This window comes from Miscanthus floridulus, chromosome 10, assembly GCF_019320115.1.
Source record: "Miscanthus floridulus cultivar M001 chromosome 10, ASM1932011v1, whole genome shotgun sequence".
NCBI lineage: Eukaryota > Viridiplantae > Streptophyta > Magnoliopsida > Poales > Poaceae > Miscanthus > Miscanthus floridulus.
In genome coordinates, this window is record NC_089589.1 from 95,025,463 (window position 1) to 95,097,551 (window position 72,089).

Here is a 72,089-nt window from a genome sequence, read left to right on the forward strand (position 1 = left end):
CGCCTCCTTTTCCCTCACTGCCTCACGGGTCCCGCCCAGTCAGCCGGTGATGCGGTCAACCGCGACCCGCCGCGCACTTTTGCGCTTTAGCCCTTCGGTTTTCTCATAATCAACCCGCGGTACTCATCAGTTCAAAAGAATTCTTATTCAGTCCCGTTTTCTTCCAATTTAGCCCCTGTATTTCTAAGTAATAGTGCCCGCAGTCCAAGAACACGTTACAGTACGGTTTTATTCAAATTTAAGTTTGTTTTATTTACAAGAATGCCACTGGAACCTTATTTCATGCGTAACTTTTGCGTTTTAAGTCCGATTTGACCCGCTCAAATTGCGTTAGAACCTTATTTATGTTTTCTACATGTTTATAGTACTATTAGGCATGTTTTTAATATCTAAAATTTATGGGTAGATTTAATCTATTATTTAACTATAGGAAAACTTGTTTAAATCATAACTTATTCATTTTAACTCCGAAATAGTACGTTCAAGTTGCGTTAGATTCGTAGCGACGAGATCTACACGTTAATAACAGTGTTTACTATATTACTATTTCATAAAAATCATGGTTTAAATCATATCTTGATTAATGATTATGCAACTGGGTTTTATACATAAAATATGATTTGTTTTACTTTTATTTTATAATTTAAATCTAAAATTGACTTAATTTAATCTATATTATTTATAAAATATCTTTTATATATGAATTCATATGGTTAAATAAATGAAGCCTATAATTTTCTTTTCCACGTATTAAGCAAATCTCTCGGTAGTTGTAACTTTTCAATCGTAGCTCCGATTAGAGTGCTTCTCGCGACTGTGTGTTCGTAGTGATGCGTAGAATCGTATTTCAATCTCTTTTACTTATTTATGATTGGTGTACTGTTCTGATATAGATGCAATTGTATGCTATGCATGTATGTGTATGGATGTTTGTATGGTGTTCTATGATTACGTCCAGTCGGTGAGATATACATGGTGATCCAGAGGAAGAAGAAGGACGTGAAGATTAAAGCTTACCGAAGGATTGGTGTGTAAGGCAAGTATAGCATGGGACCATCCTTGTTACCTATTCACATTTAATCACTTAATTCATATTGCATGTGTCTACCTTGTTGCCAATAAGGATATCCTAGATATTTGATATCTTGTACCTTGATACATTTGGGATATTGCATTGGGTAGTTTTTGCTAGTGCTTAACTAAACCATGATCTTGTAACTTGACTAATGGTATATGCAATAAATATTAAAACATGACTTTTTAGTAACATGGAAACAGGGGGTTGGAGTGTTTAGCTACTTTCTAAATGCTTCAGATTCCTCTCCCTAAGGACTTATCTGTAAGCGATCATCCGGGACTTATAGTACAGTTGTGAGGGCTATATGGCTCTGGCTTTAGCTCAGTATGAGGACCTTTTCTAGCTTGTTAGTGGTTACCTTTATGGTGCACGAGGGTATGTTTCCTTTACTGCTAGGGTGTGTGTACCGTGCTGTGATGCCCACGCGTGCCACTCTTGGAGATGGGCCACATACGCCTAGCGGCCCTAACTTGTTAGACGGACCTTTGAAAGGCTTTATAGTGAACCCTGCTGACCTTCCTTGGTAGTGGGTTAATAGGCTGATCACCTTGGGCGAAAGGGTAAATCATGACTCACAGTGAAAGTGTACAAACTCTGTAGAGTGTAAAACTGTTATAACAGCCGTGCTCATGGTCACGAGCGGCCTTGGACCCTTATGGAATAGAGATGATCACTAATGGATAATGGTACTAATGATTAATTGTTTATGTTATACATTATTCATGTTTACCTGATCATGTGTTTATGGGAGTGATAAATTCTTTGCCACATAGTTGCTTAAAAAGATGACCTATTAAAGCTAATCGCAGTTAAACCAGTGTCAGCCTTTTAAGCCTCATGAACCCCATGATATAATTGTTAAGTACGACATGTACTTACGCTTGTTTTACTTTTCTATACTTTGGATAAAAATCCCGGATGGGTACCAGATTGCTGGTTTGGAGGAGTTAGGCTTATGGTCAACCAGTTAGACGTCCCTATGGATTTGGAGTCTTCGCCAGAAGATTGGAGTCAACTTTCCGCTGTCTTTACTCTAAGGTTATATTCTTTTTTACTAATATGTTATGTAATAAGTATTGTCTCTTGATATTACCCTTATTTGTGGCTATATGTGAGATTTGACTTCATGGGCTCACATATAGTGTGTATCTGGTTTTGTCTTTAAAACCAGGTGCTACAGCCAGGCGCCTACAAGTTGAAAACCATCGACGGTAAGGTCATCACCAATGCCTGGAACATCGAGCAGCTACGTCGCTTTTTCCCCTAATAAATGCACACTTTTTACTTATCGTTTTTGTTATCAAAACTCCCCAATCTTTCATGACATCCAATGTCAAGAAATAGTAGGGGGTCGGGCCTCACTCGGGGGCTAATATGAGAACATTTATCCTACAAAAATTCTCTGTGCCCACCCTCTTTTCTCACGTTAAGTCCTAAAAGCTAAGTTTTTTGGAACAAGCTCTGAGTAAAACTGGGCGGACTGCGAGACACCTATGCCCCAGCGGCTACGGTGCCTTCGCTCACCAGCGTGATCAGAGCTAGTTCAGCCGCACTCCGAGCCTTTATGACCTTAACTATGGGAAGGGTTGGAATGCACTAAACCTCTTTTGCGAAAAGAGGGAGAAAAGCTAAAAGGTTGTTTACTATAACAAAGAGCTTGTCCATTTTGCACAAATCCAATGCTTGGCTTATCCACCAAACTAAATTATGGCGCGGGATGTTCTCATCCTCTGTTTCCGCTGGGAAATCTTGTCTCAATAGGTAACACGAGTCGATCGGATGGCTTGACCACTAGCGAGAAACGGATAAGGAACAAGTAGGATCACGCTCATATCCGAGGAGGTTTTCCAAACCTATCACTCTTACCATCGAGGTAAAACCGGCGCCCAGGTCTATCAGACGGCTCAAGACCGCGGCCAAAAGATAAGCATCCTCACTTGCTTACTTTACATATTAAATTGATTACCGAGCCTCCAACCCCAGCTACAGTAGAGGGTTGGAAATTGCTCAGGGGCAGGTGAGGGTGTCTATTCGCTAGACATTCTCTTTGCCCGGCCCCTCCTTACGTTTAAAAAACTGGAGGCACGGTGTGTAGGTGCAAACTTTGAGTAAGCCAGGTCGGACCGCTAGGACCCTACGCCCCAGCAGCTACAGCGTTTTTGTCCACTGACGCGACTAGAGTCTTTGTCTATGCACTCCAAACCTTAACCTCCACCTTCTCGGGAATGATTTGGAGGGGCCTACCTATAGAATCTCCATCAAGGAGAGGCTGTCAGGTCGCCCAAATCGATCGAACGGCTCAGGCCGCTACCTACAGACAGATATAGAAGAATGGGAGGCTCATGCAGGTTATGCTAGACGTCGGACCCAAACCCCGCACAGACATACCTGGTAAAGAGCTCCCAGAACCCATCATGTGTGCCATCGAGGTAACATTACTGACCCCCGCTATTTCTTCATATAATCATTCATACACTTATCTGATACATCCAAGCATCGCATATGCGATTACTGCATCACAACACTTCGTGTCGCATCACGAAGCGGTAGTCGTCTCATTCGATATGAATGGCAACCGATCGAGGTTCGAAGGTCGACCCACGAAGGGCTCAAGGCCGCCTCATGTCAAATAGAGCCAAGGGTGAAAAAGCGAGATGAGCCCCAGCGGCCTTGCCCGACACCGCTCAGAAGCGGACAGGGACATCTCGACCTTTCTCATTTGATTCTAACCTTGAGCCAAGCTCACAGAATCTCCATCGAGGAGAGCCAACGGGCCACCCGAGCCTATCGAACGGCTCAGGCATCTACCGGGCGATGGGTTAAAAAGTAGTGGAATGCCACATGAGGGCTCTACTGACCCCGTTAGTGGATGACGGACCTGGATTCCACTCGAACATGCCCGTTAGCGAGTTCGCCGAGCGTGACACTCGAGCCATCAAGGCAAGTGTCGTTAGCTCAGCCCTTCTGGTTGTGGAAACCAAAGATGGGGTGAAGCATGAATCATGGCCGACCCCTACCAAACCTCATGGGGCTTGGGGGCTCGGACCGGCCGATCATAGATCGAAAGACTAAGGGTCGAAGGCCGGTGGGCCTGAGGCCACCTCGTGTCAAACGAAGTGCCAGGGGGAAAAAGCAGATGAGCCTCAGCGGCCTATGCCTGTCCCGCTTAGAAGCAAACGAGGTCATCTCAAACTTCTCGTTCGATCCTAGCCTCTAGCCGAGCCCATAGAATCCCCATTGAGGGGGAATCTATTGGAAGGCGGGTTAAGAAGCAACGGAATACCCCATGAGGGCTTTACCGACCCCATCACAAGCGATGGGACCGGATTCGATTCGAACATGCCCATTAGCAAGCTCACCGAGCACGTCACTCGAGCCACCAAGGCAAGTAATGCTAACTCAACCCCTCTAGTTGCGGAAACTATGGACGGGGCGACAGTCACAAAAACGAGCCGACCCTTGATCCAATCCCTGCCACACGCGAGGGCTCGAGGAAGGTTGGACTTGCAAGAAGACCTAACACATGGTCGCAGAATGATAGCTAAGATCCTAGGAAGAGGGTACGTGCAAATACAAGAGATGCATTCTCCTAAATTTCGCTATCCTCCCCTCGATTTTCAGTGACATCCGACCCCAGCAACGGCGAGGGGTCAGACCTCACTTGGGGGCTGATAAAGGTATAAGTACACCTTTTCTGAAACAGTCGCTGCGTCAGACCTCTTCTTCATGCTAAGCCTAGTGGCAAGGTTTGTGGAAACGAATATTGATCATGTCTGGCTGGACTACAAAACACCTACGCCTCGGCGGCTATGGTGTCTTTGCTCACCAACATGGTTGAAGTTCTCCCCTTACACCTTGGGTCCCATGGTCTTAACGAATGGAAGGGTCGGAATACGTGAGCCTTCTCTTTTCGCATACAAAAAGGGAAGGAAACAAATTCAATCAAACAAAACAAAATAACAAAGTTACGAATTTATTATTATGATATGAAAGGATCAGCAATTGTCCATAGAATACAATGACGTTCATCCGAGATCAGCCAACCTAACTGACTAACTATCCCTTCCGGGGGAGAACTATGTCTTCAACTCTTGGGTGATCCCAGAGCGAAGAGCTTCCCTCTCGAGCTAGCGCCAGGTACGAGGTGCTCTCCTACATGTTCTGCATGGATACTCTGATTAACACTGAAAGAGATGTGGAGCTGCTGAGGTCTAAAGGGCTCGTCAAAAAATTGTTGAGCAGCGACAAGGCATTGCGAAGATGGTTAATAGCATAGGCTGTGAAGCACTAATGAGCCCATTTGGGCTGGGAGATGTGCAACGCTCCGTAAGATCAGAGACGGTAGGGGAGGCTTGAGCGCCCCCCCCCCCTCCTGGGGGATGTGCAACGCTTCGTAAGATCAGCGACGGTGCTCTCCTACATGTTCTGCATGGATACTCTGATTAACACTGAAAGAGATGTGGAGCTACTGAGGTCTAAAGGGCTCGTCAAAAAATTGTTGAGCAGCGACAAGGCATTGCGAAGATGGTTAATAGCTTAGGCTGTGAAGCACTAATGAGCTCATTTGGGCTGGGGGATGTGCAATGCTCCGTAAGATCAGCGATGTGGAGCTGCTGAGGTCTAAAGGACTCGTCAAAAAATTGTTGAGCAGCGACAAGGCATTGCGAAGATGGTTAATAGCATAGGCTGTGAAGCACTAATGAGCCCATTTGGGCTGGGGGATGTGCAACGTTCCGTAAGATCAGCGACGGTGCTCTCCTACATGTTCTGCATGGATACTCATTAACACTGAGCTCCACATCTCTTTCAGTGTTAATCAGAGTATCCATGCAGAACTACTCATTAGTGCTTCATAGCCTATGCTATTAACCATCTTCGCAATGCCTTGTCGCTGCTCAACAATTTTTTGACGAGCCCTTTAGACCTCAGCAGCTCCGCATCTCTTTCGGTGTTAATCAGAGTATCCATGCAGAATATGTGGAGAGCACCTCGTATCTGGCGCCTGGATGCAATATGCTTGTTGTAGGCTTCTTCATTAGGCTTGTTTATGTCGAAACATACAGCGAGTGATATTTTCACCGAGTATGGTGGAAGTCTAATGATGTGATCTGCAGTTATTGAACCTTTTATCCTTTATTTCTACTCCCTCCGTTACCTTTTATTGGGTGTACCATGATTTTTCATTTTTGACGATATGTTGGGCGCGGGATACCTTCTGAGGCGGGACAGCACGAAGAGGAGCCGCGGCATTTACTCTTACGCATCCAATCGTGTTCATGCATGCCAAGGCAAACCAAACAGCTGGCGCATGCTTATTAATGTAGCCAATCGTGATGCATGCCTGCGGAGAGAAACAACTCGTTTAGACTGGGGCTACGAATCAGTATTCGGTATTGTATCACTTTCATTTATATTTGATAATTATTGTCTAATCATGATTTAACTAGGCTTAAAAGATTCGTCTCGTAATTTACAATCAAACTATATAATTAGTTATTTTTTTATCTATATTTAATACTCCATACATATATCCAAAGATTTAATGTGATGGAAGAGAGTAAAAAAACTTGCAATCTAAACTAGGCCTAAGGGGATACTGATGCATGCAAGCGGAGTTAAATAAGCCAGCCACTTGTCTTAGCCCGTGTTTAGTTGACAGACCAAATTCTAAAAAAATGCTGTAGTATTAATCACATCGAATCTTGCGATATGTGTATGAAGCATTAAATATAGGCGAAAATAAAAACTAATTGCATCGTTTGGTTGAAAATCGCGAGACGAACGTTTTGAATCTAATTAGACCACGATTGAACACTAATTGCTAAATAAAAACAACAGTGCTACAGTAACCCAAAATCCACCCAACTAAATACACTCTTGGTATCCGGGATTTCGCCTCTCGCGCCCAATGAAAGATAAAGGAGGGAGTATCGATCTATATCCTTTATAAAGATAAACTCGATTATCAACATGTCGAAATGACGTGAGGTGATGTGACGCAGGGAACGCACGACTTCAAAGTACTTGACAACTGCTAGCTTCATGTTGGGCAGGATTCAAAAGTGAAAATATGTTTTTATTTCAACTTTTAAACATGTTTTGAGAACGAGCCCGTGGCTCGGTGGTGACGCCGCTTGGTGGGAGTGCCGCCCAGGAGCCCATCAGAGTTTGACCCCAGTTATTGGGATAACTAAGGCATGTTTCAGATATTACAACTTGTATATTACGAGTCTCGGCTACAAAATCTCTAAGCATGTTTTATCCCTGGTCACGAATCCCTTTTTGAATGTACTTAAACCATAGTTTGCCTGCTAGCAAATTAGAACAGGCACATAAACTTTTTTTTTTCAAAATATTTTTGAAAGATCAACAAATTCAATAATGCACTCCAGAATTTTCCATATAATACAACATCTGAACATTTCTTCTAAAATATTTAACAAACTAAGTATAGAATTTTGATTTTTTCCAAATTGTTCAGTTAATTAGGATTCATAGGTTGTTAAAAGCCTCGAGTGTGTATGATATATACACGGTTCTAACCATTTTTCACAAGAAGCATTGAACGTGTCATATGAAATTGTTGAACGATTTTTTTGAATATTTGCATCTATAAAAGTACATAAAGTATAAAATATAGGTGCGATAGTTACTGTATTCAACAACAGAGAAAAAAGAAAAGGAAAAGAAAAGTATTAAACCTGCTCTAAAATGACAAGTATAGAATAGAGTCTAAAATGACAGTTAAAAATGTATGAGAAATTTCAAATCGATTCTATAGGAAATATTCATAGGAGAGAAATGCAGGATTTGGAAAAAGATCCCTTGTTGCTAAGGGCACCACAAATGGAGGCTCTAGTACAAATAAAATGATCCACATAAACTAGAAAATATTGAGACTACTATTTATATAATACAAACTACAACTTTTTTCTTTCATTATGCCTCACCTTTATTTCCTCTCTTTTTTTTTAGCATGGATCATCTTTTCTCTCCTCAAACATAAGCCACTATGACCAGTAAAAAGCACCTACTTTTTTTATCCGATCCTACATAGTCATTGGGGCTACAGAGTAAAAAAGCAGTGTTGGGAGACGAGCATGGAAGTTGAAACTTCCTCGAGGAGAATTTCTTGCTTCCACGTAGACATGCTTTGTGTGTGTTGAGAAATACTCTGATTGTTGTACATGTGTGGTGAGCTCTCGCAGTCACAGTGTGTCACACGCATTGTACCAGCACCGTTGAGCGGAAGAAGAGAAGAGAGGGAAGGGACAAGTGTAGTAGTCATGACTCATCAGACACGGCTTGTGGTTCATGTTACTTACATTGCTTTTCTAGGCATGCTATATATTTAAATGTATAACAAAATCTATATATCTAAGAATATCAAAACGCTTTATAATTTAAAATAGAATGATTATATGAAATTCATTTTATCTATATCTTCAAAAGGCAGATTTAAAGATGGAGGCGATTATGTATCTACACATACTGTATATTTAAGTATATAGTAAAATCTGTACATCTAGAAATATCAAAATGTTTTATAAGTTGAAATGGATGGAGTATATGAAATTCATTTTATCTATATCTTCAAAAGGCAGATTTAAAGATGGAGGCGAAGTCCATTTGCATGCAAGAACAGATGAGTCACACTGTCTATTGCTTTGTTTATTTGGATAAGACATGACTAAAAATATTATTAACTAATTTATTGTTTGAGAAAAAAACTATCGATCGATTGGAAAAGTACGGCTAAACAAACAGGGCGCCCATATGTCCATGATCAGACAGACAAAGACATCAGCAAATTAATTGCACCGAGATCCAATACACCAAAGAATACAAGGTCAAATCAATCCTCAAAATCTCAAATCCATCTGCGACTGCGTAGTCTCGCTCCAGATCCATCGTCCAAGCTGGCCTCATATTTCCCTCCCCACCGCACCGAGGTCGCTGTCCCATCAAATATTAGACACGTACATGGAGTATTAAATATAGATTAATTATAAAACTAATTATATAGTTTACGACTAATTTATGAAACGAATCTTTTAAGTTTAATTAGTCCATGATTTGACAATGTTTTGCTACAGTAAACAAATACTAATGCCGGCTTAATTAGGCTTAAAATTTTTTCTCGTGAAGTACTAACGAATTATGTAATTTATTTTTTATTACCAACATCCTATACAATATTCTTCCTATACATCATCTAAATTTTAGTTGCCGGATATAAACATCCCCTGAGAAGCAGGCCATGTCGTCGAGCTCCTGCTCCGGCGCCGGCGCCGGCCGCCGGCGCATCACCATCAGGTCCATCTCCTGCCGCGGCGTGAGGGCCTTCGTCCCGTTCCAGAAGCCGCCGCTCTACGCCGCGGTGTCCCTCGGCGGCCGCCGGGAGAAGACGCAGCCGGACGCCGACGGCGGCGAGAGCCCGGACTGGGACGACGCGGTGTTCGCGTTCGACCTCGACGGGGACGGCGCGCAGCAGCAGCCGCAGCTGATGGTGGTGGAGTTCGAGGTCAAGGCGCAGGCGCCGATCCTCGGCAACAAGCTCGTCGGCACGGCTAGCGTGCCCGTAACCGACCTTGCGGCGGCCGGAGACGATGCGGGGCTGCGCCACGTCAGCTACCAGGTGAGCGCCCCCGACGGCAAGCCGAACGGCACGCTCAGCTTCGCATACGCCATCAGCGGCGGCCCTGGCGCCGGCGTGCGCCCGCAGCCGCAGCTCTACCCGGCGCCGGGCGGTGCGCGGCCGGATCAAAACCCGAGCTTTTGCTGCGCGCCTCCGCCACGCGAAGCGTATCCACCACCCGCGGCGGCTGCAAACTTCCCCCCACAGAGCGCCGGGTACCCGCCGCAGGCTTCTGCTTCTCTCTATCCGTCACTGCAAGGATTGTTGTCCCCACGCAGCTACCCGCCTCCACCGCCGGCTTATCCACAATTTCCAGCGCCAAGCAACAGCAGCTACCCGCCGCCGGCTGCTGCTACTACAGCGTACCCGCCGCCACCCGCGTCATGCGCAGCCTGTCCGGCTCCTCCGGTAGAGTTCATCAGGTACCCGCCGCCGCTGAAGGCGGCTGCTGCGGCATACCCGCCACCACCTGCGTTGTCGTGTGACGCAGCCTGTCCGGCGTTTCCGACGGCACAGTACAGCAGCTACCCGCCACCACCGGCGTCTAATTTGACCCCTCCGGCCAGCACGTACCCGGCGCCGCCGGAGTCAGGCTCGGCCTACCCAGTTTATCCAAGATCGGCGCCTTCGCCGCTGCCGTCAGGCACAGTGGACCGTGCACTACCGTACTACCTGGCGCCTCCCGGCGGCTCGTACTACCCTCCGCCGGGGACACGGCACCCTGAGATCGACGGCGCGGCCTGGACGCCGTCTTACTACCCACCGCCGGGGAGTCGATACCTGTAGGAGGAGCTCGGCGGAATAATTCGCAGCGTTGTGGAACTGTGACAACTGGCAAGTGACGACGATGTTTCCAGTCCGCCGCTTCGCGCCATGAGCATACCATTGAAGCCAAGTCAGATTGCAGCGGTGGGTGCATGGCTCTGCAAGTTGCCACCAACAGTGTTTTTGAGTATTTTTCAACTTGGCTTGTTCGGGTCAATTAACAATTTAACCTCACTGTTTTTCAGTATTTCCAGGAGGATTTTTTTTAACAAAGTGAATGCTGATATATATATTTTTTTTTTTTTGCGTTTGAGTCCTTTTGTTTGATGCGTAATTTGTTAACAGAATGGTTTTCGCGCCAATTATCACTTACAAAAAAGAGTAGATATTTTATAGAAAATGGAAAAATTCTGGTCTCGGCAACCGCACATAGCCAGGTCTTATAATGTTGTTAGCTTATTTGCTGACAGAGATAAAGAAAAAGAATATACTCAAATAGGAGAAAATCTTAAACAAAGTCTATTAGTACTTTGCCGCCATCCATTCTTGGCAAACACATGTAAAGCAATAACCTCCGACGCTTTGCTTGAACATCAAAATATCTCCCTTTTATCTTCACGTTGCAGCAGCGCTTAGAACCACAACTAATATGCTCCTTTGAAAATGGCATGCATAAAAGAAATATTTTGTTTTTGTTAAATGGTTAATTGACCAAATTGCTCAAATAATAGCAGCAGCTCCCATAAAAATCTGTTTTTTTATCCTTCCTCCCAATGCCCGTGAGCCAAAAAAAAGTTGAGATAAGAGAGGCTAATGCTCAGGCGACAGGTGCCAAAGAAATGTTGAAAGTCAATTTGATAGTACGTAACCAAATCAAAGAGCCGTCCGACCTTCTTTCTCTCATGTTCGTTGTATATTAAGTATGGTCATGTAGACATGAACGCCGTGTTTGGTTGCGTTTACAAACGTATATCATATATCCTATATGAGTGGAAAGCAGGCTATGTATTGGTTACAAAAGAATACTGTCAACATAACCGCCTCGGTTAATACATTAACTAAGACGGTTAACATAACATAACCGCCTCGGTTAATGCCTATTAACCGAGGCGGTTGTTGTAACGCAACCGCCTCCGTTAATATATTAACTGAGGTGGTCATTTACAAGGCCCATCTTTGAAAAGGCTGAGGCCCAACTAGGGCAGACGAGGCCCGATAACCGTCTACAATATAAATACACGAAGTTAGGTTTTCATTCACTCATTTCTCTTCCTCTCCCTCTCCCTCCTCAGCCGATCGAGCGGTGCGCTCCCCCGCACCCTTCTCTCCTGCGAGCCCCTCATCCCCTCCACGTGGTGGCACACCCCCGGCGCGTCGGTCTCCCCTGCGCCCCTCCCTCTCTCCACCGAACTCTTCCCACTCCCCTGTGCCGCCCCTCCTTCTCCCCAACGCGGTGGCGCACCCCTCTCTCCCCCACGTGGCGACGCACGAGACCCCTCTCGCCCCCACGTAGTGGCGCCTATGGCAGAACCGCCCGAAATAACACGTTTTCGAAGGCGCTCGTCTTCCACTAAACACTAAGCACCCCAAAAGTTAGCTACATCGGACAGTTCCATCGAGCACACCTCACGGGAGAACTCAAAACAATCCACATTTTACCTCCATAATCTAGTAATGAGTATGAGCTTACAATACTTAGTCTATTTCATACAACAAGAGTTCTGGGAAATTATTTATTACAATACCAAGGTTCAGAGTGCGATAATTAAACAGCGGAATGAAAATAAACATCTAGCAGAAACAATACAAGGATCCGTCTATGCCCACCAGAATAATCCTCCACACAAGAGCTACTCCTCAAGCTGCACCTGTAAAAGGGTAAAATAAACCCTGAGTACACAATGTACTCACAAGACTTACCTGACTAGTGGAAATAGTTTCCCGACTCCAAGGGATATGATAGGCAATATGGGTTTGTTGTTTTCTTTTTGTTTGTGAAAAGCATTACTAGAAGTACGTGCTTAAGATCAAGTTTAATTAGCAGTCATGATTTCTTCATTAGCTAACCATTCTAGGTAAGCACCTATTCTACTTTCAAGCAAGGGTTAAGCAATCAGAACCAATTTACTATCTTTCATATTCCAGTTCTTACTACGGTGCTAGACCATAGCCAAGTCGTACCGTCATATAGAAACGACGATTCACGAATCAATGTAGCCCAGCTAGGTACCCCAAAACACACACCACGCTTGTACCCCAGGCACAAGCAAGACCAACCCACCACTCTCCTGTCATGGGGTCCAGGTCCCCGTCCAAACTTGGACTCCAAGCTCCCACACTTGAGGCCCGGCCTTAGTGTGGTGCTTAGACCTCCTCCTTTCCCCTCCTCCAATCAGTTGGTCCAGAAAGAGCCGGAACCTACAACAAGAGAGCAACGAGCATTCCCGCTCCCATAAGCAAGTATGTGCTCGGGATAATAAATCTGTGACCTGACTACCATCCACAGCAACGGACGGTCATCAATCGACACGGATAGGGAAAACAGTACAACCAAGCTAAGCCCCGTGGCTATGGGACACAACTCATCACACCCACCATAACCCATACCATATCCCTACCCGGTCTCCATTTTTTCTTTCATCATTTTATCATTAGAGTAATTATAATCACCTATTGTGAGTAACGGCAGGTTACTCACGCTACCGAAAACCTAAGCATAGCAGCTACTCGAACCTATACTAGTAAGACTCATAGGACAGAAATATCTATGCATGTGGTTTTCATAAAATTTCTGTAACGTAAATGCACATAACATATATATATACAGTGATTATAAAAAATAATAGGCTATGCACCGGGGCTTGCCTTGGGCAAGCGCGGTGTTAGCTGCGTCAGTCAGCTCCGGGACTCCCTCCTGTATGGGGAACTCCTCCTCGTACTCCTCGACCACCTCCTCATACTCCTCATCGCCGGTGAAAGGTCCCATGCTTGGTTTTGGTAATTGAGTGACAACCTAGGTGGACTAACATGTATTTAAGTGAAATACACAGGTGATTAGTCCACATGAACATTTGTGTGAGCAACACATGCCATGGAGGTAGAAATGGCTTGGATATGTTGCAAGACTCACACATGTGATGAGGGAGCTCATTGCACATGAGACATGACATTGAGTCAGGAGATCAAGGTGGAGAAGATCAAGACCTGACTTGGCTTGACGGACCGGTTGCAAGCGTGAAGGGCAAGTTGGAGGCTTTGGAGCGATGGACCACGTGGCGGTGAACCTTGAGCAAGACTTGGTGCCGATGGACGAAGGCAATGGTGAAAAGCAAGTGAGGTCAAGATCGATGAACCAATAAGGTCACATGATGATACGAAGTGGATCATATCATTTGTTGATCAAGGTTGGTGCATGTGTTGCATCAACATCGAAGGAGTTGGAATGGAATGCGCAAGGCTAAGGTATAACCTAGGGCATTTTATTTCACCGATCATAGGTGTGTAGAGAAGTTTATGACCAGGTTTAGGATAGATGGTCGTACTATCAAGAGGGGCAAACTTGTTTGCGTATCGGTCATCTAGTGCCACTTGAGCGATCTAACTTTGCATACGTGTTAGGATCGAGTGGCGTGGCAAGTTGAGTGGTTAACTCCTTGAAAAATGTTTGTGAAAAGCTAACACACGTGCATAAGGTGTTGTACACTTAGTGGTGTTGGCACATTTTCAAAGGAGAAGAAGTTGGTGAGGAAAAGGAGTTGAAGGCGCTGGTCACAGGGTGACCGGACGCGTCTGACATGAGGATCGGACGCGTCCGGTATCTAACTCTGGCGGCAGTGTTCCCGACATGATCGGACGTGTTTGATATCTTCTGGCCAGGCACGGGGAGTGTAACTGGTTGACCGAACTCGGAGAAGAAAAGTGATTGGACTCTGGCTGAACACTGTTCAGCGTCCGGTCTGGCTGATGTGGTGGCACGCAGAATTTGGTCTAGAGAGGACCGAACGTAGGGGCGCATTCGGTCGGCCACACCGGACGCGTCCAGTCATGGTTGAGCGGCTTTGGGAGCTCTTTGGACTCGACCGAATGCTGCCCCTCCTGCATCCAATCACTTTGCTGCAGTGTGTCCGATGCGTCATGTCAGAGCTTGTCAGAGAGGGCCATTGGGTGGCAACGGCTACTTCGTTTGAATGGGACACGTGGTGGTCAAGCAGTGACCGGACGCAGCGACTGGACATGTCCAGTCGTCCCGAAATCTACCCTGTGAACGGGTAACGGCTAGTTTAGCCCATGGGGCTATAAATAGAAGTGTTGGTCAGCCTTTGGCCAAGAGCTGAGCACCCTTGAGCCTTGGTGTCTTGTGTAGGTGTACTTGGGAGCCCTCTAACTCACTTGAACTTGATAGTGTTCATCCGATCGAGTGAGTGAGCGATTCTAGTGCGATTACATCATGAGGTTGTATCGAGTGGCACTAGGTGATCGAGTTGTAAGCCGGTGGTGCTTGTTACTCTTGGAGGTTGCCACCTCCTAGATGGCTTGGTGGTGGTCTCCGTTGAAGCACGCAAAGAAGATTGTGCGGTGCTCCAGAGAAGTGATTGTGATGGGGATTGTGCTTACCTCGTGGGAGCCACAAAGAGCAACTCTAGTAGAGCGAGGCACGAAGGTGAAAGGGTCGAGATGGCGGACTAGAGGGGGGGTGAATAGTCTTTTGTAAAACTCAATCGCGTTGGCTAACCGATACAAATGCGGAATTAAAACTATCGGTCTAGCCAAGACTACACCCCTCTATCTATGTTCTCTAGCACCTTTCAAAGATACTAATCAAGCAACAAAGGTGCCGGGCTAGCTAGAGCTCACCTAACCAATGCTAGGAGCAAGGTCACACAAACCTATGCCTCTAGTACTTTAAGCAACAAGGGAGCTCCTACACATGCTAGTAAGCAAAAGCACAAAGCCAACTAAGCTCACTAGCAATGCTCAATAACAAGGCAACCAATGTCAAATTAGAGAGCGCAAATACTTAGCTACACAAACTAAGCAATGTGACTAACAAGGTTACACAAACCAAATTAGCCACGCACGGGAGCTACTTCTATGCTACACAAGCAAGAAGGTAACTGGTAAGCTACACAAGCTATCTATTTACAAGAGCAACTACCCAAGCTTAATATGTATAAAAGTAATTGCAAGCTTGTGTAATAGCGATGCAAACCAACGGGAAGAACAAGGTTGACACGATGATTTTTCTCCCGAGGTTCACGTGTTTGCCAACACGCTAGTCCCCGTTGTGTCGACCGCTCACTTGGTGGTTCAGCGGCTAATTAGCATCACCCGCTAAGCCCGCACGTCGGGCGTCGCAAGAACCTACCCCTTGAGTGAGGGTAGCTCAATGACACGCTTTACTAGAGTTGCTCTTCGTGGCTCCCGCGGGGCGAGCACAATGCCCCTCACAAGCACTTCTCCGGAGCGCCGCACAAGCTTCTTGCGGGCTTCGACGGAGACCACCACCAAGCCATCTAGGAAGTGGCAACCTCCAAGAGTAACAAGCACCACCGGCTTGCAACTCGATCACCTAGTGCCACTCGATGCAATCTCACGATGCAATCGCACTAGAATCACTCACTCACACAATCGGATGATCACTATCAAGTATGCGTGAGATGGAGGGCTCCTAAGCACTCTCAAGCATGGACACAAAGTCCCCCAAGGTGCTCTTTTCTAGCCATGGCCGAAGGCCACTTCTATTTATAGCCTCAAGGGCTAAACTAGCCGTTACCCCTTCACTGGGTAAAAATCGGGCCGACCGGACGCTCCGGTCGTGTTGACTGGACGCTGGACCTCAGCGTCCGGTCGCCCACAGATGGCCATGTGTCCCGATTCCAACGGTCACTTGACCTAACCGGACGCAGCAGCTACAACTGACCGGACACTGAACCCCTAGCATCCGGTCGTTTCCAGTAAGGTACCGACCTCGACCGGACGTGTCCGGTCACACTTGATCGGACGCAGCCCAACGTTCGGTCACACTCTAGCTTCTACATCACCGTACGTCAGCCTGACCGGATGCACCCTGCCAGCGTCCGGTGCTTTCAGACCCAACGTTCGGTCAGTTGACCAACGCCAGCGCCTTCGCGACCAACACGTTTTCACTTCTAACTTCTTCACCCTTGCTCCAATGTGCCAACCACAAGGATTTGCATCCGACGCAATAGAAAATAGACATTCCATTTTCCCGAAAGCGCCAAATCATTTGTAAATGTGCAAACACCACCTCCTTTGTAAATGTGCCAATACCACCAAGTGTACACCACCATGTGTATGTGTGTTAGCTTTTCACAATCATTTCCCAAAGGATGTTAGCCACTCAACTTGCCACGCCACTCGATCCTAGCGACGATGCAAAGTTAGATCACTCGAGTGGCACTAGATGACCGATATGCAAACAAGTTTTCCCCTCTTGATAGTACGGCCATCTATCCTAAACCCGGTCATAAACTTCTCTACACACCTATGACCGGTGAAATGAAATGCCCTAGGTTATACCTTTGCCTTGCGCATTCTATTCCATCTCCTTCAATGTCGATGCAACACATGCACCAACACGATCAACAATGATATGATCCACTTCATATCATCATATGATCATATTGGTTCATTGATCTTGACTTTACTTGCTCTTCACCGTTGCCATCGTCCATCGGCGCCAAGTCTTGCTCAAGCTTCACCGTCACGCGGTCCATCGCTCCAAAGCCTCTGACTTGCCCTTCACGCTTGCAACCGGTCCATCAAGCCAAGTCTTGTCTTGATCTTCTCCACCTTGATCACATAACTCAATGTCATGTTTCATGTGCAATAGGCTCCTTCATCATCACATGTGTGAGCTTTGCAACATCTTCAAGCCATTTTTACCTTCATGACATATGTTGCTCACACACATGTACATGTGGACTAATTACCTGTGTATATCACATAAACACAATTAGTCCACCTAAGTTGTCACTCAATTACCAAAACCAAACAAGGACCTTTCAGAAGGGCGACAAGTGATCCGACCAGGTCAACTGCTAGAGCTTGTGGTAAGCACTCCACGTGGGAGAGTGACTTGCGGGTCACCACTAGCAAGAGGACCGGCGACAACATTGGAGCTTGTTTCAACGGGGACTAGCGTGTTGGCAAGCATGTGAACCTCGGGATAAAAATCATCGTGTCATCCTTGTATTCCCATTGGTTTGCATCCTCGTTACACAAGTTTGTATTTACTTCATTTATATTGTGCTTGCGTAGTTGCTCTTGTAATTAGTTAGGCTATTTGGAATGGAATTTGACATTCCATCACTTTCCAAAGCCCACAAATAAGCCTATCTCAAATTCATAACGCGTGGGATGAAAATGAATTCTATATAGCACTATGCTATATTTCTACTCTCCAACTTTTAGCACACTCTTCAACCCACTTTTCTACAATAAAAATATAACATATAAGTATTTCTCTTGTATGGCTAACAATAATATATAAATATATTTCATATACAATTATATTAGTTTAATTAAACTATGTTTAAATTGTAATTATTAGAATGAATTTAATTTCAAAGATCGAAACGGCTCTAAGAGGAGGGAACATATATTGTTGGCAGACCTTTACCTTTTTTTGAACAAAAAGCAGATCTGTAACTTTTTTTTGAACGCAAAGCAGACCTGTGACTTTTTCTTGAACGCAAAGCAGAACTGTAACTTCTTTACTGCCACGGTCTTCATCGGTCTTCAAAGGCTCCCTCAAGTTTTTTTTAAAGGCTCCCTGTTGAGTGTTGTCCACCCCAGTGCTGGCAGTATAGACGGATGCAAAAAGTTTGGTCTTTGTGCGGCAGTGCGTGGGGACACGGCATTGACGGACCTACGGCGACGACGACGACGACGACCGTGACTTGACCGCAGACTGAAGAGGATAGCTAGCTTATATAATCACCATCGATCAGATGGCCACACCAGCGCATCCACGTCTCATTCCGATTTCACCCCAACCAAAACACAGTAACAAACCAACAATCATCAACTAAGGTAGTGTTTAGTTCCCAAAATTTTGCAAAATTTTTCAAGATTCCCCGTCACATCGAATCTTTGCACGCATGCATGAAGCATTAAATATAAATAAAAAATAAAACCAATTACACAGTTTAGACGAAATTCACGAGATGAATCTTTTAAGCCTAATTAGACTATGATTGGACACTAATTGCCAAAAAACAACAAAAGTGCTACAGTACCTTTCCTAAAAAAATTCACCAACTAAACAAGGCCTGAACTGAAGGCCATGCATATGCATCCCTCTACCACTTTGTCTTCCTCCGTCATCGTTCTAGTGGAGGAGCGCACGGAAACACCGTGCGACCTTCCCGCACCCAATTTTTTTCCCGATTCCCACAGGTGCTCGGTATTATCTAGCGCAATGTAACAGCAACGCTTACTAGAGGCTATTTCAAACAAACCTTCTGTAACCTTACATGGTTGTTTAAGAGCCACCTATAAATATAATACTCCCTCCATTCTAAATTATAAGTTGCTTTGACTTTTTTAGTACATCCATTATGTTATGGATCTAGATATAATAATACGTCAGATACATATTAAAAATGGATGAACCAAAAAAGTCAAAACGGCTTATAATTTAGAACAGAAGGAGTATATGGGACTCTCGCCCACCCACCCCACCCCACCCCCATCGACTTATAAAAAAAGATGGTGCTGCTCACAGGGACACCGAGCTCCGCAGTCGAGGTGTAAGTTGAGCTCCACGTAGGAACGTCGAGCATCATGGATGCTGGTTTCCACCGCCAAGGGGTTGAGTCTAGTGTGTGAATTTTTTTTGAACTCTCACTAGGGGGAGATAATCCCCACCTGAATATATATTAATATATAGAATCAACAGCCTCATTTTTAGGGAAAAACGAGGCAAAACCCTTTCGTCCAGTTAATTTTGAAAAACCGGACTAAAACCCTACAACAGCCCCAGCGCAAGGGTGAGCTTGTGGCATATCCACTAATAAGAAAAAACAACAACAAATACCCAAGCACAAGGGGAATTCAGAAAGGCGCAAATCAGCATGGTGCGGCTTTCCAAAAACCCTTGAATACGAAAAGTGGAGAGGGTGCCTTTATAACTGCATCGCTGCACTCTGCGCTCCCACCTTTGCCACTCCGCCACTTCGTCTTCCTCCTTGCCCTTGTGCTCCCCCATCCGCATTCACACGCACTTCCGCCGCCAGGGATAAAAAGCTTGCGTAAAGAGGTCAGTTCCAATCCAGATCTGAGGGATGGCGCCGAAGAGGGGAGGTGGTAACACAAAGAAGGCGGCCGCTGGGACGAGTTGTGACAAGGAATGGGTACCGTCCCTCATGGGGGAGATGGAGCTCAACGAGATGGTGGAGGCGGGCATTCTTCCAGATCGTATCACCGCCGGATGGTGTCCGGCCGATGGTGAGCCCTATCCGATGCCACACACCGACGGATTCATTGTATTCGAACATTATTTCTTGCGTAGGTTAGGGCTTCCGGTACATCCTTTCTTGCGGGATCTGTTGGAGTATTGGGGAGTGAGCTTGTGCAATCTTCATCCAAACACCATTTTGCACATTTCTATGTTTATCCACTTCTGCGAGGTTTATCTTGGCATTCTTCCCCATTTCAATCTCTTCCGACACCTTTTCTGGCTGAAGAAGAAAGGAGGGGCAGTTCCAGATTGGTCGGCGGTGTGTATCTACAGCTTCGTGATAGGTTGGTGGGTGAATACATTACTATGCTGCTGAATACCTCGCGGAAGGGGTGGAATAGCAGGTGGTTTTATGTGAAGCAATGCCATCCTGCCATCCGATGCGATGTCGACCATATTTCGGAGAACTAGAAGAGCTGGTTGGAGAAGCCGACCAGTGCTGATATGGATCAGGTGAAGGAGCTCCTCGAGTTGATAAGGGGCATGAAGATGAGTGGGGTGGTGGTGGCGGTGAACTTCATAATGCGCCGCGTCCAGCCCTACAAGGAGAGGGCCTATGTGGGCTTTGACTTCAAAGGAGATACCGACGGCACCCAGGAGAGGACGGAGAAACTAGCAAAGGAGGGTGTGCTGCACCAGGCCGCTAAGCTATTCGCCCCAAACGTGTCGTACACCGTGCCGGGTCAGTCGAAACCCTTCAACTGCACGAACCCACCTCCTTAGGTAAAAATCTCAACCATTGTTTTGGTGCTTTTTATCCCGTGCCAGCGCCGAGCAGTGGACCGATTCACTTATAGAAAGATCCATTTGCAAGAATGGGCGACATACTTCTTGGGCATGCCGAGGAACGATTGGCCAAAGGCAGTGGACATGAGGCCGACCACTCAGCTGGAGGAAGGTGCCGTTAGCGCCTCATCCAAATCCAAAGGCAAAGGTGCTGGCCGGAAGGAGAGTCCCCCCATATTGGAGAAAGTTTAGGGGAAAAGGGCGGTGAAAGATGAGCCGGCCCGAAAGAAGAGGAGAACGGTGGATGTAGCTCCCCGTAAGCCGGGCGGTATCTCACTTGGTGGCGATCGGACCACTCGGACACAGAGTGTGGCGTTGTCCGAGTGGTCGGACGACGATGGGGCTCCAGTAGCCCCCCTCCGAGCACTAAAGTGTCACCGTGCAACACACGCATGGAGGTGTAGTCGAAGGGATGGGAAGGAGTCCCCGAGCTACAAGCGGAGGAGATGTGGATAGCGGGGGCCGCGAGACCTCTAGCCCTGGACATGCGGGTTGACCCTAGAGCAGTGCCTGGGTGCTCAGGGAGGCTGCGCCAGTTCAGAACGGTCTACTGGGAAGCTGATGTGTTAGTATCTCTGCCTTGAGATCGGTAGCTATCCGATTTTTAGAGTTGCAATGACCGATGAGCTAATCTGATGCAGAACGGGGCACGCGGAGGATCTGAATCCTTCAGGCCAGACTAGCGAGTAGCCGGGGGCTATTCTTGATGCGGAGACAATGTCGGCAGACTCTATCCTAGAATCCCTAGGCACTCGTCGGTTTGCAGAGGATTCAACCACCACTGCTGATGGAGTCAGAGGTGGAGAGCGGTTGGCGACCACGATGGGCGAGTCGATGGAGACACCAGGAGCAACGACGAGAGCCACCGAGTCTTCAGAGGTGGAGGCGAGAGCTACCAACGACATGCCAGAATCGGTGGCTCAGAGGTCGGCATTGTTAGAGGAGCAAGCGGCATGCCCTGAGAAGCCACAAGGCATGGTCGGTCGCTCTGTGCGGCCACCGAGCCCTCGAGGAACACCGCTAGCTGTGGACGAAGAGGACGAGGTTGAGGAGATTGAGCGTGAATCATCACGATCTCAAACCGTCCGCATCTTCCGCAAGTAAGGGGACGAAGTCATGGTCGTGGAAGAGGAGGAAACCACTAGGGAGGTGAAGACGATACGGTCCACTCTTTCCACAGCTATGAAGCAAATTGAGGTTAGTATTGCATCGACAGTGTCCATCTTGGTGCTTTGCAGGGCATAGCGTGAACTGCCGTATAATGGCAGCATCTGATCAAGAAGATGGAGCCCCTCCCCGATGAGAACGAGATGCTGAAGGAGGCGGTGACACTGATGGAGAAGAACGTCTGGAAGGCCCAACGCGAAAGGGATCTTGCTGAATCAAATGCCAAGGACCTAGAGTACCAGAAGGTCATCTTATCCGAGCAGTTGAAGACAGTCTCCGAGCAGCTAAAAAGCATCTTCGAGCAGAAGAAAGGTACTACTGATCGGTGAATTTGTTCTACATTGCCAAATAGTCTTGACGTTGCTATCGACCATTATATTTGTAGAGCAAGATGCGGAGCTTGGCCAGTTGTGTCAAGTCGTCGGTCAACTCCAAGAGGAGAAGGAGAAGGCGTCTGGGTGAGCGGAGAAACTGGCCGAGGATCTAGAAGGTGAGTCGTTCATGGTCAGAGTTGTTGCTGATATGGTTGCTTCATTTGATGAATCCCTTTGGTGTCTGTAGAATACCGTCGAAGGACCAAGGTGCCATTCGACGTGCTCTGGTGCTTGACTGTATCAACATGGAGGTTGCTCCTTATCCTGACGATAGGCCACCACATCCGGACGCCATCATCGATTGGTGCAAGGCAGCATGGGAGAACTTCAAGAGCTTCAACCAAGATGCCACTGTCTCTGTCGTGACACATGCCCTGGCGGTGGTCTGGTCCCACTACCATGCCATCAATCTTCGAGCAATAGGGGCTAGATTCGCCAGAGGGACAGGTGCGATGAAGGAGGAGCAGCTGAAAGATGAGGTGAAGGACACGGTGAAGAGGCTGGCTAGCGATGTCGATCTATTCGATGAGGTAGACGGTGAGGGCAAGCCCAGTAACCTGAGTGGAGAGAAACTTGTATGGGACATCTAGAGAGGAGAGTTAGATGCGCGAGGGCATAAGTAAACATTTATGTATTTGTATAAATGTTGTATGTAGATGACATGTGCATGTTCAGGCGGCTTGCTAACACTAGTGGTGAAAAAGAAACGTGTTGTTAACCCTAACGCGTTTATACGTGGTATAAGTAGCGTTTGAGCAGTTAGTTTATTACTGGGCTCTTGGCCTTGGCTAGCCTATATTCCATAACATCGAGCGCTGGAGCCCGTGCACGTGTAGGAGGAACAGACATGACCGAGGAACCACAGCCAACCACCCATAACGCAGAGCGCTAGAGCCCGTAGCACATGTAGGGAGAGATCGGAGACAGGGTTTTCTCCAAAGAACACAGAGCGGAACGTGTGCTGCTCGATGGTTGGCGGAATATCTTAAAGATATTTTAGTATGGAGAAACAGGGTAGAGCATTTATGGAGATCATGTATAATTGCCAGAGTTTATTAAGGTGTAACTTGGTGTAACTTGGAGCTGGTGATCACAAATGGAGATTAAACTGGAGTGGAGAAATAATGGAGACAAAGCATGGCGACGAAAACTTTATTCATCATGGAGTGAAGAGTACATATCTGGAGCGTTTCAAGGATAGAAACATATAAGGTGCTCGATGTGCCTTGAATTGGGAATGTTGATTCCTTCCATTTCACATAGCCGGTAAGACCCTGGTCGAGTAACCTCTTTGACCATGTAAGGCCCTTACCAGGGGGAGGAGAGCTTGTGCATCCCTTTGGTTTTCTGCTTTCTACGGAGAACGAGGTCGCCAACCGCAAATGAACGACCTTTGATATTACGATTGTAGTATCTTCGCATTCCTTCTAGGTACTTGGCTGTGCAGATGCAAGTGATCAGGCATTCTTCTTCGGCCTTGTCGACGTTCTCTATCCAAACAGCTGCAGCTTGCTCTTCATTATAATGTTCCACCCTAGGTGCTCAGAAGGCAATGTCCGTCGAAAGTATGGCTTGTGAGCCATAGACAAAAAAAATATGGAGACACACCGGTGTTGCAACTAGCTTGAGTGCGTAGTCCCTAGACCACAGCTGGGAGCTCTTTGAGCCATCTGCCCAGATCTTTTTTCTCTTTCTAGTATAGTCTCTTTTCGAGGGCATCGAGGATCATGTCGTTCGCTCGTTCGACCTGGCCGTTGGCTCTAGGATGGGCAATAGAGATGTATTTGACGGAGATGCATCGGTCTTCGCAGAAGTCCCAAAAATGGTCACCAGTGAATGTAGTTCCGAGGTCGGTGATAATGCTATTTAGGAGACCAAATATATAGATGATATCTTTGAAGAGCTCGACTGCCTTCTTTGCAGTGGCCAAAACACGCGGCTTGTATTCAATCCACTTGGAGAACTTGTCAATGGTGATGTATACGTACCGAAAACCACCAGGCGTAGGTTTGAAAGGCTAGATCATGTCCGGTCCCCAGCATGCAAAAGGCCAAGAAGCTAGGATGGTCTGCAATTCCTACGTCGGCACATGTATTTGCTTGGCAAAAAATTGGCATCCTTCACAACGTCGGACGAGGTCTTCTGCATCGGTGATGGCCGTCGGCTAGTAAAAACTAGCTTGGAAAGCTTTGCCGACCAGATTTCTAGAGGGTGCGTGATTGCCATAGGAGCCAGAGTGAATTTCAAGAAGTAGTTTCACTCCCTCTTCTTGGGTGATGCATTTCTATAGTATCCCTTCCTTGGCACTTTTTCTCATCAGGTTCCCGTCTACCATCACGTAATGCTTGCTGCAATGGATAAGGCGTTTAGTTTTGGTCTTATCGTTGGGTACATTGGCACTGGTAAGGTTTTTGATGAACTGTTCCCTCCAATCTACGGCCGGCGAAGGTACTGCAAGTACCAGCTGCTTAGCGGGGCGGGGGGATTTCTTGAACTTCCTTCCTTCCTTAATAGACGGCGTAAAGAGGTCTTGAACGAAGACCCTAGGTGGAATCGTGGCGCGAGAAGAGCCTATCTTAGATAGGTGGTCAGCGAGCTAATTTTGGTCTTGTACCACGTGGTGGTACTTGATACCATAGAACTTTCCTTCGAGTTTCTAGATCTCGGCGGAGTAGGTGTCCGTCTTCTCACTAGAACAGGACCAATCTTTGTTGACTTGGTTGATGACCAGCACAGAGTCTCCATATACCTTGAGGCTTTTGACGCCGAGCTCGATGGCTATACAAAGTCTATGGATACATTCTTCATATTCCACGACGTTGTTGGAAGCTGGAAAATGAATTTGGAGGACGTATTGGAGCTTGTCTTTGGTCGGAGTAATGAATAAAATGCTAGCACCAGCACCATTGATGTTGAGGGCGCCATCGAAATACATCACCTAGTGCTCGGGGCAAGCAGCGGGGATGGGCCCTTAGATCTCGGTCCACTCAGCGGCAAAGTCAGCGAGCGCTTGTGACTTAATGGTAGGCCTGCAACTGAATTCTATGGAGTAAGTGCCGAGCTCGACAGCCCACTTGATAATGCAGCCATTGGCCTCTTTGTTGCAGTGGATATCCCCTAGAGGGAACTCGGTGACCACGGTGATCTTGTAATACTCGAACTAATGGTAGAGCTTTCATGACATGACTAGAATGGCGTATAACAGCTTCTGAACCTGAGGGTAACGAGTTTTGGACTCGTTAAGAACCTCGCTGATGAAGTAGACCGGACGTTGTACCTTATAGGCATATCCAAATTCCTTACGCTCGACAACAATAGCTGTGCTAACGACATGAGAAGTGGTAGTGATGTAGATCAATAGGGTTTCATCTGGTTGAGGCGCTGTCATGATCGGAGGCTTCGTTAGAAACAACTTGAGCTGCTCAAAAGCCATATCAGCCTCCTCCGACTAGGAGAAGCGCTTGGAGGCCTTGAGTAGTTTGAAGAATGGTAGTCCCTTTTCATCGAGGCGCGATATAAAGAAGCTAAGAGTAGCCATGCACCCTGTGAGCCTCTGTATATCCTTTATGCAGGTTGGCCATTTCATATTGGTAATGGAGGAGACCTTGTTGGGGTTGGGTTCGATACCGTGGGCGCTGATGATGTAGCCTAGGAGTATGCCGGATGGAACTCCAAAGATGCACTTTGAAGGGTTCAACTTCCATCTATATCTTTTTAGGTTGGCGAACGTTTCTCCGAGGTCGGCGATGAGATTGTTGACAGTTTTGGATTTGACGACCACATTGTCGATGTAAGCTTCGACGTTGCGGCCTATCTGTTGGTCAAGGCACATCTATATGGCCCTTTGGTAGGTCACCCCAGCGTTCTTGAGTCTAAAAGACATGGTGGTATAGCAATACGCATAGAAAGACGTGATGAACGATGTTTTGATCTGGTCGTCCTCTTTGAGGGATATCTGGTGATAGCCGGAGTAACAATCGAGGAAGGAGAGGAGTTCGTAGCCGGCGGTGGAGTCTACAACCTCGTCTATTCGAGGCAGACCGAAGGGGTCTTTAGGGCAGTGTTTGTTGAGATCAGTGTAATCAACGCACATTCTCCATTCTTTATTCTTTTTTGAATAAGAACTGGATTTGCTAACCACTCAGGTTGATACACTTCTTTAATAAATCCAGCAGCTAGGAGTCGTTTTATTTCTACCCTAATAGCCTCCTTGTCTGGCGTGAATCGTCGGAGTTTCTGCTTGATCTGTTTGGCAATCGGCGAGACATTCAAGGAGTGCTCGATCTTCTCCCGTGGTACCCCCGGCATGTCTGCAGGTTTCCAAGCAAACACGCCATCGTTGGCACGTAGGAAGGAGATGAGCGCGCTTTCCTATTTGGGGTTGAGATGAGCCCCAATCTTAGCTATCTTGGTGGGGTCGTCGAGGCCGAGGCCGACCTCCTTCATTTCCTTAGACTTGGTGGAGGCGCGAGGAGGCTCCAGCGCTGGGATCTCCAGGTCATCGGTGGGCACCGTCTTGGCATCGGTGACCATGCTAGCCATCTGGATGGAGAGGTCGGTGGCTTCGGCAAGGGCGAGACTCTCTATTTCGCAGGTGTAGGCGATGGAGAGGTTAGCCCGCAGGGCCAGAACTCCTGCAGGCGAAGGCATCTTCAATACCAGATAGGCATAGTGTAGTATGGCCATGAACTTGGCTAGAGCTGGCTGACCAAGTATGGTGTGGTAGGCGGTGTTGAAGTCAGCGACGTAGAAGTTGATGTGCTCGACATGGAAGTTGCTAGCCGTGCCGAATTATACTGGGAGGGTGATCGCTCCAAGCAGTTTGGATGCCCTGCCAGGTACCACACCCCAAAAGGAGTTAGAAGGAATGAGGTCTTCTACTCCAAGGCCCCATTCCATTAGGGCTCCGGCGAAGAGGAGGTTCAGAGCAATTCTGTCGTCGATGAGTACTTTCCTGAAGAGTACTTTCATGACGGTTGGATCAAGAATGAGGGCGAAATGCCCTGTGTAAGGGATGTCTACCCACTAGTCAGCCCTGCTGAAGGTGATAGAGACCTCAGGCTAGGGGCGATAGCTTGGGTTGGTGATGGCGTCTTCTGTGTTGACGGTGTGCACCCGGCGGGCGGTGCGCTTTCGATCTCTTCTGCTCTCGGCAGCGGCGAGGCCCCCAAAGATAGTGGCAACCACTTTGTCATGATCCTGGAAGGTGTTGTTGTTGTCCCCAGGTGGTCGGCAACCTCTGGCTCTATCGTCATTGTCATCGTCCATCTTTTTGGCCTGGAACTCCTTAGCCAAGCCAAGGCAGTCCTTCATCTTATGCTTATTGTTCTTGTGGAGGGGGCACTAGCCTTCGAGGATTTCTTGTACTGCTCATCGTAGTTACGTTTGGCGCGAGGCTTGTCAACGGTGGCTTGTATCGATTTTTATAGTTGCGATGACCGATGAGCTAATCTAATGTAGAACGGGGCACACAGAGGATCTGGGTCCTTCAGGCTAGACTGGCAAGCAGCCGAGGGCTGTTCTTGACGCAGAGACAATGCCGATAGACTCCGTCCCGGAGTCCTCGGGCGCTCGTTGGTTTGTAGAGGATTCGACCACTGCTGCTGATGGAGTCGAAGGTGGAGAGCGGTTCACGACCATGATGGGCGAGTCGATGGAGATGCCAGGAGCAACGACAAGAGCCGTTGAGTCTTTGGAGGCGGAGGCGGGAGCTGCTGACGACATGCCGGATTTAGCAGCTCAGAGGCCGACAGCATCGGAGGAGCGAGCGGTGTGCCATGAGATGCCGTAGGGCATGGTCCGTCGCTCTGTGCGGCCATCGAGCCCTCAGGGAGCGCCGTCAGCTGTGGAGGAAGAGGACGAGGTTGAGGAGATTGAGCATGAAGGATCACGATCTCAATCCGTCCACATCTTCCACAAGCAAGGGGACGAAGTCATGGTCGTGGAAGAGGAGGAAACCACCAGGGAGGTGAAGAGGCTACGGTCCACCCTTTCCATAGCTATGAAGCAAATTGAGGTTAGTATTGCGTTGGCGGTGTCCATCTTTGATGTTGGAGAATATGGTCCTTTATAATCTTAGTGCTTTGCAGGGCATAGCGCGAACTACCGTACAACAGCAGCATCTGATCAAGAGGATGGATCCCCTCACCGAGGAGAACGAGAAGCTGAAGGTGGTGGTGAAACTAATGGAGAAGAACGTCCGGAAGGCCCAGCGCGAAAGGGGTCTTGCTGAATCAAACGCCAAGGACCTGGAGTACCAGAAGGGCATCTTATTTGAGTAGTTGAAGACCATCTCCGAGCAACTGGAGCGCACCTCTGAGCAATTGAAGACCATCTCTGAGCAGCTGGGGTGCACCTCCGAGTAGCTGAAAAGCGTCTCCAAGCAGAAGAAAGGTAATGTGGATCGGTGAATTTGTTGTGCATTGCGGAACACTCTTGATGTTGCTATCGACCATTATGTTTGTAGAGCAAGATGCAGAGCTTGACCAATTGCGTCAAGTTGTCGGTCAACTCCAAGAGGAGAAGGAGAAGGCATCTGGGCGAGCGGAGAAACTAGCCGAGGACTATGTTTGGTCTTTGTCGAGCAAAATGCGATGTGCATTGGCCTACTCGAAGCCCCTTGATTGCGGTTATTACTACCACATCATCTTGGATATTTGGAATTTGTGCCTTGATTTGGATAAATCTTTTGAAGTATTGGCTCAGGGGTTCTTTGAGTTGTTGCTTGCAATTGAATAGGTCTATTGTTGTGACCAGTTGGTTGGAAACCTTGAAAATCAACAAGTAAATTTGCCTTGAGTTGGTCCCCTAAGTGTATGAAGTTTGCTTTTAGCGAAGAGTACCATTGCTGGGTTGGTCCTTTGACTGCCATGACGAGTGATTTGGCTAATGTAGTTTCATCACCGCCTCCAGAGATTACTGCTGCTTCAAAACTCATCAAGAATTGCCTTGGGTCAGATTGGCCATCAAATGTTGGTATCATGTTGAATTTATATCCAAGGGCCATTGTGCTAGCTACAAGTTTATTGATAGAGGAGAGCTTGTATCAATTGATATAAATGATTTTTGGGAATTTCTTTCGTGGGAAACTTTAGTTGTTGAATTTGGATCTTCTACATTTATGACTTCGTGACTTGCACTTTGAAGTTGCTTATTCAGATAAGGAAGGGTGGCTTCGACTTCTTCTATTCTTTGTTTGTGACTTTTCTCTTGCTCTTGTGCAACATTCTTCGAGTTCTTTTTCTTTCTCAACTGTTCTTCTAGCTCTTTGAGTTTTTGTTCTTCGGCTTCACTTGCCTTTGAGGAGTTTGGGTCTTAGGGAGCATCTTTTTCAAGACTTTGGTCTTCGCCTATTGGTGGGTCATCTTCGGTTACCCCAGTGGCAACTTTCTTGTTTGGTCTGCCCATGGGCTTCGCGTGGTCGTGGGAATCTTCGAGCATACACAAACGGTGGGTGCCAGATGTTGTGTAAAACAATAACACAAGCATCGAAATCTGAACACAAATCAAAGTTGTATTCATTTCATGATCGTACTGTACATGTCAAAGGAGGTATTTATAGAGGCCCTAGCCTTCATACTTTACATAAAATGACTATTTCACCCCAGACTCCAATCATTACATCTAAGTCTTCATTCTTCAACTTTGTTCATCAATCTTCCTTAGGACTTCATCTTTTGGACTTAGTCAGTTTTTTGCTCCGTCTTCTTTCTGCCTTTGATTACTGAGCGAAGTCAAATTTTCATCTACGCCTTGTTTCTTTCCCTGCGAGTAAACTTTGTTATGGAAGTCATAATTTCAACTCTAAAGTTCTAGTGGCTAAGTTTTCTTGGCGAAGTTAAAACCCCAACACTCGGCAACAAGCTCGTTGGCACGGCTAGCTTGCCCGTAGCTGACTTGGCGACGGCCGAAGACGACGCGGGGCTACGGAATGTCAGCTACCAGGTGAGCTCCCCCGACAGCAAGCCGAACGGCACGCTCAGCTTCGCATACGCCATCAGCAGCGGCCCCAGTGATTCTTCTCAGCTTGTAACACGTTCTCACCCTACCAGCGTCGGTTATAAAGTGAAACAACAAGTCGTTGTGTACTCGTGTACACACACGCAGGGAGAAAAATAAAACGGAGCTCAATTCCTATTCGGATCCATGTAGCCTTTCAACATTTTTCTACTGAGGGACCGTTTGGATCCCTCATTTTTGGAGGAATTGGAATCCACTTAATGAATCTGACATTCCATCACTTTCCAAGGCCCACAAATAAGCCTATCTCAAATTCATAGGCCGTGGGATGAAAATGAATTCTATATATCACTATGCTATATTTCAACTCTCCAACTTATAGCGCACTCTTTAACCCACTTTCCTACAATAAAAATATAACATATAAGTATTTCCCTTGTAAGGCTAACAATAATATACAAATATATTTTATATACAATTATATTAGTTTAATTAAACTATGTTTAAATTGTAATTATTAGAATGAATTTAATTTCAAAGATCGAAACGGCCCCAGGAGTAGGGAACATATATTGTTGGTAGACCTTTACCTTTTTTTTGAACGCAAAGCAGATCTGTAACTTTTTCTTGAACGCAAAGCAGAACTGTAACTTCTTTACTGGCACGTCTTCATCGGTCTTCAAAGGCTCCCTCAAGTTTTTTTTAAAAAAGGCTCCCTGTTGAGTGTTGTCCACCCCAGTGCTGGCAGTATAGACGGATGCAAAAAGTATGGTCTTTGTGCGGCAGTGCGTAGGGACACCGCATTGACGGACCTGCGGCGACGACGACGACCGTGACTTGACCGCAGACTGAAGAGGATAGCTAGCTTATATAATCACCATCGATCAGATGGCCACACCAGCGCATCCACGTCTCATTCCGATTTCACCCCAACTGAAACACAGTAACAAACCAACAATCATCAACTGAACTGAAGGCCATGCATATGCATCCCTCTGCCACTTTGTCTTCCTCCGTCGTCGTTCTAGTGGAGGAGCGCACGGAAACACCATGCGGCCTTCCCGCACCCAATTTTTTTCCTGATTCCCATAGGTGCTCGGTATTATCTAGAGCAATGTAACAGCAACGCTTACTAGAGGCTATTTCAAACAAACCTTCAGTAACCTTACATGGTTGTTTAAGAGCCACCTATAAATATAATACTCCCTCCGTTCCAAATTATAAGTTGCTTTGACTTTTTTTTACATCCATTATGTTATGGATCTAGATGATCTAGATATAATAATACGTCAGATACATATCAAAAATGGATGAACCAAAAAAGTCAAAGCGGCTTATAATTTAGAACAGAAAGAGTATATGGGACTCTCGCCCACCCACCCCACCCCCATCGACTTATAAAAAAAAGATGGCACTGCTCACAGGGACATCGAGCTCCGCAATCGAGGTGTACGTTGAGCTCCACGTAGGAACGTCGAGCATCATGGATGTTGGTCTCCACCGCCTAGGGGTTGAGTCTAGTGTGAATTTTTTTTGAACTCTCACTGGGGGGGGGGGAGATAATCCCCACCTGAATATATATTGATATATAGAATCAACAGCCTCATTTTTTGGGAAAACGAGGCAAAACCCTTTCGTCCAGTTAATTTTGGAAAACTGGACTAATACCCTACAACAGCCCCAGCGCAAGGGTGAGCTTGTGGCATATCCACTAATAAGAAAAAACAACAACAAATACCCAAGCACAAGGGGAATTCGAAAAGGCGCAAATTAGCATGGTGCGGTTTCCCAAAAACCCTTGAATGCGAAAAGTGAAGAGGGTGTCTTTATAACTACATTGCCGCACTTCGTGCTCCCACCTTTGCCACTCCGCCACTTTGTCTTCCTCCTTGCCCTCGCGCTCCCCCATCCACATTCACACGCACTTCCGCCGCCAGGGCTAAAAAGCTTGCGTAAAGAGGCCAGTTCCAATCTAGATCTGAGGGATGGCACCGAAGAGGGGAGGTGGTAACATGAAGAAGGCGGCCGCTGGGATGAGTTATGACAAGGAATGGGTACCATCCCTCATGGGGGAGATGGAGCTCAACGAGATGGTGGAGGCGGGCATTCTTCCTGATCGTATCACTGTCGGATGGTGTCCGACCGACGGTGAGCTCTATCTGATGCCACACACCGACGAAGTCGTTGTATTCGAAGATTATTTCTTGCGTGGGTTAGGGCTTCCAGTATATCCTTTCTTGCATGATCTGTTGGAGTATTAGGGAGTGAGCTTGTGCATTCGAACACCATTTTGCACATTTCTGTGTTTATCCACTTCTGCGAGGTTTATCTTGGCATTCTTCCCCATTTCAATCTCTTCCAACACCTTTTCTGGCTGAAGAAGAAAGGAGGGGGCGGCTCCAGAGTGGTCGGTGGTGTGTATCTATAGCTCCACGATGGGATGGCTTGTGAATACATTACTATGCCGCTGAATACCTCATTGAAGGGGTGGAATAGCAGGTGGTTTTATATGAAGCAGTGCCATCCGATGCGACGTCGACCATATTCTAGAGAACCAGAAGAGCTGGTCGGAGAAGCCGACCAGTGCCGATATGGATCAAGTGAAGGAGCTCCTTGAGCTAATAAGGGGCATGAAGATGAGCGGGGTGGTGGTAGCGGTGAACTTCATAATGCGCCGCGTCCAGCGCTGCAAGGAGAGGGCCCACGTGGGCTTTGACTTCAAAGGAGATACCGATGGCACTCGGGAGAGGACGGAGAAACTAGCGAAGGCGGTTGTGCTGCACCGGGCCGCTGAGCTATTCGCCCCAAATGTGCCGTACACCGTGCCGGGTCAGCCAAAACCCTTCAACTGCATGAACCCACCTCCTCAGGTAAAAATCTCAACTGTTATTCTGGTGCTTTTTATCCCGTGCCGGCACCAAGTAGTAGACTGATTCACTTGTGGAAAGATCCATTTGCAGGAATGGGCGGCATACTTCTTGGGCGTGTCGAGGAACAATTGGCCAAAGGCAGTGGACGCGAGGCCGACCACTCAGCCAGAGGAACGTGCCGTCAACGCCTCATCCAAATCCGAAGGCGAAGGTGCTGGTCGGAAGGAGAGTCCCCCCCGGTATCAGAGAAAGTTTGAGAGAAGAGGGCAGCGAAAGATGAGCCGGCCCAAAAGAAGAGGAGAACGGCGAATGTAGCTCCCCACAAGCCAGGCGACATCTCACTTGGTGGCGATCGGACCATTCAGACATAGAGTTCGGTGATGTCCAAGTGGTCGAACGACGACAGGGCTCCAGTAGCCCCCCTCCGAGCACTGAAGCATCACCACACAACACGCGTGTGGAGGTGCAGTCGAAGGGAGGGGAAGGAGTCACCGAGCAGCAAGCGGAGGAGACACGGACAGCGGGGCTGCAAGACCTCTAGCCTAGGACACACGGGTTGACCCTAGAGCAGTGCCTGGGTGCCTGGGGAGGCAGCGCTTGTTCAGAATCGTCTACCGGGAAGCTGATGTGTAAGTTTCTCAGCCTTGAGATCGGTAGCTGTCCGATTTTTATAGTTGCGATGACCGATGAGTTAATCTGATGCAGAACGGGGTGCCCGGAGGATCTAAATCCTTTAGGCCAGACTAGCGAGCAGCTAGGGGCTATTCTCGGTGCGGAGACAATGCTGGCAGACTTCGTCCTAGAGTCCCCGGGCGCTCGTTGGTTTGTAGAGGATTAGACCACCGCTGCTAATGGAGTCGGAGGTGAAGAGTGGTTGGTGACCACGATAGGCGAGTCAATGGAGACACCAGGAGCAACGGCGAGAGCCACCAAGTCTTTGGAGGTGGAGGTGGGAGCTACCGATGACATGCCGGAATCGGCGGCTCAGAGGCCGGTGGGGTCGGAGGAGCAAGCGGCGCACCCTGAGATGCTGCAGGGCACGGTCGATCACTCTATGCGGCCACAGAGCCCCCGAGGAGCACCGCCAGCTATGAAGGAAGAGGACGAGGTCGAGGAGATTGAGCATGAAGGATCACGATCTCAAACTGTCCGCATCTTCCACAAGCAAGGGGACTAAGTCATGGTCGTGGAAGAGGAGGAACCCACCAGGGAGGTGAAGAGGCTACGGTCCACCCTTTCCACAGCTATGAAGCAAATTGAGGTTAGTATTGCATCAGTGGTGTCCATCTTTGGCGTTGGAGAATATGGTCCTTTATAATCTTGGTGCTTTGCAGGGCATAGCATGAACTGCCGTACAATGGCAGCAGCTGATCAAGAGGATGGATTCCCTCTCTGAGGAGAACAAGAAGCTGAAGGAGGTGGTGAAACTGATGGAGAAAAATGTCTGGAAGGCCCAGCACGAAAGGGATCTTGCTAAATCAAATGCCAAGGACCTAGAGTACCAGAAGGGCATCTTATCCGAGCAGATGAAGACCGTCTTCGAGCAGCTAGAGCGCACCTTCGAGCAGTTGAAGACCATCTCGAGCAGCTGGGGTGCACCTCTGAGTAGCTGAAAAGCATCTCCAAGCAGAAGAAAGGTACTATGGATCGGTGAATTTGTTCTGCATTGTCGAACAGTCTTGACGTTGCTGTTGACCGTTATATTTGTAGAGCAAGATGCAGAGCTCGACCAGTTGCATCAAGTCATCGGTCAACTCCAAGAGGAGAAGGAGAAGGCGTCTAGGCGAGCAGAGAAACTAGCCGAGGATCTAGAAGGTGAGTCATTCGTGGTCAGAGTTGTTGCTGATATGATTGCTTTGTTTGACGAATCCCTTTGGTGTCTGTAGAATACCGTCAAAGGACCAAGGCGTAGTTTGACATGCTGGAGCTGGAGGCACAAACCTAGTGGGGAAAACTCGATGCTATGGTGGCTAGAGTCAAGCCGGTGCTCAACTGTATTGACATGGAATTAGCTCCTCAGCCCGACGATAGGCCACCACATCTAGACGCCATCATCGACAGGTGCAAGGCGGCATGGGAGAACATCAAGAGCTTCAACCGAGATGCCACTGTCTCTGTCATGACACATGCCCTGGCGGTGGTCTGGTCCCACTACCCTGCCATCAATCTTCGAGCGATAGGGGCCGGATTCGCTAGAGGGACGGGTGCGATGAAGCAGGAGCAGCTAAAAGATGAGGTGGAGGACGCGGCAAAGAGGCTAGCCGGCAATGTCGATCTGTTCGATGAGGTAGATGGTGAGGGCCAAGCCTAGTAACCTGAACCTGTATGGGACATCTAGAGAGGAGAGTTAGATGCGCGAGGGCATAAGTAAACATTTATGTATTTGTATAAATGTTGTATGTAGATGACATGTGCATGTTCAGGTGGCTTGCTAACACTTGCGGTGAAAAAGAAACGTGTTGTCAACCCTAATGCGTTTATACGTGGTATAAGTAGCGTTCGAGCAGTTAGTTCATTACTAGGCTCTTGGCCTTGGCTAGCCCGTATTCCATAACGTCGAGCACTAGAGCCCGTGCATGTGTAGGAGGAACAGACGTGACCGAGGAACCATAGCCAACCACCCATAACGCAGAGCACTGGAGCCCGTAGCACGTGTAGAGTGAGATTGGAGATAGGGTTTTCTCCAAAGAACACAGAGCGGAATGTGTGCTGCTCGATGGTTGGTAGAATATCTTAAAGATATTTTAGTATGGAGAAACAGGGCGGAGCATTTATGGAGATCATGTATAATTGCTGGAGTTTATTGAGGTGTAACTTGGAGCTGGTGATCGCAAATGGAGATTAAACCAGAGTGGAGAAATAATGGAGACAAAGCATGGCGATGAAAACTTTATTCATCATGGAGTGAAGAGTACATATCTAGAGCGTTTCAAGGATAGAAACATATAAGGTGCTCGATGTGCCTTGAATTGGGAATGTTGATTCCTTCCATTTCACATAGCCGGTAAGACCCTGGTCGAGTAACCTCTTTGACCACGTAAGGCCCTTCCTAGGGGGAGGAGAGCTTGTGCATCCCTTTGGTTTTCTGCTTTCTACGGAGAATGAGGTCGCCGACCGCAAATAAATGACCTTTGATATTGCGATTGTAGTATCTTTGTAGGCCATCTAGGTACTTGGCTATGCGGATGCAAGTGATCAGGCATTCTTCTTTGGCCCTGTCGATGTCCTCTGTCTGAACAGCCGTGGCTTGCTCTTCATTATAATGATCCACCCTAGGTGCTCGGAAGGTAATGTCTACTGGAAGTATGGCTTCTGAGCCATAGACCAAAAAATATGGAGACATACCGATGTTGTGACTAGCTTGAGTGCGCAGTCCCTAGACCACAGCTGGGAGCTCTTTGAGCCATCTACCTGGATGCTTTTCCTCTTTTTGGTAGTCTCTTTTTGAGGGCATCAAGGATCATGCCGTTCGCCCGTTCGACATGGCCGTTGGCTCTAGGATGGGCAACAGAGACATATTTGATGGAGATGCATTGGTCTTCACAAAAGTCCCAAAAATGGTGACCAGTGAATGTAGTTCGAAGATCGGTGATAATGCTGTTTGGGAGACCGAATCTATTGATGATATCTTCGAAGAGCTCAACTACCTTCTTTGCAGTGGCCGAAACAAGCGGCTTGTATTTGATCCACTTGGAGAACTTGTCAATCGCGATGTATACATACCAAAAACCACCTGGCACAGGTTTGAAAGGTTCAATCATGTCCAGTCCCTAGCATGCAAAAGGCCAAAAAGCTGGGATGGTCTGTAATTCCTATGCCGGCATGTGTCTTTGCTTGATGAAAAATTGACATCCTTCACAACGTCGGACGAGGTCTTCTGCGTCGGCGATGGCCATCGACCAGTAAAAACCAGCTCAGAAAGCTTTGCCGACCAGGTTTCTAGAGGTAGCGTGATTGCCACAGGAGCCAGAGTGAATTTCAAGAAGTAGTTTCACTCCCTCTTCTTGGGTGATGCATTTCTGTAGTATCCCTTCCTTGGCACTTTTCCTCATCAGGTTCCCGTCTACCAGCACGTAATGCTTGTTGCGACGGATAAGGCATTTAGTTTTGGTCTTATCGACGGGTACATCAACGCTGGTGAGGTACTTGATGAACTGTTCCCTCCAATCTACGGCCGGCGAAGGTATTGCAAGTACCAGCAGCTCGATGGGGAGGATTTCTTAAACTTCCTTCTCTTCCTTAATAGACGGCGTAAAGAGGTCTTGAATGAAGACCCTAGGCGGAATCACGGTGTGAGAAGAGCCTATCTTAGATAGGTGGTCGGTGAGCTGATTTTGGTCTCATACCACGTGGTGGTACTCGATACCGTAGAACTTTCCTTCGAGTTTCCAGATCTCGGCGCAGTATGCGTCCATCTTCTCACTGGATCAGGACCAATCTTTGTTGACTTGGTTGATGACTAGCGCAGAGTCTCCGTATACCATGAGGTGTTTGACACCGAGCTCGACAGCTATACAAAGTCTATGGAGACATGCTTCATATTCCACGGTGTTGTTGGAAGCTAGAAAATGAATTCAGAGGACGTATCGGAGCTTGTCCTTGGTCGGAGTAATGAATAAAATGCTAGCACCAGCACTGTTGAAGTTAAGGGCACCGTCAAAATACATCATCTAGTGCTTAGGGCAAGTAGCAGGGATGGGCTCTTGTATCTCAGTCTACTCAGCGACGAAGTCAACGAGTGCCTGTGACTTAATGGTAGGCCTGCTTCTGAATTTTATAGAGTAAGTGCTGAGCTCGATAGCCTACTTGATGATGCGGCCATTGGCCTCTTTGTTGCGAAGGATATCCCCTAGAGGGAACTCGGTGACCATGGTAATCTTGTAATACTCAAAGTAATGGCGGAGCTTGCGCGACGTGACCAAAATAGTGTATAACAGCTTCTGAACCTGAGGGTAACGAGTTTTAGACTCGTTAAGAACCTCGCTGATGAAGTAGACTGGACGTTGTACCTTATAGGCATGTCCAAATTCCTCACCCTCGATGACGATAGCTGTGCTAACGACACGAGAAGTGGTGGCGATGTAGATCAATAGGGTTTCGTTTGGTTGAGGCACCGTCATGATCGGAGGCTTCGTTAGAAACAACTTGAGCTACTCAAAAGCCATATTAGCCTTCTTCGACCAAGAGAAGTGCTCGGAAGCCTTGAGTAGCTTGAAGAACTGAAAGCACCTAGGCCCCTAGTTGGGTTTCAGTGATTAATGACAATACGTGATTACTATGACTAACGTGTGTTTTGCAGAAACAATTGAGTTAGGTCACGGTAATGGAGATCGATTGGGCAATCATGGTTGTCATGCCCCTACGATGGAAATCATTTTGGTTTTCAAAGGATGGATGATAAGGTTAAGGATGGACTAGTTCTAAGTGTCGATTAGAGTTGGAGAGACACTTAGAGTAGTTTAGGACTTTGTTTTTCCTTTGGCCGTAGTATTAAGGGGGGTATGAACGGGTAGCTTGACCTAGGTGAGACTAGTGAGTTAGGTGTGGTGCACACTTATTAAAAGTAGCACTAGGTAGCTCTATAACAGCCCTTTGATCCAATGGAGCAAACTTCATTCACATTTGTTCGAGAGTTGGAAGTGAATGGAGGGTCAAATACTGACCGGACGCTGGCTTTGGTGTGACCGGACGCTGGCTCAGAGTCCGATCAGTTCATTTGACCAAGGTGAAATCGTCTGGAAGTGACCGGATGCTGCGAGGTCATGGTACCGGACGCTGAGGGCCAGCGTCCGGTCGACTCCAGTAAGGTCCCAAAGAGGGAGAATCCTAATCGGACGTGTCCGGTCAAAGCTGACTAGATGCTGATCAGGTTCTGGTTACTGACCGGACGCTGCTTAGCAAGTGACCGGACTCTGGAGGTCTAGTGTACGGTCGACATCAGTAAGGTTCCAGTGAGGGGAAAACGTTACTGGACATGTCCGGTCAGTGTTGATCGGACGCTGCCAGCGTTCGGTCAACTCATAACCACTGGAGCTCGGGGTATACTGACCGGTGTGTCCGGTCAACATGACCAGAGCGTCCGGTCACCCCGTAGAGGCACATAACGGTTTGTTTTTTAGCCGGTGTTATAAATACCACCTCCACTCGTGTGTGGGGGTACTTTTGCTCATTCCAACAGCTGAGAAACACCTTAGAGAGTGCCAAGAAGAGCAAGGTCCTAGTGAGGTGATTGAGATTTGAGAATCCCAAAGAGATCCCTCATTAGTGAAGATCAAGAGTAGCAAAGTGTGCATCCACCTTCTCATTAGGCTTGTCATGGTCAAGTGAGAGTTTGTGTTTGTTACTCTTGGTGATTGCCATCACCTAGATGGCTTGGTGGTGATTGGGAGCTTGGTGATCATCCGGAGAGCTTGTGGATGACCCAACTCACATTGTGAGCGGTTGTGGGTGATTCACCACGACGGAGTGTCGAAGAATCAATCCATAGAGAGCACTTGATCCTTGCGTGGATCAAGGGGGAGCTACACCCTTGCGCGGGTGCTCCAACAAGGACTAGTGGGGAGTGGCGACTCTCCGATACCTCGACAAAATACCGTCGCGTTCCTCTCTCTCTCTCTCCATTTACTTTGAGCATTTACTCTGAGCAATTCAATACTTGTCTTTACATTCACAGAATTGCCATGCTAGAGTAGGATTGGAATTTAGGTTGCAAGTCTTTTGTGTGGTAGAACACTTAGAAACACTTTCTAGGCACAAGGGGTTAATTGGGCTAACCGTAGGATTTAATTATTGCAAAGAAATTTAGAATTAGCCCAATTCACCCCCCCCCCTCTTGGGCATCTTGATCCTTTTAATTGGGATTAGAGCCTTGTGTTCACGTATTTAGGCTTAACCGCCTAGAGCAAGATGTCTCACGGGGATGGACCTCATCCTATCTTTGAGGGAGATGACTTTCCTTATTGGAAAATTCGCATGGAGGCGTATCTAGAGGCTCTAGATGTTGGTATACTTAGAGCCGCCTCACAAGGCTTCCCAAAACCTCGGGATGCTACTAACCTACAAGGCGATGAGGTGAATTACGAGATGTGGAATGTAAAGGCTTGAAACACCATCTTTAGAGGCCTTTGCAAAGATGTGTTCAATCGAGTGAGGAACCACAAAGATGCCCATGCACTATGGTCAGACATTTGTGCGCTCCATGAGGGAACTAAGAGTGAGTGTGAGGAACGCTATCATCTTGTCATGAAAAAGCTCAACTCTTTTGAAATGCTTCCTAAGGAATGTGCTAATGAAATGTATTCACGTTTGAATGTTCTTGTAAAGGAAGTCAATGGGCTTGGACTCACTCAAATGCAACCATCCGATGTTGTAAGAAAGATCTTGAGTGTCCTCCCCATTGACAAATATGGGCATATTGTGACCGTGCTACATCAAGGTGATCTTTCCACCGCTACACCAACACAAATCTTGGGGAAGATCAATACTCATGAGATGTACATGCACATCATTCCACAAGATGGCTCATCCTCTACCAAGAAGAAAGATAAGGACATAGCATTCAAGGCTAGCCAAGAGAAGGGCAAAGGAAGACTTGAGTATGAGAGCTCAAGTGATGATGAAGTTGATGATGAAAGTCTTGCTCTCATGGTGAAGAAGACCGCCAAGATGCTAAAGAAACTCAACAAGAGTGGCATCAAGTTTGATGGCAAGAAGAAGAAGTTCTTCACAAGCTCTAGAAGGAAGCCAATCTCCGTGATGGATTGCTACAATTATAGAGAACTTGGTCATCTAGCTCACCAATGCACAAAGCCCAAGAAAGACAAGTTCAAGAATAAGAACAAGGGTAAGAAAGATGACTCAAGCAATGAAGATAAAGATGAGAAGAAAAAGAACAAGCCATACAAGAAGAGAGATAGCAAGAAGAAGGATTTCCACAAGAAAAAGAAGAGTGGAAAGGCTTACATCGTCGGTGATTGGCTCACGGACATTGATTCATCTAGTGGATCATCCGATGATGAAAGTGACAATGAGAAGGTGGCCGCCATTGCTATTGACTCATCATCCTCACCGCCACTGCCGCCATCATCCTCTACACACCTATGCCTTATGGCCAAGGGTGAACGCAAGGTATCACATGATGATGATAGTAGCGGTGATGATCATTCTCATAATGATGATAGTGATAGTGATAGCGATGATGAATATGAGTCACCTACTTATGATGATCTTGCTAAATTACTAAAGAAATACACTAAGATCATTATAAAGACTAGAGCTAAAAATGAAAAGCTTGAGATTAAGAATGATTCTCTTTTAGCTAAATGTGAGATAGCCAAAAAGGCTAGTGTTGAGCTTAGAGAAGCAAATGATGCTATGTCATCTAAACTCAAGGAGCTCAAATCTTCTAAGAAAGAGCTTAAAGATAAACATGATAAACTTGAGTGGGTGCACAAAGAGCTCATCACTAGCCATAACAAGCTAAAAGATGAATATACTACTCTCAAGATTAATCATGACAATCTTATTATTGCTCAAGAATTTTTACCCAATGAGCCACATGATGCTACTAACGATGTTGTTAAGATTGATATAGCTACATCATGTGATGATTTAATTGATGAGAGCATTGAGCAAGGATCTAGTGGCAAAGGCAAGCAAGTGGTTGAGTGCAATGACTATGATGAGTATGTCAAGCTCAAGCATGACAATGAAAAGCTAAAGAAAGAGTTTTAAGAGCTCAAAATCCACAACACCATTGTGCTAGAAACTCTTGATCATGATGGTGACTTGGCTTTTGAGAATGAGAAGCTAAAAGAAGAAAACAAGAAACTCAAGGAAGAGACAAATAATGTTGCACTCTAGGAAGATAAAGGTAGTGATGCTCTCAAGGAAGAAAACAAGAAGCTCAAGTTGGAAAAAGAGCATCTCAAGATTGGATTGAGCAAGTTCACTAGAGGCAAGTATCTTCAAAGTGAGCTTCTAATGAACACCGTCATGAAGATGGATAGAAGTGGCATTGGGTACATGGCAAACAAAGAGAAGAAGGCTCAAGCTCAACAATAACAATCAAAGCCAAAGCTAAAGAGATGCTTTGAGTGTGGAGAAGAAGGCCACTTTGCTCATGAGTGTCAAACTCCACCACCACAACCCTTGCCTAAGCATGCTAGACCCTTTGCCTTCAATGCTCACTACATGCTTAGAAAGGATTCTAATGGAAAGATGAAAGTGATGTTCTTAGGACCCCCAAATAAGAATAGTCTTAAGAAAATTTGAGTGGCAAAGTCACTTGTTGAGAAGGTGAAGGGCCCTCAACAAGTTTGGGTTACTAAAGCTTGACCTCTTGTGTGTCGGTGAACTACAAGACCGGTGGAAGTCATTGGGTTATTGATAGTGGTTGCATACAACATATGACCGATGATCCTCATATGTTCACCTCACTAGATGAAGAAGTAGATGGGCAAGAAAGAATCACATTTGGAGATAACTCAAAGGGCAAGGTCAAAGGATTGGGCAAAGTGGCAATATCAAATGATCACTCCATCTCCAATGTGCTATATGTTGCTTCGTTGAGTTTCAACTTGCTATCCGTTGGACAATTGTGTGATCTTGGCTTCCAATGCTTGTTTACCGAGAAGGAGGTTGTTGTATCCAAGAAGGATGATGATCATGTGATATTCAAAGGATTTAGATACAATAACCTATATCTAGTGGACTTCACCTCTAAAGATGCAAACTTGAAGACATGCCTATTCAACAAAACAACACTTGGGTGGCTATGGCATAGAAGACTTGCTCATGTTGGAATGAGCTCACTCAAGAAGCTTATGAAGAATGACATGGTGAGAGGTTTGAAGGATGTGAAGTTTGAGAAGGACAAGCTTTGTAGTGCATGTCAAGCCAGCAAGCAAGTTACAAATACCCATCCAACAAAAGCTTTCATGTCAACCGCAAGAGTGCTAGAACTCCTTCACATGGATTTATTTGGACTAACAACATACAAGAGTTTGGGAGGAAATCTTTATTGTCTTGTGATTGTTGATGATTATTCAAGGTATACATGGGTATTCTTCCTTCATGACAAATCTGAAGTTGCATCTTGCTTCAAGAAGTTTGCCAAGAGAGCACAAAATGAATTTGAGGTAAAGCTCAAGAAGATAAGAAGTGACAATGGGAAAGAATTTGACAACACAAACATAGAAGCTTATTGCGATGAAGTTGGAATCAAACATGAAGTCTCCGCAACATATACTCCTCAACAAAATGGTGTAGTTGAGAGGAAGAACCGGACATTGATCACTCTTGCAAGAACAATGCTTGATGAGTATAACACCCCCGAAGCTTTATGGGCGGAAGCAATCAACACCGCATGCTATGCATCCAACCGCCTATTTCTTCAAAAGTTCCTTGGCAAGACACCTTATGAGTTGCTCAATGGGAAGAAGCCGGACGTCTCCTTCTTTAGGGTGTTTGGTTGCAAATGCTACATCTACAAGAAGCGGCAACACCTAGGGAAGTTTCAAAGACGTTGTGATATTGGTTTTCTTGTTGGTTACTCATCAAAGTCTAAAGTATATGGAGTATTTAATCATGCCACCGGCTTGGTTGAAGAAACATATGATGTGGAATTTGATGAATCTAACGGCTCCCAAGGAGCATATGAGAATCTTGATGATGTAGGTGATGAACCATTGAGGGAGGCTATGAAGAACATTCCAGTTGGAGACATCAAGCCTAAAGATGATGAAGATGATGTACAAGTGATTGATCCACCTTCTTCATCAAGTGTGCCACAAGATGATGAAAAAGATGGGAGAGTAGAAAATGAAGATACTCATGTCTCCCATGAACAAATGGTGGTACAAGCACAAGATGTTGATGCTCCACAACCTCCCCCTCAAGTGGTCAATAGAAGAAATACACCCCTACTTCAAGATCATCCACAAGATCTCATCATAGGAGTCCATCAAAGGGTGTAATGACTCAATCTCAAAAACTTGCTTCATTTATTGCTCATCACTCTTCTGTCTCTTGCTTTGAGCCTACTAAGGTAGAAGAAGCTCTTCAACATCCGGATTGGATAAATGCCATGCATGAAGAGTTGAACAACTTCACCCGCAATGAAGTTTGGACTCTTGAAGAGCGGCCAAAAGGTGCAAGAGTCATTGGAACAAAGTGGGTGTTCCAAAACAAGCAAGATGATCAAGGTGTTGTTGTGAGGAACAAGGCAAGACTAGTTGCAAAGGGGTTCTCTCAAGTTAAAGGTTTGGATTTTGGAGAGACCTTTGCCCCAGTTGCAAGATTAGAAGCCATCCGTATCCTCCTTGCATATGCATCACATCATGAAATAAAACTTTATCAAATGGATGTGAAAAGTGCATTTTTAAATGGCTTTATTAATGAACTAGTCTATGTTAATCAACCTCCCGGGTTTGAAGACCCTAGATATCCTAATCATGTTTATAGGTTGTCCAAGGCATTATATGGGCTTAAGCAAGCCCCAAGAGCTTGGTATGAGCGCCTTCGGGACTTCCTTATTGAGAAGGGCTTCACCATTGGGAAGGTCGACACTACACTATTCACCAAGAAGCTTGATGGGCATATCTTCATTTGTCAAGTGTATGTTGATGATATCATCTTTGGATCATCAAATGAAGATTCATGCAAAGAATTTGGTGAATTGATGTCAAAAGAGTTTGAGATGTCAATGATTGGAGAGCTTACATTCTTTCTTGGTTTTCAAGTCAAGCAAATGAGAGAAGGGATTTTCATCTCTCAAGAAAAATACACTAATGATCTTCTCAAGAGATTCAAGATGGATGAATGTAAGCCAATCAAGACTCCAGTGCCAACCAATGGACATCTCGACCTAGATGAGGGAGATAACCTGCTTGATCAAACTCTCTACCGCTCTATGATTGGTAGCTTGTTATATTTGACCGCATCTAGGCCCAACATCATGTTTAGTGTGTGTATGTGTGCAAGGTTTCAAGCTAATCCTAAGGAAACTCATTTAATTGCCGTAAAAAGAATCCTTAGGTATCTTAAGCACACACCAAGCATTGGTCTTTGGTATCCTGAAGGAGCTATTTTGAATTAGTTGGCTATTCCGATTTGGATTATGCCGGTTGCAAAGTTGATAGAAAAAGCACATCCAGAGGGTGCCATTTGCTTGGTAGATCACTTGTGTCTTGGTCCTCCAAGAAACAAAATAGTGTGGCTTTGTCCACCGCCGAAGCGGAATACATTGCCACAGTGCTTGTTGTGTACAAATACTTTACATGAAACAAACTTTGCTAGACTATGAAAGTGCGGTAAAACTTGCAAATAATCCGGTTCAACACTCTCGCAACAAGCACATAGATATCCGCCATCACTTTCTTAGAGATCATGTTGCTAAACATGATATATCACTAGAAGGTGTAAGGACCGAGGATCAATTGGAGGATATCTTTACTAAATCGCTAGATGAGGCTAAATTTTGTAGATTGCGGAATGAACTAAATGTGCTTGATTTTACTAACTTCACTAAAAATTGAGCTTGTGTTGTCCCTTGCATTGCATTGCAATATACAACATGTTTAATGCTTTATATTGCATATAGGGCTTGTCTAACATGGTTAAGATAACCGTTGAAAAGCGTGTGAAGAAGCTTAACCTTGGATCAAACTTGACAAGCAACTAGATTTACTTTCAAGTATTGCATTGCATATGCATGATTGTTGTTTGTTGTTTGTCTTTAGATTGCCCTCTTATTGCCTATTTTCTTAAAAAATTATAGCCTAAGGCAAAATATTTTGAAAATTTTGAGGGTTTGAGAGAGATCACTCACATCAGTCCCAATTGGTGTTTATTTGGATCTTATTAGAGTTGGGACTTGATTGGGAACAGGCAGCGTAAAGGACTTTGAAGATTTACTGAAGAAGGAGTGACTGGACGCTGCACCGAACTCTGGTGTCCAGTGTCCGATCAGTTCACAGGAGGTGAACCTGCTGCCGAAGGAGTGACCGGACGCTGAAACAGTGTTTTCCAGCGTCCGGTCAGAAGGAGCTTCAGCGTCCGGTCGATTGCGTCCGGTCGATGATAAAGACGTCAAGGCTTGGTGACTGGACTCTTGCTGTGTCCGGTCGATGTCCATCGGACGCATCCGGTCGTGATTCCAGAGGATTTGGACCTCTCTAGAATCGACCGGACGCTGGGTGGCAGCGTCCGGTCGCTGCCACCAGAGCGTCCGGTCAATAGATTTCGTGCGGTTTCAGGACTCTTTTCCCATTTCCTTTTCTGACTTATGGGGGGCCACCATAAAATCTAAGAGCATGACCTAATCTTTGACCGCGCCGTCTTTCTCGAGCTCTAAGCCGTCGTGCACGCCATAGCTGCCGTCTTGCCACTATGCCACCACAGTCACATGCCCGATCCCTACGCCACCATCGCTCGCCCGCACGCCGCCACCGCTCGCCCACGCGTCGCACTATGCCCCTACGCTGCCACTGCCCCTGCTCCCTGCACCGCTGTGATTCAGCCACACCGCTCCTTGCGCTGCCGCCCAAGCGCCTCCCTGCTACTCCACGCACCACCACACTATGCTCTGCCTAAGCTGCCGAGATCGACAGCAACAGTGCCATCCACGTCCAGCGCCGGTAACGCCCTGCCCTAACGCCGTCGCACTTGACCTTGCTCAGCACCCACATTGCAAGCACTGAGTTGAATTGCATCCAGTGCCGTCGATCCACCCCTGCAAACCCTAGCCTCGCGATTCGGTGGTTCCCCACGCATTGTCTCTTTTCTCCTCGGGTCGTCGGTTCGTCAGGTAGCAAGCCCGTCATTTCAATTTCATACCTAATTGCTTGCTTCCTAGGGTTTCGCATCTATTAGATATATCGTATTTATTTGTATATCCTTCTATTCCATCGTGCAGCGAGTCGGTGCCATTGAGATCGTGTGGCAGTTGTCAGTTAACTCGGAGCCAAGCTCGCGAGTATGGATCGAGGCCAAGCCTCGGAAGCGACAGATTGATAGTTGATCTTTATCAACGGCAGTTTTTCTTCAGATTATCAGATGGCTCGGACGAAGAACGTCAGAGGTGGTCCCGGTGATGAGGATCGGAGGCCCCCGCCTCACCAGCCTGCAGATCCTAAAGGCAAAGCAACGAAGAAGCTAGCAACCCGGAAGCGCAAATATCTAGATGCAGAGACAGTGAGAGCAGCAGCAGTTGCAGAGTCCGCAGAGCATGCCAAGAGAGGAGGTGCATGCAGTGGAGTTGTTATTGCAGATCCGCTTCCACCAGGAGCGATGGAGGGCATCGAGCGTGTTGAGCGCCTTCATGGTGGTCCACCTGGGACTGTCATGGTTGTAGGATGGTGTCATACTATTGATGAGATTCAGCCTTAGGGGGAGTCACAGCAGCAGGCACCGCCAGCAGAGCAGACTCAGGAGGTAGAGCCGTCACAGCAGTCTCTAGAGGGTGAGTAGGTCCAGCAGGCCAAGGAGACAGAGCCAGCACCACAGCCACAGTTATGCCGCTCTAGTCATACTCGTGTCCTAGTTTCACTGAGGCCAGTCACTCAGAGGAGGGGTTCTCGTCCACCACCTTGACCACAGGGTCCGCCTCCAGTGACCCATCTTGACCTGAGGGCAGCCACGGCCAAGTAGGTGGAACAGTTGAGGTTTGTTGACTTTGAGGTATGGTTTCCACCTAGGAGGGATGAGAGAGCATTAGAGGAATTCTATACACCCCTTCAGGAGGATTTCTATAATGCTTATCAGAACAGCGGAGCAGTCTTCATACCTCAGAGAGTATGCAACATTGAGTCTATTGTTGCAGCAGCTGGAGAGCACATTCACCCCTACCTTGCATATCTACCGGGGCTAACAGATCTGATTGGATGGACCAGATTATATGTTTCATCTTAGGTTCGTCAGTTCTACGCATCTCTCTGGATTGATCCCCACCATAGGTTCATTCACTTTGCATTTGGTGACAGAGACTATCGGTTGACGAGCACTAGGGTCAGGGAAATTCTTAGGCTTCAGGAGCAGCCAGTCAGGCTCCATTAGGTGTGCTATGGACAGACTGCACCCCCAGACGTCCTCATGGTGGTATGGTACCCCCTACAGACTTGGTACATCACTGCTTTATAGAGCCTTTTGGCGAGGGCTCGAGGAGAAACCCCAGTGATCTCACGCCCACTGCTCGAGTGCTTGAGGCTGTTATGAGGAGGACTTTACTCCCGAGGATGGGATACAGAGAGGGATTGACTCAGATTTAGCTATGGCTTCTCAACTCTCTGATGCAGCAGACAGTTTTCGACATCTGGGATCTTCTTCTGTCAGAGATGGAGGACACTATAGCTGAGGGCTTCAGAGGTCACAAGCAGCTACCCTACACTCACTGGGTCACATTCCTTATCCACAGAGCTATGTCAGTTAAGTCACCTAAGATGATTGCTGAGTATAGTGGTGCCATGATAGAGTTCCCTGCTTATAACCTGTCTCAGATGATCCGCCATAGTACACCACAGGCACCGAGTCAGCCACGCTGTTGTCCTGATGTGCCAGAGTCTACTGCCCAGCAGGATGAGATCATCAGGGGTATTGCAGCTACAGAGGAGGAGGAGCTTGCAAAACAGGAGGGGTTGGTCACTAGCGAGCCCAGTGACAGTTCTGATGATGATTACCAGCCCATTCCACAGATGCCTCCACGACGACATGATGCTAAGGTCGGTAGCTCTAGTTCAGCGCCACCTGCCCTGCAGACTGACCCCGCTCATCTGGCTATACTTGAGCGGATGAGGCAGGACCAGGCCAGACAGGCTCAGGGGACTGCTGCTACACTTGCACAATTCTAGACTCGGCAGGACAAGTTCTAGCGCCAACAACTTGTTATTCAACAGCAGACACAGGCTCTACAGCAATAGTAGTAGGCTATGCATCAGCAGCAGATACTCATGCAGCAGTAGCTTCTTAGGTTCATGCAGCATGTAGTGTAGGTGATTGGGGCCCCACCGCCATAGGCTTCGCCCTAGCTTGGTCAGCCTACCACCACTTCGATGACTCTAGCGTTATAGCCTAGTGGGCTTCAGAGTTAGGGACAGCCACCAACACATTATGCTTCATCGATAGAGTAGGTGTCCTAGTGGTTTGCTTTGCCAGTGGTAGCCCCGCAGTTCACACCACTCTAGACAGGCTTCACACCAGCACAGACGTCGTCGCTACTTGAGTCAGACACTTCAGTCTCCAGGAGTCTTGGAGCCTCCTTCAGTGAGTTGATAGGGCAGCCCACTCCTCAATACCTACATGTTCTAGGTCCTTCTACGGCTGCATCTATCACAGCGATGATAGAGACGCTCCCCTCCTCAGTGGCATCATCAGAGCCAGCTGCTTCAGTTTTACCAGCTCAGCCTACAGCAGCACCAGTTCCTGATCCGACCCAGATTGCTTCTGCATCACTACCAGCTACAGAGGGTCAAACAGCTCAGAGCTCAGGATCAGATGATGATGGCACCTAGTTCCACCTCGCTCCTCGTACCTCAGTGCCCAGCTCGTCCGTTGCAGCCCCGCTAATTGACTCGTAGGTTTTGGTGTTTGACGCCAAAGGGGGAGAGGGTTTGAGTATGTTAGGCTTAGGGGGGAGCTACTTATCTAGGGGGAGCTTAGTTATTATATTAGCTTATCTATTTATATTTGGAGTTTCTATTTGTGAGATACACTATTATGCTTTTGTGTGTGTGATACATTATGCATTCATGTTTACTACTATATCTATGTGATAGTGATATCTACATGATCATAATATATGACATGTGTGCTCTCTATTTTGAATTCTTTATATGTCATATCACTTGTGTTTTGCTCATTTGCCTTTGCTTCCGCGTTTTAACTTCGATGCAAATGAGCTTTATTACTAGTACTCATGCTTATTTCATATATTTTGAGTACATATAAGCTTGCCTAACACTTTTGTTCTTATTGCCAAAAGCTTATATGGACCAAGCATGTTAAAAACCTCATCTCTTTCACATACTCGAGGTAGTATTGTCATCAATCACCAAAAAGGGGGAGATTGAAAGCATCTAGCCCCTAGTTGGGTTTCGGTGATTAATGACAATACATGATTACTATGACTAACGCGTGTTTTGCAGAAACAATTAAGTTAGGTCACGGTAATGGAGATCGATTGAGCAATCATGGTTGTCATGCCCCTACGATGGAAATCGTTTCGGTTTTCAAAGGATGGACGACAAGGTTAAGGATGGACTAGTTCTAAGTGTCGATTGGAGTTGGAGAGACACTTAGAGTAGTTTAGGACTTTATTTTTCCTTTGGCCGTACAATTAAGGGGGCATGAATGGGTAGCTTGACCTAGGTGAGACTTGTGAGTTAGGTGTGGTGCACACTTATTAAAACTAGCACTAGGTAGCTCCATAATAGCCCTTTGATCCAATGGAGCAAACTTCATTCACATTTGTTCGAGAGTTGGAAGTGAATGGAGGGTCAAATACTGACCGGACGCTGGCTTCGGTGTGACCGGACGCTGGCTCAGAGTCCGGTCAGTTCATTTGACCAAGGTGAAATCGTCTAGAAGTGACCGGACGCTGAGGGCCAGCGTTCGGTCGACTCCAGTAAGGTCCCAAAGAGGGAGAATCCTAATCGGACACGTCCGGTCAAAGCTGATCGGACGCTGATCAGGTTCTGGTTACTGATCGGATGCTGCTCAACAAGTGACTGGACTCTAGAGGTCTAGCGTCCGGTCGACATCAGTAAGGTTCCAGTGAGGGGAAAACGTGATCGGATGCGTCCGGTCAGTGTTGATCGGACGCTGCCATCGTCCGGTCAACTCATAACCACTAGAGCTCGGGGTATACTGACTGGTGCATCCGGTCAACATGACTGGAGCGTCCGGTCATCCCGTAGAGGCACATAACGGTTCGTTTTTTAGCCGGTGTTATAAATACCACCTCCACTCATGTGTGGGGGTACTTTTGCTCATTCCAACAGCTGAGAAACACCTTAGAGAGTGCCAAGAAGAGTAAGGTCCTAGTGAGGTGATTGAGATTTGAGAATCCCAAAGAGAGCCCTCATTAGTGAAGATCAAGAGTAGCAAAGTGTGCATCCACCTTCTCATTAGGCTTGTCATGGTCAAGTGAGGGTTCGTGCTTGTTACTCTTGGTGATCGCCATCACCTAGACGGCTTGGTGGTGATTGAGAGCTTGGTGATCATCCGAAGAGCTTGTGGATGACCCAACTCACATTGTGAGCGGTTGTGGGTGATTCACCGTGACGGAGTGTCGAAGAATCAACTCATAGAGAGCACTTAATCCTTGCGCGGATCAAGGGGGAGCTACACCCTTGCGCGGGTGCTCCAACGAGGACTAGTGGGGAGTGGCGACTCTCCGATACCTCGGTAAAACATCGCCGCGCTCCTCTCTCTCCATTTACTTTGAGCATTTACTTTGAGCAATTCAATACTTGTCTTTACATTCATAGAATTGCCATGCTAGAGTAGGATTGGAATTTAGGTTGCAAGTCTTTTGTGTGGTAGAACACTTTCTAGGCACAAGGGGTTAATTGGGTTAACTATAGGATTTAATTATTGCAAAGAAATTTAGAATTAGCCTAATTCACCCCCCCCCCCCTCTTGGGCATCTTGATCCTTTCAAGAACGGTAGTCCCTTTTCGCCGAAGCATGATATAAAGCGGCTGAGAGCAACCATGCACCCTGTGAGCTTCTATATATCCTTTATGCAGGTTGGCCGTTTCATATTGGTAATGGCGGAGACCTTGTTGGGGTTAGGTTCGATACCGCGGGCGCTGATGATGTAGCCCAGGAGTATGCCGGATGGAACTCCAAAGATGCACTTTGAAGGGTTCAACTTCCATTTGTATCTTTTCGGGTTGGTGAACGTTTCTTTGAGGTCGGCGATGAGATTGTCGATGGTTTTGGATTTGACGACCACGTCGTCGATGTAAGCTTCGACGTTGTGGCCTATTTGTTGGTCAAGGCACATCTGGATGGCCCTTTGGTAGGTCGCCCCAGCGTTCTTGAGTCCAAAAGACATGGTGGTATAGCAATACGCACCGAAAGGCATGATGTACGACGTTTTGATCTGGTCGTCGTCTTTGAGGGTTATCTATCTACAACCTCGTCTATCCGAGGCAGACCGAAGGGGTCTTTAGGGCAGTGTTTGTTGAGATTGGTGTAATCAACACACATTCTCCATTCTTTATTCTTTTTTTGAACAAGAACTAGATTTGCTAACCACTCAGGATGATACACTTCTTTAATAAATCTAGTAGCTAGGAGCCATTTTATTTCTACCCTAATAGCCTCCTTGTCTGGCGCAAATCATCGGAGTTTCTGCTTGATCGATTTGGTGGTCGGCGAGACATTCAAGGAGTGATCGATCTTCTCCCATGGTACCCCCGGCATGTCTGTAGGTTTCCAAGCAAACACGTCGGCGTTGGCACGTAGGAAGGAGATGAGTGCGCTTTCCTATTTGGGGTCAAGATGAGCCCCAATCTTTGCGATCTTGGTGGGGTCGTCGAGGCCGAGGCCGACCTCCTTTGTTTCCTTGGACTTGGTGGAGGCGTGAGGAGGCTCCAACGTTGGGATCTCCAGGTCATCGGCGGGCACTGTCTTGGCATCGGTGACCACACTAGCCATCTAGATGGAGAGGTCAGTGGCTTCGGTGAGGGCGAGACTCTCTATTTCGTAGGCGTAGGCAATGGAGAGGTTGGCCCGTAGGGCTAGAACTCTTGCAGACGAAGGCATCTTCAATACCAGATAGGCATAGTGCGATATGGCCATGAACTTGGCCAGAGCTGGCCAACCAAGTGTGGCGTGGTAGGCGGTGTTGAAGTCGGCGACGTAGAAGTTGATGTGCTCGACACGGAAGTTGCTAGCTGTGCCGAATTGTACTAGGAGGGTGATCTCTCCAAGGAGTTTGGATGTCCTGCCAGGTACCACACCCCATGAAAGCATCTAGGCCCCTTGTTGGGTTTCGGTGATTAATGACAATACAAGATTACTATGACTAACGTGTGTTTTGCAGAGGCAATTAAGTTAGGTCATGGTAATGGAGATCAATTGGGAAATCAAGGTGGTCATGCCCCTACGATGGAAATCGTTTCGGTTTTCAAAGGATGGACGACAAGGTTAAGGATAACTAGTTCTAAGTGTCGATTGGAGTTGGAGGGACACTTAGAGTAGTTTAGGACTTTGTTTTTCCTTTAGTCGTACAATTAAGGGGGTATGGACGGGTAGCTTGACCTAGGTGAGTCTAGTGAGTTAGGTGTGGTGCACACTTGTTAAAACTAGCACTAGGTAGCTCCTACATATGCCTAAGATCCTTTGGAGCGAACTTCATTCTCATATGATCGAGCGTTGGAAGTGAATGGAGGGTCAAATGCTGACCGGACGCTAGCTCTGATCGGACCAGACGCTGGCTCCAGGGTCCGGTCAGTTCATTTGATCAAGGAGATTGCATCTGGTGTGACCGGACGATGAGTGGTTGAGTGACCGGACGCTAAGGGATAGCGTCCGGTCGACTCCAATAAGGTTCCCGAAGAGAAAATCTACGACCGGACGCGTCCGGTTAGTACTGACCGGACCCTGGGGGTTCAGCGTCTGGTCGAGTATAGTAAGGTTCCAGTGAGGGTTAAATGTGACCGGACATGTCTGGTCAGTGGTGATCGGACCCTGCCAGCGTCCAGTCAACACTTAAACATTGGTGTGCGGGTTGAACTGACCGGAGCATCCGGTTAACATGACTAGAGCGTCCGATCACCCCGCAGAGGCACATAACGGTTTGTTTTTCAGGCTGCCTTATAAATAGAAGCTCCACTCGTGTGTGGAGTTACTTTTACTCATTCCAACAGCTGAGAAACACGTTTGTGAGTGCCAAGAAGAGCAAGGTCCTAGTGAGGTGATTGAGATTCGAGAATTCAAGAGAGTAGCCTCATTAGTGAATCAAGAGTAGCAAAGTGTGCATCCACCGTTCTCATTAGGCTTCGTGTGGTCAAGTGAGAGTTTGTGCTTGTTACTCTTAGTGATCGCCATCACCTAGACGGCTTGGTGGTGATTGGGAGCTTGGTGATCACCCGGTGGAGCTTGTGGGTGACCCAACTCAAGTTGTGAGCGGTTGTGGGTGATTCACCGCGATGGAGTGTCGACTTTGAGCAATTCAATATTTGTTTTTACATTCATAGAATTGCTATGCTAGAGTAAGTTTGGAACATAGGTTGCAAGTCCTTTGTGCGTTAGATTAATAGAAACACTTTTCTAGGCACAAGGGGTTAATTGGGCTAACCGTAGGATTTAATTATTGCAAGAAAATTTAGAATTAGCCCAATTCACCCCCCCTCTTGGGCATCTTGATCCTTTCAATTGGTATCAGAGCCTCTTGCTCATGTTTTTAAGCTTAATCGCTTAGAGCAAGATGTCTTACGGGGATAGACCTCCTCCTATCTTTGAGGAAGATGACTTTCCATATTGGAAAATCCACATGGAGGCGTACTTAGAAGCTCTAGACGTTGGTATACTTAGAGCCGCCTCACAAGGCTTCCCCAAACCTCAGGATGCTACACACTTACAAGGCGATGAGGTTAATTATGAAAAGTGGAATGCAAAGGCTCGAAACACCATCTTTAGAGGTCTTTGCAAAGATGTGTTCAACCGCGTAAGGAACCACAAAGATGCCCATGCACTATGGTCGGACGTTTGTGCGCTCCATGATGGAACCAAGAGTGAGCGTGAGGAACGCTATCATCTTGTGATTAAAAAGCTAAATTCATTTGAGATACTTCCCAAAGAATGTGCTAATGAGATGTATTCATGGTTGAATGTTCTTATAGAGGAAGTCAATGGGCTTGGACTTACTCAAATGTCACCATCTGACATTGTGAGAAAGATCTTTAGTGTGCTCCCCATTGACAAATATGGGCATATTGTGACCGTGCTACACCAAGGTGATCTTTCCACCACTACACCGACACAAATCTTGAGAAAAATCAATGCTCATGAGATGTACATGCACATCACGCCACAAGATGACTCATCCTCTACCAAGAAGAAAGAGAAGGACTTAGCATTCAAAGCTAGCCAAGATAAGGGCAAAGCAAGACTTGAGTATGAGAGATCAAGTGATGAAGAAGATGAAGATGAAGATCTTGCTCTCATGGTGAAGAAAGCTGCCAAAATGCTAAAGAAGCTAAACAAGAGTGGCATCAAGTTCAATGGCAAGAAGAAGAAGTTCTTCACAAGCTCTAGAAGAAAGCCAATCTCTGAAATGGATTGCTTCAATTGTGGTGAACTTGGTCATCTAGCACATCAATGCACCAAGCCCAAGAAAGACAAGTTCAAGAACAAGAACAAGGGCAAGAAAAATGACTCAAGTAACGAAGATGAAGATGAGAAGAAGAAGAATAAGCCATACAATAAGAGAGATGGCAAAAAGAGGGACTTCCACAAGAAGAAGAAGAGTGGAAAGGCCTACATCGTCGGTGATTGGCTCACAGACATTGATTCATCTAGTGGATCACTCGATGATGATAGTGAAGATGAGAAGGTGGTCGCCATTGCTATTGATCTTTCATCTTCACTGCCACCATCGCCATCATCCTCTACACACCTATGCCTTATGGCCAAGGGTGAACGCAAGGTAACTAATAATGATGATAGTAGTGATGATGAGCAAGCTAGTGATGATGATAGCGATAGCGATGATGATGATTCACCTTCATATGATGATCTTGTCAAAATACTAAGAAAATACACTAAGATCATTAGAAAGAGTAGAGCTAAAAATGAAAAGCTTGATGATAAAAATGATTCACTCTTAGCAAAATGCGATACATTGGAAAAGGCTAATGTTGATCTTAAAGAAACAAATGATGCTATATCCTCCAAACTCAAGGAGCTCAAATATTCTAAGAAAGAGCTTAAAGATAAACATGATAAACTTGAGTGGGTGCACAATGAGCTCATCACTAGCCACAACAAGCTAAAAGATGAATATACAACTCTAAAGATAAATTATGATACTCTTGTTATTGCTCAAGAATTTTTACCAAACGAGCCACATGATGCTACTAACCATGTTGTTAAGATTGCTATAGCTATATCATGTGATGATTTAATTGATGAGAGCATTGAGCAAGGATCTAGTGGAAAAGGCAAGAAAGTGGTTGAGTGCAATGACTATGATGAATATGTCAAGCTCAAGAATGCAAATGAAAAGCTCATGAAAGATCTTGAAGAGATAAAAAGCCACAACACCATTGTGCTAGAAACTCTTGATCATTATGAAGAGTTGATCCTTGAGAATGAGAAGCTCAAAGAAGAGAACAAGAAGCTCAAGGAACAGAAGGACAATGATGTTCTCAAGGAAGAGAACAAGAAGCTCAAGATGGAGAAAGAGCATCTCAAGATGGGATTAAGCAAGTTTGCAAGAGGCAAGCATCTCCAAAGTGAGCTACTCATGAACACCGTCATGAAGATGGATAGAAGTGGCATTGGATATGTGGCGAGTGTAGAGAATAAGAAGGCTCAAGTTCAACAACAACAATCAAATCCAAAGCCAAAGTCAAAGAGATGTTTTGAGTGTGGACAAGAAGGCCACTTTGCTCATGAGTGCCAAACTCCACCGCCACAACCCTTACCCAAGCATGCTAGACCCTTTGCCTTCAATGCTCACTACATGCTTAGAAATGATTCTAGTAGAAAGATGAAAGTCATGTTCTTAGGACCCCCTAACAAGAATAGGCCTAAGAAGATTTGGGTGGCTAAGTCACTTGTTGAGAAGGTGAAGGGCCCTCAACAAGTTTGGGTTCCTAAAGCTTGAATCTCTTGTGTGTAGGTGAACTACAAGACCAGTGGAAGTCATTGGGTTATTGATAGTGGTTGCACTCAACATATGACCAGTGATCCTCGTATGTTCACCTCACTAGATGAAGAGGTAGATGGAAAAAAGAGAGAATTACATTTGGAGATAACTCAAAGGGCAAGGTTAAAGGATTGTGCAAAGTGGCAATATCAAATGATCATTCCATCTCCAATGTGCTTTATGTTGCTTCATTGAGCTTCAACTTGCTATCCGTTGGACAATTGTGTGATCTTGGTTTCCAATGCTTGTTCACCGAAAAGGAGGTTGTTGTATCCAAGGTAGATGATAATCAAGTGATATTCAATGGATTTAGATACAACAACTTATATCTAGTGGACTTCACATCCAAAGATGCAAATTTGAAGACTTGCCTATTCACCAAAACAACACTTGGGTGGCTATGGCATAGAAGACTTGCTCATGTTGGGATGAGCTCACTCAAGAAGCTTATGAAGAATGATTTGGTGAGAGGGTTGAAGGATGTGAAGTTTGAGAAGGACAAGCTTTGTAGTGCATGTCAAGCCGGCAAGCAAGTTGCAAATACTCATCCAACCAAAGCTTTCATGTCAACCACAAGAGTGCTAGAACTCCTTCACATTGATTTATTTAGACCAACAACATACAAGAGTTTGGGAGGAAATCTTTATTGTCTTGTGATTGTTGATGACTATTCAAGGTATACATGGGTATTCTTTCTTCATGACAAATCCAAAGTTGCATCTTGCTTTAAGAAGTTTGCCAAGAGAGCTCAAAATGAATTTGAAGTGAAGCTCAAAAAGATTAGAAGTGACAATGGGAAAGAATTTGACAACACAAACATAGAAGCCTATTGTGATGAAGTTGGAATCAAACATGAAGTCTCCGCAACTTATACTCCTCAACAAAATGGTGTAGTTGAGAGGAAGAACCGGACATTGATCACTCTTGCAAGAACAATGCTTGATGAGTACAACATCCCCGAAGCTCTATGGGCGGAAGCAATCAACACCGCATGCTATGCATCCAACCGCCTATTCCTTCAAAAGTTCCTTGGCAAGACACCTTATGAGTTGCTCAATGGAAAGAAGCCAGACGTCTCCTTCTTTAGGGTGTTTGGTTGCAAATGCTACATCTACAAAAAGAGCAACACCTATGGAAGTTCCAAAGATGTTATGATATTGGTTTTCTTGTTGGTTACTCATCAAAGTCCAAAGCATATAGAGTATTTAATCATGCCACCGGCTTGGTTGAAGAAACATATGATGTGGAATTTGATGAATCTAACGGCTCCCAAGGAGCACATGAGAATCTTGATGATGTAGGTGATGAACCATTGAGGGAGGCTATGAAGAATATTCTGGTGGGAGACATCAAGCCAAAGGATGATGAAGATGATGTACAAGTCATTGATCAACCTTCGTCATCAAGTGTGCCACAAGATGGTGAAAAAGACGGGAGAGTAGAAAATGAAGATACTCATATCTCACATGAGCAAATGGTGGTACAAGCACAAGATGTTGATGCTCCACAACCACCTCCTCAAGTGGTCAATAGAAGAAATACACCTCTCCTACAAGGTCATCCACAAGATCTCATCATAGGGAGTCCATCAAAGGGTGTAATGACTCGATCTCAAAAACTTGCTTCATTTATTGCTCATCACTCTTTTGTATCTTGCTATGAGCCTACCAAGATAGAAGAAGCTCTTAAAGATCCGGATTAGATTAATGCCATGCATGAAGAGTTCAACAACTTCACTCGCAATGAAGTTTGGACTCTTGAAGAGTGTCGACAAAATATGGTCGGTAGTCTACCTAGGGGTATGCCCAAGGTAGTAGATTGTCGGTAGACAGATGCGCAAGCTAAAAACAAGATGGTGATGTAAGATAGACATGAGGTTTTATCCAGGTTCGGCCGCCGTGAAGGCGTAATACCTACGTCATGCGTCTGATTATATTGCTATATGTCAATGACAGATGTTTTTGAGAGGGGTCCCGTGCCCGCCTTATATAGTCTGGGGGCAGGGGTTATAGATCTGGAAACTAATCCTAACCAGATACAATTGCCATAGGTGGCCGGATAAGGATTCCTATTCTAACCGACCAGGATCTTGCTTGATCTCCAAGTCTGCCTTGATTCCTTGCGCGGGACTCTGAGCAGATTGGTCGGGCCACGCGTCATCTTCTAGTGGGCTAGACCCCCTAGTCCGGGCCGGCCCAAGCCTAGCCATAAGGGTATAGGGGTTAATACCCCCATAGCTAGTCCCCGAGCACCATGTATTATGTTGCGACACGCCGTTCGATCCTCTTTGACTAATGCGATCTGTCTTCATGTCATCTCCAACTGGCTGAAACATTGACCAAGCAAATGTGCCAGTATTCTGGTCAGCACAGAGAGCAGTAGACCACGATTATAGCCAAAGATTCTGGTTGTTCGAAGAATGCATGGTGCTCTAAAGAAAAAAGAAAAAGATTTCTTTCCTGATCAAGTGTGCCCACTTGTATTTTTGAAAAGAAATGTAAGTGACCCTTGTACAATAGTAGTTATGGTCAATAGTCAGAGCGTAGGGGTCGATAAAATAAACACATTCACCGCAAGGTGAAGTGTGCCCACTTAGTCCCCGAGCCTGGTAGTAGGTGATGCAGGCACGTGGTGCCAGGGTCTAAAAAGAATTCCCAGTTAAGTTGAGAATCCAATCATCGTACAAGCGATACGAGATGCACCGGTAGGTGCATCGTACCGATGTAGTCCCCGAGCTTGCTGGAAGGCGAGGTATCAGCCTTGTAGCAAGATCTAAGTGAGAAAAAATAAACGTCTCTCAACTATATGTGAGTACAAATCACATGTAGCCGAGGAGAGCGGTCTCCGAGCAATGGTCGGTGAGTGGTCGGGGCAGTCCCCGAGTACGAGAGTGGTCGGAACAGTCCCCGAGCACGATGGTGGTCTGGACAGTCCCCGAGCACAAAAAGTGTGGCAAAAAATCATATGCCACTTGTACTATTATTTTATGTATTTATTTATTTTCTTGCTCTGTCAAGTCCAATCTGACACGTCTGGTCAAAAAAGTAGACGGGTATAGCACGTCATACTGCCTTTTTGTCTTGTCAAGCAAACAGTTGCGTGGCACCTGTCAGTAGGTGCATCAGCGTGGTCCCTCCCACACTAGCAACGAAGAGGCGCATATATTGGCGTAGATCTCGAGGCTGTGAAAACAACCATCTTCCAAGAATCCCGGGCAGACGAAACGGCGTAACTCTTGGGTTAAATACAGTATATGATAGGCCAGTTACTATTTATTGAACCCCATTGTCATTCGCAACCACAGCTTTCTTCTTCCTTTCACCAACCCTAATACATCTGAAATCGCCACCAATCAATCCGCCGCCATTTCCCCGTTCACCCGCAAGGCCGGAGTCATGGCGAAAAGTGATGCGTAGATAAGTTCAGAGCAGACTGCCCAGTAGCCGGCCATCGAGGAAGCCATAGTAGAAGATCCGTTGGGGCCTCAACAAGCGAGCAGTCAGACAACAGTCCCCGAGCAGGTGGTCGAGGGACCAGCCGAGCCGGGCACGACTGCTCCGAGCGCTAAACCTACTGAGGGCAACACCTCAGCGTCGAGGGTGATGGATCAGACCAAGGAGCAGCGGCCGAAGGTGAGAGCACAGCCCTCATTTACCAACGCTGTAGCTCGTGGGAAGGCTGTGGCGATCATAGATGCTGCCGACGCTGGGCCAGCACCAGGACCCGAAGAAGAGCCCGAAGAGGATGAGGTGGAGGAGGTCCTGGGCCATCCGCAAGACAAGCGACAACATGTGTATGTGTCGCGTTGGCGGAACAACCAATGGGTTGTCCATGAGGAAATCCCGGAGGTCGAAGAAACCAAGAAAGTTGAACGGGCGGTGAAATGGCTTGTGACAGAGGTGCAGGTAAGCTTTGCCTCACCCCTTGGTCTTGCTGTCTAGTCGTAATTGTCTGACTTAGCTATCTACACACAGGACCTAATGAAGACCGCAAGGTACCACAAGAAATGCTTTGACCAGATCGAGGGGATCGCTGCAAGCAACAAGGAGCTAACGGCGGAGGTGGAATGCTTGCGCCAGTGACTTGAAGCCGCCAATCATGAAAAGACGGTGCAAGAGTCCTAGAACCAGAACCTGGTCATCCAGCTTAGTAATAAAGAGCAGGAAAGAACAAGTAAGTAGCCATTTTATCATACCAACTACAGACAAGTGTTGTTGCGTTGTTGGTAGTAACAGCTGTAGTGCAGGCTTAGAAGCTAAAGTGATCCGTCTCCGAGAGGAGAACAGTCATGCGGTCATGAGTGTGATCGCCTGAACGAGAACAACAGAAAACTGGTGCAAGACCAGTCGCAGCTCCGGGACCACATGACCAAGATGATAGAGGAGCTGAAAGGTAAGTTGTCCAGACGCCTTTGCTCACTTTTGTTGCCTGCCGTATTTTGTCGTGGTATGACGTTTTAATAGCGTGTGCGGTTTGTAGTTATAAAAGTCAATGCAAAGAAGCATCTGGAGGCCATGATAAAAGACCATGACGGCTAGAAGGCGCAATGCCAAGAGAACACCAAGGACCATGACACCTGGAAAAGCCGGTGCCAGGAGGTGGCAAAGGGCATTTTGCCGGTCCTTAACCTCATCGATCCGGCGCTAGTAGAAGATGTGCCAAGGACGCCACAGCCAGGATTGATCAAGAGATGCCAAAAGGCATGGGGATGGTTCCAGGAGTTCGTGAAGGAGGCAGGAGAGTACATAGGCGCACATGTGATGAGCATGGTACGTGCTAACTACCCCCTGATCGATCTCAAGCGCCTGGAGGCTGGATACCCGAAGGAGGTAGATCCAGACAAGGCCAAGGAGCTACGGATGACCTAGCTGGACTTGTCGGCAAAAATAATTGGTGGCATTAACCTGTGTGGAGGTGCGACGTCATTTGTACAAGGAACGCCGTCAACAAGCCAGCTGGGAGCGCCTTTATTTTCAAGCCAACCGGTGAAGCCTGCGGTCTCGACCAGCCAGGCGTCGGCAGGGCCATCTTCTTTAGCTCGATCAATGCCAGAGTCCCCGAGACCCGAGCACGATGTTAGGCTCAGCGAGCAGCAGGTGCCGCGTGCCCTGACCAGTCATTAGTGTAGGCTATAGCTATAGAAGAAGATGTAGTTGTGTTATTGTAAACTTGGACCCTTTCAGGCAAGCTTGTAATAACATAACTGTATATCAACGTGAGCTTGTTTGTTTTGTAGAAAACATGTTTAAGCTCGGATATCGTGTTGATGTAACTAAGTTAGAACGTGTTGGCATTCTGTTTAGTTGTACCAGTTTAGTCGACACATCATCCTGAAAGGTTTGTATGGCCTTGGTTTGTCTTGCGGTCGGAGTGTGAGGTGCGTAGCAAGTGCACACGTAGAAACACACAAGTCAAACCAGAGAGCACCTGTCGATCACCCATAGAGTAGAGAGCGGATCCCATGCATGCGTTGGGAGGAACCGAAGACAGGGCCTGCTTCGAAAACTCGAGAAGGAATGGTGGTCGGTTTTAACTGGTAGAGTTAGAATAACAATAGACTTTGAAATGACACATTAGAGTGGTCAGGGAAATCATAATAGCTTTATTGAAATAAATCAATAGTACAAGAGGAATACATATCTTAGTACCTAAGCATAGAAACGCCTAAGCTTGTCGATGTGCCAGGAATTGGGTAGGTCTATGCCGTCTAGGCGAGCTAACCTGTAAGATGTAGGGCGTGTAACTTCCTTGATCATGAAGGGTCCCTCCCATAGGGTTGCGAGTTTGTGGACACCAGCCTGATTTGTCTTCCACTTCAGGACCAGGTCCTCGACCATGAAGAACCGCTCCTTGACGTTCTTGTTGTAGTACCTGCGCAAAACAACAAGGTATTTGGCTGTACGTATGCAAGAATTGAGCCACTTCTCTTCCGCACTATTCACTTCTAGCTCCCGTACTTCATTGGCCTTGTCTTCGTCGAAGTTCTCTACCCGTGCTGATCTGAAAGCTATATCTGCTGGGAGCACTGCCTCAGCGCCATAAACCATAAAGTATGGTGATACACCGGTATTACGACTGGGCTAGGTTCTGAGACCCCAGACCACGGCTGGTAACTCTTTGAGCCATCTTCCAGGAGCTTTGTCATTCTCTCTGTACATCCTCTTCTTGAGTGCATCTAGGATCATACCATTGGCCCGCTTGACCTATCCATTAGCTCTAGGGTGTGCCACCGAGATGTATTTTACTACAATGCTCCTTTCATCGCAGAAGTCCCAAAAAGCGTTCCCAGTGAACTGAGTACCTAGATCAGTGATGATGCTGTTGGGTATTCCGAAGCGGTGGATGACCTGGTCGATGAATGCGATAGCCTTTTTCTGAAGATGCCTTGACCAGGGGCATGTACTCTATCCACTTGGAGAATTTGTCAATCAGCACAAAGACGTATGTAAATTTCCCAGGGGTCGGTTTGAAAGGCCCGATCATATCCAGTCCCCAGCATGCGAAGGGCCAAGAGGCTGGTATAGTTTGAATCTCAAGTGCTGGTACGTGGATTCTCTTGGCGAAGAACTGACAACCTTCACAATGGCGGACTAGCTTCTCTACATCGGCTATAGCTGACGACCAATAGAACCCTACTTGGAAAGCCTTGCCAATCAGCATTCTCGAGGCCGCGTGGTTGCCGCAGGAGCCAGAGTGGATTTTGTTCAGGAGATGTTCACCATCCTCCTAGGTTATACACTTCATCAAGATTTTCTCCTTCGCGTTCTTGCGCCACAATTTGCCATCGATGAGCAGATACTGCTTACTATGATGCATCAGGCGTTCGTTTTCTGTCCGATCGATGTAACCGCTACCATCTGTCAGGTACTTGATGAAAGGTATTCTCCAGTCAGGCTCCTTAGTGGTTGGAGGTGGTTTGGTGGTGTTTGACGCCAGAACCATAGCCACCAATAGCTGGTCTGGAGGCTTGTCGACCGCGGGATCTTCTTCTTTGATGGAGGGCGTGAGCAGGTCTTGAACAAATACGCCATGTGGGACTTTGGCTCGGGATGATCCTAACTTTGACAGCGCATCTGCTGCTTGATTTTTGTCCTGGACCACATGTGTGTACTCGATGTCATAGAACTTGCCTTCTAGCTTTCTGATCGCTTTGCAGTATGTGTCCATCTTTTCGCTGGTCGTATCCTAGTCCTTGTTGAGTTGGTTGATGACCAGAGCCGAGTCTCCATAGACATAGAGACGCTTGACACCGAGCTTGACTGTAATGCGTAGACCGTGTAGGCATGCTTTGTACTCGGCGACGTTATTAGACGCCGGGAAATAAATCCTGAGGATGTATCAGAGCTGCTCCCTGGATGGTGATATGAAAAGGACTCCTTCTCCTACGCCGTCGATGTTGAGAGAGCCATCGAAGTACATCTTCCAATACTCGGCGGGCCCCTAAGAGGCAGGTGTGCTTAAGTCTGTCCACTCGATGATGAAATCGACAAGTGCCTGAGACTTGATTGTAGTACGGCTTGCAAATTCCAAGGAGAAAGGGCATAGCTCCATTGCTCATTTGACAATGTGCCCATTTGCATCCTTATTGCGAATGATGTCTCCTAGAGGGTACTCAGTCATGACCACCACATGATATCCATCGAAGTAGTGTTTCAACTTTCGGGGTGTGATCAGTATGGCGTAGATCAGTTTCTAAATCTATGGGTACCTGGTCTTGGACTCATTGAGCACCTCACTGATGAAATAAATTGGTCGATGTACCTTGTAGACATGGCCAGGCTCATCGCACCCGACCACCATGGCGGTGGAGACCACTCGATTAGTTGCCGCGATGTAAAGCAGGAGGGTTTCATCTTCTCTGGGAGCAGTGAGGACCGGAGGTGATGTAAGAAATTGTTTCAGCTGTGTAAAGGCAGCGTCTGCTTCCTCCGACCACTCAAACTTCTCGGATGCTTTGAGCAGCTAGAAAAATGGTAGTCCTTTCTCGCCTAATCTTGATATGAAACGACTGAGGGCAGCCATGCATCCGGTAAGCTTCTGAACATCCTTCACCTTTTTGGGTGGCTTCATGTCCAAGATAGCTTTTACTTTCTCTGGGTTAGGGCGTATGCCGTCGTGACTGACGACGTTGCCAAGCAGTATACCAGATGGAACACCAAAGATGCACTTCTTTGGGTTTAATTTCCATTGGAATGTGTTAAGGGTTGCAAAGGTGCATTCTAGGATGTCGACAAGGGTATATGCTTCCTTGGGTTTGACAACTACATCATCAACATAAGCCTCGACGAGGTCGTCTTTTATCTCATCTTTGAGGCAGGCTTGTATGGCGCGTTGGTAGGTAGCCCCGGCGTTCTTGAGCCCGAACGACATGGTCGTGTAGCAGTAGGCACCGAAAGGCGTGATGAAGGATGTCTTGATCTGGTTGTCCTTTTTGAGAGCGATCTAGTGATAACCAGAGTAGCAATCGAGAAAGGAAAGCAGCTCGCAACTGGCAGTTGAATCTACAACCTCATCTATGTGAGGTAAGCTGAAGGGGTCTTTAGGGCAGTGTTTGTTGAGATCAGTGTAATCAACGCACATTCTTCATTCCTTATTCTTTTTGCGTACAAGAACCGGGTTGGCTAACCACTCCGGATGATACACTTCTTTAATAAATCCAGCTACTAAAAGCCATGTAACTTCTACCCTAATAGCCTCCTTTTTGTCATAAGCGAACCGTCGTAGCTTCTGCTTGATGGGTTTGGCCTTGCCATCGATATTTAAGGAGTGCTTGATCAAGTTCCGAGGTACACCGGGCATGTCGGTGGGTTTCCATGCGAACACACTCACGTTGCTTCTCAGGAACCTGATGAGCGCGTCTTCCTATTTAGGATCCAGGTTGGCCCCGATAAGGGCCGTTTTGCTAGGATCGCCGTCGACCAGCTGGATCTCTTTGTGCTCTTTGGACTTGATGTTCTTGCGTGGGGCCTCGAGCTCTAGGATCTCTAGGTGATTGGCTAGGGTCTTCTTGGCGTCGAACATGGTTTTGGCTATGCGAATAGAGAGGTCATGAGCCTTTGCTATTTTGAAGCTGTCATCCTCGTAGGTGTAAGCTGCATATACGTTGCCCCTTAGAGTTAGAACCCCCTTCTCAATAGGCATCTTGAGCACCAAATACCTGTAGTGAGGTATGGCCATGAACTTGGTGAGCGCTGGTCGACCAAGGATAGCATGGTAGGTGCCTTTGAAGTCGGCGACCACGAAGTTGACGTAGTCGGTGCGGAAGTGGTCTGGGGTACCAAATTGCACAGATAGCGTGATCTGCCCAAGAGGTGTAGAGCTCTGTCCGGGGAGAACACCCCAGAACTGTGCCTCATATGGCTTGAGATTAGCCTAGGTTATCTTTAGGGCTGGCAAACTGTTCTTGAACAGTATATCGATGGAATTGCCACCGTCAATCAGCACTCTATCGAACTAAAACTTGTTGATACAAGGATCGAGAACCAGGGGAAAATGCCCTGGCTCTGGTATAGCAGCCCATTGGTCCTTTCTGCTGAAGGAGATCTCACGGTGAGACTAAGGAGGGAGCCGCAGATCAGTGATGAGGTTGTCGGTGTTGGCCACATTCAAGCAAGCGTGGGCGAGCAGCTTACGCTCTCGTTTGGTCTCGATGGACACTCTGCCCCCAATGATGGTGTGGACGCGGTCTGTCGGCTTGACATACTTATGACGGGGATCTACATCTTCATCATCGTTGTCCTCGTTACGCTGCTCCCCTGCGTCGTTAGGCTTGTCAGATTTATCCAGAGCCTGTTGGCGCGTGTAGATGGATTTGAGAACACGGCAATTCTCCATGGTATGGTTTGACTTGGGATGGAGCTGGCAGGGTCCTTTCAATGCTTTGGCATAGTCTTCTTCATAGTTGCGACGTCCGCCACCCTTCTTAACGATGTTGACTTCGCCATCATCTTCCCGAGCATGCTTGCCCCTGTAATCGTCACGGTGATTACGCCGCTGATTACGCTGGTCGTGGTGGTCGCGGGAATCGTTGCGCTGGTTGTGGCGATTAGAATTGTCGTTCCAACTAGGGTTGCCACGGTAGTCGTCGCGGTGTGAGGGGTGGTCGGAGCGTGGAACCCTTGCTGTTTCTTCGATGATTATCTTTTTAGCATCATCGGCGTCCGCATATTTTTTAGCAGTGGCTAGGAGCGTTGTGACCAATTCAGGTCTTTTGCGAAGGAGCTTGTCCCTTAGGGCATCGTGGAAGCAGAGACCATTGATGAAAGCTTCGATTGCCTCGTTGTCGAAGATTGACGGGACCTTGATGTGCATCTCCGAGAAGCATCGGACGTACTCACGCAGTGGCTCATCTTAGCGATCTTGAATCTGCTGCAGATCATATTTGTTGCTGGGTTGTTCGTAAGTAGCAATGAAGTTGTTGATGAATGCTTGCTTGAGCTCTTGCCAAGAATTAAAGTAGTTCGCCGGCAAGCTGACCAGCCATTGGCGACTAGGAAGTAATTAGACATGACGTGCTCGTCAGCCATGGCTGATCTGCACGTGGTTTCATAGAGCATGACCCATAACTCGGAGTTCTCCTTGCCGTCGTACTTCTGGAGTTTTTCGAGCTTGAAGTTCTTGGGCCATATGACTTGGCGAAGGTGAGAAGTAAACTGCTTCAAACCCAGAGGGTCGTGGGTAGTATCGTATTCCATATGGCGATAGCTTTCGTGGGATGCACGATCGTTGGCTCTTTGGTTAATGCGATTGCGCAGATCGCGTTCTCTAAGGGAATGGCAGAGATCGTTATTGCCATCATGGTGATCCTGATTGCCATCCTGGTTGACCCTACGACCGTGGTTACCACAGCGATTGTCGTGGTTGTCTCGTCGATTATCGTCCTGGTTGTTGCGGCGGTTGTCATCCCGACCACCATCATGACCACCGTTTCTGCCTTGACGGTTGTCTGATGGGTAGTTGTTGCGTGAGCCACGTTGGTTGGGTGACTGTGGGTGACTTGAGTACTGGCGACTGCGACTTGATTCGACTGAGGCGGACGGAGCCCGGGCTTGGTTTGCAATCTCTGTGGTCTGGGCCATAGCAGCTGTCAGATAGGCTTGTACATCATCACGAATTGTCTGGGTTTCTAGGGTATTGGGTAGTCGTTGCATTGTTGCCATAGCAACAGCTACGTTGGCGCTTGGAGTCCTAAAGACCTGCTTTTCCTGTACCCTATCAAAGGCATTGTTGAGGTCACGTGGCTGGAACCTTATGCGTCGTGCCTCCTCTTCCGCCTCGGCTTTGGCTTGTCTACGATTAAACCGGTCAATATTGCGTGCTTCGCGTGCTAGCCTGTCTTGTTCTGTTTTGCCAACCGCTGGTGGTTCGTCATTACTAATGACATTGATCAAGCCTCCTCGCCTTGGTGGGAAGGATGGGAATCGTGGGAACCCCAGGGAGTGGTCTAGGATATCCAGATCGTATTCAACTTCTTCATTGTCACGATGCTGGAGCTCAGTGTGGACGGAGCCATTAGATGCGATGCCGGACAGGGAGCATGAGCCACCCTCTTGAACTGTGTGGACCGATCCTTCTTGATTCTCCTCAATCCGAACCATGTTGATGAAGTTGCGCAGGCCGTAGGGCTGAGCCTGGTAATTCTCCATCAAGGCTTCGCACTCAGAGAGCCGGAGACCCGTTGCGGGGGCTGATCGGCGATGAACGGAGCGCCCTTTAGGAGTAGACGTGACCACGAGATTCGTACTGAGTCGTGTAGGACGACTGGCCTGAGCTAGTCGGGTAGATCTATTGTGGGTAGTGGTTACCTACACGGTAGGTTGATTTTGAATCGAACTTACCAGAGCTAGGGTTTCAGCAAGCTTGGTGCCGACCCTATCGATGGAGTCGAGCAGGTTGGTGTTGTTGATCTACCTCCCTTTGTAGCGAGGAAGCAAACAATGGGTTGTCGGCGTGGCTGAAGACTATGCTAGTGTAGTTGAAGCCAGATCCAACGTGGTCGAAGCCATAGCCGATGCCGGTGAAGCAGTGGTCGATGCAGATCGGATCCGCACCTCCTTCGTGGTCATGGCGATGAAGTTGTCGGAGCCAATGGTCCAGGTGATCTAGCCAATGGTGAACGTGAGGCCGTTCAGCATAGCCATGGAACCGGGGATGATGACCATCTTGTTCTTCTAGGGAGCAGTACGCACACCCCCTACCTGGCGCGCCACTGTCGATGAAATATGGTCGACAGTCTACCTAGGGGTATGCCCAAGGTAGTAGATTGTCGGCAGACAGATGCGCAAGCTACAAACAAGATGGTGACGCAAGACAGACACGAGGTTTTATCCAGGTTTGGCGGCCGTGAAGGCGTAATACCTACGTCCTGCGTCTGATTGTATTGTTGTATGTCAATGAGAGATGTTTTTGAGAGGGGTCCCCTGCCCGCCTTATATAGTCTGGGGGGCAGGGTTATAGATCTGGAAACTAATCCTAACCAATTACAATTGTCATAGGTGGCCGGATAAGGATTCCTATTCTAACCACCCAGGATCTTGCTTGATCTCTAGGTCTGCCTTGATTCCTTGCGTGGGACTCCGAGCAGATTGGCCGGGCCACGCGTCGTCTTCTAGTGGGCTAGACCCCCTAGTCTGGGCCAGCCCAAGCCTAGCTATAAGGGTATAGGGGTTAATACCCCCACAAAGAGCAACCAAAAGGTGCAAGAGTCATTGGAACAAAGTGGCTGTTCCGCAACAAGCAAGATGATTAAGGTGTTGTTGTGAGGAACAAGGCAAGACTAGTTGCAAAGGGGTTCTCCCAAATTGAAGGTTTAGATTTTGGAGAGACCTTTGCACCGGTTGCAAGATTAGAAGCCATCCGTATCCTACTTGCATATGCATCACATCATGAAATGAAACTATATCAAATGGATGTGAAAAATGCATTTTTAAATGGCTTTATTAATGAACTAGTCTATGTTGATCAACCTCCCGGGTTTGAAGACCCTAGATATCCTAATCATGTTTATAGGTTGTCCAAGGCACTATATGGGCTTAAGCAAGCCCCAAGAGCTTGATATGAGCGCCTTCGGGACTTCCTTATTGAGAAGGGCTTCACCATTGGAAAGGTCGACACCACACTATTCACCAAGAAGCTTGATGGGCATATCTTCATTTGTCAAGTATATGTTGATGATATCATCTTTGGATCATCAAATGAAGACTCATGCAAAGAATTTGGTGAATTGATGTCAAAGGAGTTCGAGATGTCAATGATTGGTGAGCTTACATTCTTTCTTGGTTTTCAAGTCAAGCAAATGAAAGAAGGCATGTTCATCTCTCAAGAGAAATACACAAAAGATCTTCTCAAGAGATTCAAGATGGATGAATGTAAGCCAATCAAGACACCAATGCCTACCAATGAACATCTTGACCTAGATGAGGGAGGTAACCCGGTTGATCAAACTCTCTACCGTTTCATGATTGGTAGCTTGATATATTTAACCGCATCTAGGCCCGACATCATGTTTAGTATGTGTATGTGTGCTAGATTTCAAGCTAATCCTAAGGAAACACATTTAATTGCCGTAAAAAGAATCCTTAGGTATCTTAAGCACACACCAAGCATTGGCCTATGGTATCCCAAAGGAGCCTTATTTGAATTAGTTGGCTATTCCGATTTGGATTATGCCGGTTGCAAAGTTGATAGAAAAAGCACAACCGGAGGGTGCCATTTGCTTGGTAGATCACTTGTGTCTTGGTCCTCCAAGAAATAAAATAGTGTGGCTTTGTCCACCGCCGAAGCGGAATATATTGCCGTGGGTGCTTGTTGTGCACCAATACTATACATGAAACAAACTTTGCTAGACTATGGTGTAGTTTTAGAAAAAGTACCTCTTTTGTGCGACAATGAAAGTGCGATAAAACTTGTAAATAATCCGGTTCAACACTCTCGCACCAAGCACATAGATATCCGCCATCACTTTCTAAGAGATCATATTGCTAAAAATGATATATCACTAGAAGGTGTAAGAACCGAATATCAATTAGCAGATATCTTCACTAAACCGCTAGATGAGGCTACATTTTGTAGATTGCGGAATGAGCTCAATGTGCTTGATTTTAGCAACTTCACTAAAAATTGAGCTTGTGTTGTCCCTTGCATTGCATTGTAATATACAACATGTTTAACGCTTCATAATGCATATAGGGCTTATCTAACATGGTTAAGATAACCGCCGAAAAGCGTGTGAAGAAGCTTAACCTTGGATCAAACTTGACAAGCAACTAGATTTACTTACAAGTATTGCATATGCATGAATGTTGTTTTGTCGTTTTGTTCCATTTGCCCTCTTATTGTCTATCTTCTTAAAAAGAATTGTAGCCTAAGGCAAAATATTTTGAAAAATATGAGGGTTTGAGAGAGGTCACTCACATCAGTTCCAATTGGTGCTTATTTGGATCTTATTTGAGTTGGGACTTGATTGGGAACAGGCAGCACGGAGGTACATTGAAGATTTGCTAGAAAAGAGTGACCGGACGCTGCACCGGACTCTGCAGTCTAGCGTCCGGTCAGTTCACAGGTGGTGAACTCGCTGCGAAGGAGTGACCGGACTCTGTCTGTCAGCGTTCGGTCAGAAGACATCTCAGCGTTCGGTCGTGTGAAGAAGACGAAGGCTAAATTGACCGGACTCTGGCTGTGTCCGGTCGGTGTCCACCGGACGCGTCCGATCATGATTCCAGAGGAATTGGACCTCTCTGGAATCGACCGGACGCTAGGTGGTAGCGTCCAGTTGCTACCACCGGAGCATCCGGTCAGTAGATTTCGTGCGGCTTCAGAACTCTTTCTTCGATTCCTTTTTCTGATCCGCTGGGGGCCACTATATATTGTCACGTGCTCTTGACCTAACCTATCCGCCATCATCACCGTACGCCTGTGCCCCAAGCCGAACGCCGTCATGCTCGCCCCTACCATAGCCGCCAGCCCGCGCGCACGCCACCGCCTGCTCCCGCGCCGCAAGCGCCTCCCAGTGCCGTGTCGTGCCCTAGCCTCCACAAGCCTCACCAGCGCCGCCCTCCACCGAGCCAAGCTCCACCACAGTAGCATTGCCAT

The 72,089-nt window shown here is 46.9% G+C and overlaps 2 protein-coding genes across 2 annotated transcripts; both read left to right on the plus strand.

Annotated features, from left to right (window-relative positions):
• Nucleotides 1-9,335: 9,335 nt before the first annotated feature.
• LOC136485142 (extensin-like) lies at nt 9,336-10,765 on the plus strand. The gene is made up of 2 exons (XM_066482082.1): nt 9,336-10,625; nt 10,727-10,765. The coding sequence occupies exon 1, from the start codon at nt 9,339-9,341 to the stop codon at nt 10,500-10,502; it is 1,164 nt and encodes a 387-aa protein (XP_066338179.1). The 5' UTR covers nt 9,336-9,338; the 3' UTR covers nt 10,503-10,625; nt 10,727-10,765.
• A 23,536-nt stretch (nt 10,766-34,301) lies between these two features.
• On the plus strand, nt 34,302-35,033 carry LOC136489067 (uncharacterized). The gene is made up of 4 exons (XM_066485804.1): nt 34,302-34,382; nt 34,486-34,714; nt 34,832-34,936; nt 35,008-35,033. Exons 1-4 carry the CDS (start codon nt 34,302-34,304, stop codon nt 35,031-35,033), a joined length of 441 nt encoding a protein of 146 aa, XP_066341901.1.
• Nucleotides 35,034-72,089: the final 37,056 nt, after the last annotated feature.

Coding starts and splice junctions, on each gene's coding strand:
- LOC136485142 (XM_066482082.1), top strand. CDS start 9,339: ATGTCGTCGAGCTCCTGCTCCGGCGCCGGCGCCGGCCGCCGGCGCATC.
- LOC136489067 (XM_066485804.1), top strand. CDS start 34,302: ATGGTCGTGGAAGAGGAGGAACCCACCAGGGAGGTGAAGAGGCTACGG. Junction 34,383..34,485: donor CAGCTATGAAGCAAATTGAG/GTTAGTATTGCA, acceptor GTACAATGGCAG/CAGCTGATCAAGAGGATGGA. Junction 34,715..34,831: donor GACCATCTCGAGCAGCTGGG/GTGCACCTCTGA, acceptor TTATATTTGTAG/AGCAAGATGCAGAGCTCGAC.